This window comes from Carassius auratus, chromosome 6, assembly GCF_003368295.1.
Source record: "Carassius auratus strain Wakin chromosome 6, ASM336829v1, whole genome shotgun sequence".
NCBI classification, from domain to species: Eukaryota; Metazoa; Chordata; class Actinopteri; order Cypriniformes; family Cyprinidae; genus Carassius; species Carassius auratus.
The window spans coordinates 24093558-24151057 of NC_039248.1; the positions used below are offsets into that span (position 1 = coordinate 24093558).

General features: G+C 40.1%; 4 protein-coding genes across 4 annotated transcripts; 2 read left to right on the top strand and 2 right to left on the bottom strand.

Annotated features, from left to right (window-relative positions):
* Window positions 1-15878: 15878 nt before the first annotated feature.
* Window positions 15879-20385, top strand: slc32a1 (solute carrier family 32 member 1). The gene is made up of 2 exons (XM_026265801.1): window positions 15879-16827; window positions 17928-20385. The coding sequence occupies exons 1-2, from the start codon at window positions 16435-16437 to the stop codon at window positions 19113-19115; spliced, it is 1581 nt and encodes a 526-aa protein (XP_026121586.1). The 5' UTR covers window positions 15879-16434; the 3' UTR covers window positions 19116-20385.
* A 1782-nt stretch (window positions 20386-22167) lies between these two features.
* aurka (aurora kinase A) lies at window positions 22168-26925 on the bottom strand. Its single transcript, XM_026265803.1, has 9 exons — window positions 26709-26925; window positions 26318-26386; window positions 25606-25888; window positions 25494-25527; window positions 24535-24726; window positions 24034-24172; window positions 23802-23950; window positions 22812-22986; window positions 22168-22643 (listed from the first exon to the last, which is right to left on the bottom strand). The coding sequence occupies exons 2-9, from the start codon at window positions 26381-26383 to the stop codon at window positions 22473-22475; spliced, it is 1209 nt and encodes a 402-aa protein (XP_026121588.1). The 5' UTR covers window positions 26384-26386; window positions 26709-26925; the 3' UTR covers window positions 22168-22472.
* A 713-nt stretch (window positions 26926-27638) lies between these two features.
* On the bottom strand, window positions 27639-33888 carry prelid3b (PRELI domain containing 3). The gene is made up of 6 exons (XM_026265804.1): window positions 33740-33888; window positions 31525-31693; window positions 30003-30092; window positions 29639-29709; window positions 29421-29523; window positions 27639-28816 (listed from the first exon to the last, which is right to left on the bottom strand). The coding sequence occupies exons 1-6, from the start codon at window positions 33769-33771 to the stop codon at window positions 28697-28699; spliced, it is 585 nt and encodes a 194-aa protein (XP_026121589.1). The 5' UTR covers window positions 33772-33888; the 3' UTR covers window positions 27639-28696.
* A 4992-nt stretch (window positions 33889-38880) lies between these two features.
* pmepa1 (prostate transmembrane protein, androgen induced 1) lies at window positions 38881-55053 on the top strand. The gene is made up of 5 exons (XM_026255868.1): window positions 38881-38889; window positions 39027-39339; window positions 53058-53212; window positions 54287-54340; window positions 54433-55053. The coding sequence occupies exons 1-5, from the start codon at window positions 38881-38883 to the stop codon at window positions 54841-54843; spliced, it is 942 nt and encodes a 313-aa protein (XP_026111653.1). The 3' UTR covers window positions 54844-55053.
* Window positions 55054-57500: the final 2447 nt, after the last annotated feature.

Sequence of the window (57500 nt, forward strand, 5' to 3'; positions counted from 1 at the left end):
CAGCGGAGCATCACAGAAATACATTACACTTTAACACAGATTCACACAGAACACAGATGATTTACATTAGAATAATATTTCACAAGTTTTACTGAATTTTTGATCAAATGAATGCAGTGAGCACTTCTTTCAAAAACATTTAAAATCTTAACATGTATGTTATCAAATATAATCTGTATTGGAACTGGTACAAAAAAGCTATTGTTTTCCTGTTAAAACATTAATCCAAAACACATAAATAGCAGATGCATTCTTATGAACACCACATTTAGAAGCGTATTATTCGCATATATATTGTTTTCATGTAACCGAGCACATGATTGAGGGACCCGTCCACAATGTCAGATAATGGGAAAAGACAAATGGACTATTTCCACAGCAAACAAAATGAATAGTCTTTGATTTTAGAGATAATGGAACATACTAAACTAAAAGGCATCCTACAGGAAATGTACAGTTCTGTGTTTGCTTTTCTACATTGATGTGCATTTGTCATAGAGTCACAGTTGGAGGCACACAACACTGTATAACGCTGCACTCTTTGTGATGCAGAAGAGACGCATTTCAAAGAGGGGACTGACAGCATTTGGCTTTTACATCTGAAGAAAGAAAGTGGACAGAAAAAAAGCGAAATCGTTCATATTGACCTCATCATACTCAAAGCACAGCTGCCAGAAACATAAAGCCTCCGAACTCTCCTGTTGATGTCTGCGGTCGTGAAGAGCTGATGCACACGACACGCACTTGACCCCGGAGCGAGACCCGTGAAGGAAAGCGGGTGTTTTAAAGGGCAGCAGGACTGTGAGGTGGACCCCCGATGAACCTCTGCCAACAGAGACGCACCACCTGCAGCGACGCTATACATGAGACGACAGAAAGAGCTCCAACCATCAGTATTCTCAGTTTGCTTCAGCTTTTGAGGTACTAAACATAAAGTGTCTTTACACAGCAGTTAAAACTGCTATGTGCCTGCTTAAAATTCAGTGTAAAGATGTGATGCCACATAAAAGCCAGACTAAATTGTGTCCCTGCAGCACAGAAGCAGTCATCAGTGTCACAGACGTATATTTGTAGAAATAGACAACAATACATTGTATGAGTCACAATTATACATTTCTCTTTGATGCCAAAAATCATTAGGATATTAAGTAAAGATCATGTTCTATAAAGATATTTCATAAATTTCCTATCGTAAATATATCCAAACTTCATTTTTGATTAGTAATATGCATTGCTAAGAACTTCATTCGAACAACTTTAAAGATGATTTTCTCAATATTTTGATTTTTTATAGTAATTTTTTTTATAGTGTAACTTTCAGAACACAAAATTTTCCTGCAGTCCAAAGGAATCTTTACACAACTAAGTTAAGGCTGATCTGTGCCTGCTTAAAATTCAGTTTGAAGACCTAGGGCCCAAAGAAATGCATTTAGTTTTCCAAATTCAGCTTTCTCCATTTAAATTTTTCTAGACTCTGTTTTATTGGTTAAATTAATTGATAAAATACTTATATATATATATATATATATATATATATATATATATATATATATATATATGTATGTATGTATGTATGTATGTATGTATGTATGTATGTATATATATATGTATGTATGTATGTATGTATGTATGTATATATATATATATATATATATATATATATATATATATTAGGGGTGTAACGGTACGTGTATTCATACCGGACCGTTTCGGTACAGGGCTTTCGGTACGGTGACGTGTGTACCGAATGACCGAATGCAATATTTTGTATGCGGAACATAGGTACATTTTCGTGTTTCCAAACGAATATATTAAGTGGCGGAAGTGCCTTTACACACCAGAATCGTGCCTGATGCCTAAAATTCTGGTAAATATTCCTTAAAAAAATAATTTTAATGATTATTGTATTGTAAGTAGTAGTACTACCATTACATTAAGTAATATATTTCTTTCACAATTTCTTCAAGTTAAACTGAACTTTTATTTTGATGGGTTGCTGTGAAGTACTTTAAGTCTCTGTTTCTATGTGATATGACAATAGAATTTTCTCTATAATTGACTTTCAGAACATTTCTAGAGATTATTTACATTTATTCATTTAGCTGACGCTTTTATCCAAAGCGACTTAGAATTGCTATACATGTCATAGGTCGCACACCTCTGGAGCAACGAGGGGTTAAGTGTCTTTCTCAGGGACACATTGGTGTCTCACAGTGGATTTGAACCCGGGTCTCTCACACCAAAGGCATGTGTCTTATCCACTGCGCCAACACCAACACCAACACAATTGATTATGTACTAATTTCAGCTTTCTGACATTGAAGGATGACATTTTCACACATTTCTGACAGGGCTATTACACAGCACCCTCCAAAACCTTCCTGTGGTCCAGATCCATACAGCTATTATTGGTCTGAAGTGTTTTGTTCACACATGGGTGCAATGTGTCTTTGAGTCAATAGTGGAAAAAAGCTTACAGCGACTGCCGCCTCGGGGCTCGGCTCTGAACAAACACATGTGGGGGTGCGTTTACTGATGCCCTCGGGTCTGACCCACATTCCCTCTGACCACGGTCTGAGTCTAGCACCAGTCAGTTAAAGAAGAAGACCCCTGAGAAAACCATCGACTCATGTTCCTCTAACATCATGACATGGATTCTGTTCATGTTCAAATGCAAGACTAGGTTGATATGATTCTCATTAACACTTTTTGTTTGAATTTGTTTGAGTTTACTGGAAGTATAGTATAGTGATATGAAAAAGAAAATTGGATTTCTAATAGCCATGCACATTAAAGAGATTGAATTTTAATTATCTGATGCATGATGGACAAATCTTCAAATAACATTTTAACCATCCAGGCATTAATTTACATCAATATGTTCTCTAAAAGTATGTCAGCCCAGCTTACAAAGCATTGCATGTTGCTGGTTACATTTTTGCAGAAAGCTCTCAGATTTCTTTAAAAACATCTTAATTTGTGTTCCAAAGATTAATGGAGGGTTTGGAATGGGTGCGTAATTAATGACAGAATATTAATTTTTGGGTGAACTAAACCTTTAAGCTTCTTTTGGGCATTTTTTGATTTTCATATCTCTTAATGTTTATTAAGCAATGTACACAAACTCTTTTTAACTGATTTTAACTGATTTGTTAATTTTGACTCATACAATGTATTGTTGGCTATTTCTACAAATATCCCTGTGACACTGATGACTGCTTCTGTGCAGCGGGACACAATTTAGACTAACTTTTATGAGGCATCACATCTTTACACTGAATTTCAAGCAGGCACAGAGCAGTTTTAACTGCTGTGTAAAGATGCTTTATGTTTAGCACCTTAAAAGTTGAAGCAAATTGACCAGCACTATGCCATCGTAAACCACCCTGGACCAGCACTGTGTCAGTGTAAACCACCCTGGACCAGCACTATACCAGTGTAAACCACCCAGGACCAGCACTATACCAGCGTAAACCACCCTGGACCAGCACTATACCAGCGTAAACCACCCTGGACGAGCACTATGCCATCGTAAACCACCCTGGACCAGCACCATACCAGCGTAAACCACCCTAGACCAGCACCATACCAGCGTAAACCACCCTGGACCAGCACTATACCAGCGTAAACCACCCTGGACCAGCACTATACCAGCGTAAACCACCCTGGACCAGCACTATACCAGCGTAAACCACCCTGGACCAGCACTATACCAGCATAAACCACCCTGGACCAGCACTATACCAGCATAAACCACCCTGGACCAGCACCCAGCGTAAACCACCCTGGACCAGCACTAACCAGCGTAAACCACCCTGGACCAGCACTAGGACCAGCACTATGCCAGCGTAAACCACCCTGGACGAGCACTATGCCATCGTAAACCACCCTGGACCAGCACTATACCAGCGTAAACCACCCTGGACCAGCACTATACCAGCGTAAATCACCATGGACCAGCACTATGCCAGCATAAACTACCCTGGACCAGCACTATACCAGCGTAAACCACCCTGGACCAGCACTATGCCAGCGTAAACCACCTTGGACCAGCACTATACCAGCGTAAACCACCCTGGACCAGCACAAACCAGCGTAAACCACCCTGGACCAGCACTATACCAGCGTAAACCACCCTGGACCAGCACTATACCAGCGTAAACCACCCTGGACCAGCACTAACCAGCGTAAACCACCCTGGACCAGCACTATACCAGCGTAAACCACCCTGGACCAGCACTAACCAGCGTAAACCACCCTGGACCAGCACTATACCAGCATAAACCACCCTGGACCAGCACCCAGCATAAACCACCCTGGACCAGCACCCAGCATAAACCACCCTGGACCAGCACTAACCAGCATAAACCACCCTGGACCAGCACTATGCCAGCGTAAACCACCCTGGACCAGCACTGTGTCAGCGTAAACCACCCTGGACCAGCACTATACCAGTGTAAACCACCCTGGACCAGCACTATACCAGCGTAAACCACCCTGGACCAGCACTATACCAGCGTAAACCACCCTGGACGAGCACTATGCCATCGTAAACCACCCTGGACCAGCACCATACCAGCGTAAACCACCCTAGACCAGCACTATACCAGCGTAAACCACCCTGGACCAGCACTATACCAGCGTAAACCACCCTGGACCAGCACTATACCAGCGTAAACCACCCTTGACCAGCACTAACCAGCGTAAACCACCCTGGACCAGCACTATACCAGCGTAAACCACCCTGGACCAGCACTAACCAGCGTAAACCACCCTGGACCAGCACTATACCAGCGTAAACCACCCTGGACCAGCACTAACCAGCGTAAACCACCCTGGACCAGCACTATACCAGCGTAAACCACCCTGGACCAGCACTATACCAGCGTAAACCACCCTGGACCAGCACTGTGTCAGTGTAAACCACCCTGGACCAGCACTATACCAGCGTAAACCACCCTGGACCAGCACTAACCAGCGTAAACCACCCTGGACCAGCACTATACCAGCGTAAACCACCCTGGACCAGCACTATACCAGCGTAAACCACCCTTGACCAGCACTAACCAGCGTAAACCACCCTGGACCAGCACTATACCAGCGTAAACCACCCTGGACCAGCACTAACCAGCGTAAACCACCCTGGACCAGCACTATACCAGCGTAAACCACCCTGGACCAGCACTAACCAGCGTAAACCACCCTGGACCAGCACTATACCAGCATAAACCACCCTGGACCAGCACTATACCAGCATAAACCACCCTGGACCAGCACCCAGCGTAAACCACCCTGGACCAGCACTAACCAGCGTAAACCACCCTGGACCAGCACTAGGACCAGCACTATGCCAGCGTAAACCACCCTGGACGAGCACTATGCCATCGTAAACCACCCTGGACCAGCACTATACCAGCGTAAATCACCCTGGACCAGCACTATGCCAGCGTAAACCACCCTGGACCAGCACTATGCCAGCATAAACCACCCTGGACCAGCACTATGCCAGCATAAACCACCCTGGATCAGCACTATGCCAGCATAAACCACCCTGGACCAGCTCTATGCCAATGTAAACCACCCTGGACCAGCACTGTACCATCATAAACCACCTTGGACCAGCACTATGCCAATGTAAACCACCCTGGACCAGCACTGTGTCAGTGTAAACCACCCTGGACCAGCACTGTGTCAGTGTAAACCACCCTGGACCAACACTATGCTATCGTAAACCACCCTAGACCAGCACTATGCTATCGTAAACCACCCTGGACCAGCACTATACCAGCATAAACTACCCTGGATCAGCACTAACCAGCATAAACCACCTTGGACCAGCACTATGCCAATATAAACCACCCTGGATCAGCACTATGGCAACGTAAACCACCCTGGACCAGCACTGTGTCAGTGTAAACCACCCTGGACCAACACTATGCTATCGTAAACCACCCTGGACCAGCACAATGCTATCGTAAACCACCCTGGACCAGCACTATACCAGCGTAAACCACCCTGGACCAGCACTATACCAGCATAAACTACCCTGGACCAGCACTATGCCAATGTAAACCACCCTGGATCAGCACTATGCCAACGTAAACCACCCTGGACCAGCACTGTGTCAGTGTAAACCACCCTGGACCAACACTATGCTATCGTAAACCACCCTGGACCAGCACTATACCAGCGTAAACCACCCTGGACCAGCACTATACCAGTGTAAACCACCCTGGACCAGCACTATGCCAGCGTAAACCACCCTGGACCAGCACTATACCAGCGTAAACCACCCTGGACCAGCACTATGCCAGCGTAAACCACCCTGGACCAGCATTATGCTATCGTAAACCACCCTGGACCAGCACTATACCAGCATAAACCACCCTAGACCAGCACTATGGCAGCGTAAACCACCCTTGACCAGCACTAACCAGCGTAAACCACCCTGGACCAGCACTATACCAGCGTAAACCACCCTGGACCAGCACTAACCAGCGTAAACCACCCTGGACCAGCACTATACCAGCGTAAACCACCCTGGACCAGCACTAACCAGCGTAAACCACCCTGGACCAGCAGTATACCAGCGTAAACCACCCTGGACCAGCACTATACCAGCGTAAACCACCCTGGACCAGCACTAACCAGCGTAAACCACCCTGGACCAGCACTATACCAGCGTAAACCACCCTGGACCAGCACTAACCAGCGTAAACCACCCTGGACCAGCACTATACCAGCATAAACCACCCTGGACCAGCACCCAGCATAAACCACCCTGGACCAGCACTAACCAGCATAAACCACCCTGGACCAGCACTATGCCAGCGTAAACCACCCTGAACCAGCACTATGCCAGCGTAAACCACCCTGGATGAGCACTATGCCATCGTAAACCACCCTGGACCAGCACTATACCAGCGTAAATCACCCTGGACCAGCACTATGCCAGCGTAAACCACCCTGGACCAGCACTATGCCAGCATAAACCACCCTGGACCAGCTTTATGCCAATGTAAACCACCCTGGACCAGCACTGTACCATCATAAACCACCTTGGACCAGCACTATGCCAATGTAAACCACCCTGGACCAGCACTGTGTCAGTGTAAACCACCCTGGACCAGCACTGTGTCAGTGTAAACCACCCTGCACCAACACTATGCTATCATAAACCACCCTGGACCAGCACTATGCTATCGTAAACCACCCTGGACCAGCACTATACCAGCATAAACTACCCTGGATCAGCACTAACCAGCATAAACCACCTTGGACCAGCACTATGCCAATATAAACCACCCTGGATCAGCACTATGCCAACGTAAACCACCCTGGACCAGCACTATGCTATCGTAAACCACCCTGGACCAGCACTATACCAGTGTAAACCACCCTGGACCAGCACTATACCAGCTTAAACTACCCTGGACCAGCACTATGCCAATGTAAACCACCCTGGATCAGCACTATGCCAACGTAAACCACCCTGGACCAGCACTGTGTCAGTGTAAACCACCCTGGACCAACACTATGCTATCGTAAACCACCCTGGACCAGCACTATACCAGCGTAAACCACCCTGGACCAGCACTATACCAGCGTAAACCACCCTGGACCAGCACTATGCCAGCATAAACTACCCTGGACCTGCACTATACCAGCGTAAACCACCCTGGACCAGCACTATGCCAGCGTAAACCACCCTGGACCAGCACTATGCCAGCGTAAACCACCCTGGACCAGCACTGGACCAGCGTAAACCACCCTGGACCAGCACTTTGCTATCGTAAACCACCCTGGACCAGCACTATACCAGCGTAAACCACCCTGGACCAGCACTATGCCAGCGTAAACCACCCTGGACCAGCACTATACCAGCGTAAACCACCCTGGACCAGCACTATGCCAGCGTAAACCACCCTGGACCAGCACTATACCAGCGTAAACCACCCTGGACCAGCACTATGCCAGCGTAAACCACCCTGGACCAGCACTATGCCAGCGTAAACCACCCTGGACCAGCACTATGCCAGCGTAAACCACCCTGGACCAGCACTATGCCAGCGTAAACCACCCTGGACCAGCACTATACCAGCGTAAACCACCCTGGACCAGCACTATGCCAGCGTAAACCACCCTGGACCAGCACTATGCCAGCGTAAACCACCCTGGACCAGCACTATGCCAGCGTAAACCACCCTGGACCAGCACTATGCCAATGTAAACCACCCTGGACCAGCACTGTACCATCATAAACCACCTTGGACCAGCACTATGCCAATGTAAACCACCCTGGACCAGCACTGTGTCAGTGTAAACCACCCTGGACCAACACTATTCTATCGTAAACCACCCTGGACCAGCACTATACCAGCGTAAACCACCCTGGACCAGCACTATGCCAGCGTAAACCACCCTGGACCAGCACTATACCAGCGTAAACCACCCTGGACCAGCACTATGCCAGCGTAAACCACCCTGGACCAGCACTATGCCAGCGTAAACCACCCTGGACCAGCACTATGCCAGCGTAAACCACCCTGGACCAGCACTATGCCAGCGTAAACCACCCTGGACCAGCACTATACCAGCGTAAACCACCCTGGACCAGTACTGTGTCAGCGTAAACCACCCTGGACCAGCACTATACCATCGTAAACCACCCTGGACCAGCACTATGCTATCGTAAACCACCCTGGACCAGCACTATGCCAGCGTAAACCACCCTGGACCAGCACTATGCCAGCGTAAACCACCCTGGACCAGCACTATGCCAGCGTAAACCACCCTGGACCAGCACTATACCAGCGTAAACCACCCTGGACCAGTACTGTGTCAGCGTAAACCACCCTGGACCAGCACTATACCATCGTAAACCACCCTGGACCAGCACTATGCTATCGTAAACCACCCTGGACCAGCACTATACCATCGTAAACCACCCTGGACCAGCACTATGCTATCGTAAACCACCCTGGACCAGCACTATACCAGCGTAAACCACCCTGGACCAGCACTATACCAGCGTAAACCACCCTGGACCAGCACTATGCCAGCGTAAACCACCCTGGACCAGCACTATGCCAGCATAAACCACCCTGGACCAGCACTATACCAGCGTAAACCACCCTGGACCAGCACTGTGTCAGCGTAAACCACCCTGGACCAGCACTATACCATCGTAAACCACCCTGGACCAGCACTATACCAGCGTAAACCACCCTGCACCAGCACTATGCCAGCGTAAACCACCCTGGACCAGCACTATACCAGCGTAAACCACCCTGGACCAGCACTATACCAGCGTAAACCACCCTGGACCAGCACTATGCCAGCGTAAACCACCTTGGACCAGCACTATGCCAGCGTAAACCACCCTGGACCAGCACTATACCAGCGTAAACCACCCTGGACCAGCACTATACCAGCGTAAACCACCCTGGACCAGCACTATACCAGCGTAAACCACCCTGGACCAGCACTGTGTCAGTGTAAACCACCCTGGACCAGCACTATACCAGCGTAAACCACCCTGGACCAGCACTATACCAGCGTAAACCACCCTGGACCAGCACTGTGTCAGTGTAAACCACCCTGGACCAGCACTATACCAGCGTAAACCACCCTGGACCAGCACTGTGTCAGTGTAAACCACCCTGGACCAGCACTATACCAGCGTAAACCACCCTGGACCAGCACTGTACTGAATTTAAAACCACCTTTATATTTTAGTGCAGTTGGAAGATGTGTAACTCACACAATAAAAGCCTACTTTTAGCTTACTATTTTAAGTAAAGATAATTAACATTAAAAAAAATTATCTTTGTTGGTAAATTTCTGCATCAAAGGGTTTAAGGATTTTTGCTTAAATAAATGTTTAAAAAAATCATTTCATTCACACAGGAGGTCTGGAGAAAGCATGCCTTTTATTATAGTATAGATCAATAGCGTTGATGTTGAATCATGAGCTGAGGCTGTATTAATGAACACAGACTCTATTCAAGTGCTCGAGGGTTTCCCGTGTGTCTGCTCGCTTCTGTAAATTGACTATCAACAGAGCTCTTTTACTCCTGCTCGGTCCAATTAAAATCAAAGAAAGCGCGTCCGATGATGTCACAACGCACTGAGCTCTGAATATTCATGAGGCTTTCAGCGATTGCTGCTCATATCTTTCACATTTCGTGAGATTTTACTAATTCAAACGTTTCAAAGTTGGGACCGTCACATCTTAGTAGTTATGGAAAGAAAGAAAGAAAACACATTTACGACTCATTTGAATGAGCGGACTGTTATTAGAAGCAGGTGGTCTGCATCTCAATGGGTGCTCGCATTTGTGGTGTAATGACTGTAATTACTATTTCAATAGGATCTTCCCTCACGTATAGTTTGGGTTTTAGTCCCAAAAAAATATCATCTTGTTTAAATAGTCGATTCAATTTCAGTTCCATTTGTTAAGATGAAGTCAACAGCTTCAGAACCGCTGTAGCATTGATTTGTACAGGTGTGTTGATGTGTTTAACAGGACAAAACTGTCCCAGAGTTGTTTCTCTTCATTTATTCATGAACCCAGAGACTGAAGCGTTCAATGCCATTTCAGCATTCAACTCTCTTGACATTTTATTCTATTGCTCTTATGAATTACATTTCATTTATATTTACAGTTATGCATTTGGGAGAAGCTTTTAATCAATACTTTTATAAGTGCATTCCCCAGGAGTCAAACCCATGATTTTAGCGTTACTATAAAAGTCATGATCTGCTGTCTAAACTAAAACTCATATTTCTGCTCATTTTTATGCACAGAACTTTATCCGAATATAATCTACTTCAATATATATTAAAATCATTGTATTTACCATTAACCATGAGCACACACACACACTCACAGTCTATAAAGGCTGATAGCCGCGGCTGTAAGAAGCATATAATGGAAACAGATTGCTGTGTTGATTGTGTAGGCCTCGGGCTCTCCATCCCAGAGGAGCACTGCCCGTTTACACTGTGTTCAAAGGAGAGGGCTAAAAGGCAATTACAATGTTAATGTGTCCTGGCGGGGGGGAACAAGGAAAGAAAATCCACAAGGTGATGGAGTGAGTCAGGAACGCTAGAAATACTGCCGTCTGGAGCGCCAGAGGAAAACACAAGAGCAGCAATCAACAAGGAAAAACACACGTATGAATATATGCAGGTCACTTGAGAAAAGATAGGCTACTCTTGTATCTGACATATAAAGAGCGAGAGACACTGAAGTGTGTGTGTGTGTGTGTGTGTGTGTTCATTCTCTGCTCCAGCAGGGTTAATATAACCCACATCTCTCCTGGGATCTCATAATAGGCCATTAAACAGGCGCATTAGGATAAATGAAAAGGCTTTTAAGTGGTTACCAAAAGACCACCTGGATTTCACTCTCATATGTGTGTGTTTATGGCTAAAAGGGATGGATTTATTAGAGTTATGGGATGTGATTTTTCTGTTTTTGTTCTCATGCTCTCTACATGTCTCTGCCTCACTGAAATAATACAATCATTTGCAGGTTTATTTCAGATTGTTCTTTACATTACACAAATACATGCTTTTCTACATTATAGAAATGCATTTTGACCAATATATATTTATTTAGACGGATAGATAAACATATAATAAATAATGAATTTAACTAAATGTTTTTTTATTATTATTATTTAAATGAATAAACATTTTCCATTAATTTTTTATTTTAGTCATTATCTGGTCCTTAATAATATTCTCAATAATATTCTCAAAAACATGATTTACATCAATCATGGAACGCTTTATTTCTGAAATGTTTTAGTTGGATCTTCTACATCCATCATTTTTTAAATGTTACGTATTGTTTCAGAATGTTCAGAGAACATTCAAAAGTAACATTTCCATATTTGGAAAATTATTAAATGAAATGTTCCCTTAATGTTTGCATTAAAACATTCAGAAATACCATTTCCTAACCCTACTCTAAAACATTCTTAGAACATAATTTTGTTAGCTGGGGTATTATAAATAGCATTATTTAAAAGCATGTGTGCAAATGTTTTTATAATTTTTAATCTGCAAAAAATATAAGCAAACAGGGGCCATTACAGTGAGAATGGCGTATGATCCACAGCTGAAAGTGTTTTTGGGAACGCAGCATCTACTAGTGACTCCACTTATAAAAGCAGCACATATCTGTTCTGATAGTAATGTACTTGGGATTGTGATGCTAATAGTAATGGATTCGGAGAGGGGCCAATGCACGCGATTGGCTAATTTCACTGTGCCACGGCCCCCAGAGACACACGTGTCTTTTCAGTTTGGCTCTCTAATTGAAGTGTGTTATGTGTTATTTTCTGCCTCGCTGAGCCACAGAAGAGGCTGCAGTGGTTTCATACTGTGTCTGAAGCAGAAAGATAAAACCTTTCAGTGATCTGCTGTTAAAAGAAAATTATTTTTCTTAATCTGAGGGCCATTTTAATAATCAAAAGAACCTTTTCCACTATAAAAAGATGTTGAGCAATGGGAAAGGTTCCATGGATGTTAAAGGTTCTTCATGGAACCATCAATGCCAATAAAGAACCTTTCACAATAATAATAATAAATTTAATAGTGCTGGCTCTTTAAGATGCAGTGAAGAAGAATTCATGAAATCTTCCATTGCACAAAAGCAGAAAGGTAGAAAAGGTTCCATATAGCCTATAATTAAAATGTTCTTCACACACACACACACACACACACACACACAAAGAGAGAATTAAAGAGCTAAACACTGAAAGGTATTTCAGGGAAGCAAATATTTCGTGTAACACTGTGGGCAACAATACTAAACAACACTATAATTCAGAATGTGTGTTTCGGATCCATGCATTCTTAAACCTTTTGGAAAGTCATCAGATGAATACTTTTTCATATTTGATATGCTTGCAGATGTGAGTTTGTCTGCAGTGATTGAATGATAAGCCCCATTACTCTGCGTCCCATAGTCTTCAGTGCGGAGCTAATTAATGATCTGTCTCTATATAGCAGCAGAAGACGAGGGAATCGCTCCGCTACACTAGCTCGGCTCGGTGAAGTGTGTAATGAGAAAAGGACGGAGCCGAATGAAGCAGCCGCAGGGACAAAGGACCGGACCGATCATATGTCTGGCCAAATCCTTTTGTTTCCGAATGCACCGTGATAACACAAAAAGACAGAATCATGACACTGCTGCTCTTCAACAATAGCTTGAGATCACCTTTGCGGAGCGAGATAGCATTGAATCACTGACAAAGACAGCAGTGCGACACACCTGACTGATCCCGGATCAGTGTCCCGGGGGACAGATGGAGGATTATGTGCGGAGAGGCTCCTGGGAGAAGACCCTGACCTCTTATTGACCTCTATGATTTTTCTGAAGGGTAATAAACTGCATGGGAAGCAGAGAAGACGTGCCATCACATTCACTATGCCACAATACACATGAAATGAGTTTGCTTTGTCTTTGGACTGCACCAGTGGAAACACACACAACTGAGCCACAGTGAAAGCAAGAGCAGCACAGAAGGGAATGATGGGAAACATGGCACCAGATAATAGTGTCTGTAGAGGTGAGGAAAATCAATCTGATGCTTTTTCACACTGGACAACAGTGACTTAACAGATCCTGAGACGCTTTACAACACACGGCTCCTGGCACAGAATATTGATACAACATTATTAATCAGATAAGTACATCTAGTAGCTACATCTCTAGCCTTAGACTTCTTCATAAGAAATGAGTGCTTGCATGTGAATAATAATATATTTCATATTAAGTTTTTTACTGAAAATATCAATTTGACCAGGATAAGTCATCACCATATTGCTTAAGTCGGCTGCTATTATTGTAATTCTCATCAGTGTTCTTATTATTAGTATAGAAATGCTCATGTGTGTCCCTGCAGCACAGAAGCAGTCATCAGTGTCACAGACGGATATTTGGAGAAATACACAACAATACATTGTATGAGTCACAATTATACATTTCTCTTTGATGCCAAAAATCATTAGGATATTAAGTAAAGATCATGTTCATGTAGGCCTACATTTCCTATCGCAAATATATCAAAATTTAATTTTTGATTAGTAATATGCATTGCTAAGAATTAATTTAAACAACTTTAAAGATGATTTTCTCAATATTTAGATTTTTTTGCTCCCTCAGATTCCAGATTTTCTAATAGTTGTATCTCAGACAAATATTGTCCTCCGAACAAACCACACATCAATGGAGAGATGATTTATTCAACTTTTAGATTATATATTCATCTAAATTGTAATTGACCCTTATGACTGGTTTTGTGCTTGAGGGTCACATTTAAGAAGAAAATTCCAGATAGTAGGCATTTGTAAAAAAAAAAAAAAAAGTGTTTTTATCTCAAAGGCGCTGGATAAAGCCCGTGTGCGTCTGTTCTTGTCCTGATTGTATTGTCGCAGCTGTGAATCGTCTGATAACGCCGCTCCGATTAACCCTTCCGCTCCCACCGGGAAACCGAGGCCGAGCGCAGCCTGCGGGATAAAGGACATCTCCGGGGAAAGACCATCACTGATATGAGAGATTATATACAGCGAATACAAGGCAACACGAATACTTTATACAGTATAGCCTACGTATCGTATCCTACCTGAAGCATAAGATAAATTAGAAATACATTTGTAGTGAAGCGACGTTCATTGGAAACCCCTGACCAAAATTAGCATCACATTTACGGAATTAGATTATATTTTTCCTAGAATAATAGCCTATAACATTTAGATTCAGTAAAACTGTTTACCGAATTTGTCAGTGTTTATTTTTTTCAAACCAACGTTCTAAATAATTACAGATTTACATAATTTTAACATAACCGTCAGCACGCCGGATAAAGTTTAATTATATCTATATTCTAGTCGTTTTGTACCAATCATTTATTTCAACGGATTTTTTTTTTAATACAATAAAGTTTTGATTATTCGTTTATATTTTAGCATGGCATTGACATCTAATAATTATGAAATCAGATAAACACATATTTTTAAGTCCTTGGTTTATTTCTTTAAAGCTTGAGTATCATTGTCTTGATACTGATGTAGAATCAATTTCTTTCAAGAATTAAAATACGAAACGTATAATTTAAAAAGTATTTCACAGTATTTTATAAAGAATAATTCGATCCAAACGAACACGAGTGTAATGTGTTCATAGGCCGAAATGATTTTATAAAGCGTCCGCTTGTGTGAATCCACACTGATCGATCAGAACTGCATCTGAATATGATGAACACATGCGAGAGCAGATGAATGAAACATTCCATCAGAGAAAAAAAAATATATTTTTTCTATCGCTTGTTAACTTTTCAAAATCATCTTCATTCACTTTAAAAGAGTCCGAGAACATGATGCAGATGAACAGCCCAATGCACAATATTTCTGCACCCTGACAAATAATCCATGAGAAACATTCTTGCTATTTTTTTTTTTTTTTTACAAATTGAAACTTAAAATTTAAGATAACTTAATAGCTATAAAGGCGACCAAAAATCGAAACCAGTCAATTCTAATTCAAATCAGCGCCGTATTTCTTCCTTTGTCGAATGGAAGCAGGTTTTAAATCCGTTCAAAAGAGTATTCCAACACCAACTCGAGGCTGGCACGGTTCCTTTCGTTGAAAAAGAGTTCTAAACCTTCATCTCAAGCAATAAAAACTGTAGATTGCGACAGGAACACACAAGTAGAATACTTCAAGAACACTTTTAGTGTCCATGTAAGACCTAGAACGGTGCGTGGAGACGGTTTATATATTCGTAAAGTTATGCAATACTATGAGACCCCGGATGCCATTGGGTGTTGTGACCACGCATATTGGGCATAATGAGAGTGGAGAGGAGGATGGGGTCCTGCAAGCACCTCCCCTAGAAATGCAGCAAATCTTTACCCCGTTTTTTGTCGGTGCGGAGTAGCGCGCGCACTGGGAACCGGGGACGCGCGAGAATCTTAGCATTGGCAGGCTGACGGTGACACGTGCCTCTCTCTCAACACCCCCGAGCTCCCGTGGACCGCATTGGCATCAGCGACGGCCACCGAGACGCAGGAGTCGACGCTGTGCCACGGATACAGAGAACGGAAAAGCCGCGCAAAACCAAGAGCGCTCTCGTTTACGCACCGGACATTAAACGCACTCTCGCCTGGGAAGCGCGCATCAGAGTCCGGACAGCGAACAGCATGCAGGTGCCAGGCATCCTCTACGTCTAAACGTGACATGAACCACGGAATTAGCAAAAACACCAGGCAAAACTGGAGATAACGAACACGCGTCACCACGATCTTCTCGCTCCGTTGATGCGCAGACAAAGAGCTCCGGTCGCACTCTAAATTCGATATAGCTAGAAAAACATTTGTAGAGGTATTTGAACACGAGTCTCATTTAGGAGAGCAATCATGGCTACGGTAATTAGAAGCAAGATCTCTAACAAGCTGTCCAACGCGGCCACCACGGTCACCAATAAGTCTCAGGCGAAGGTGAGTGGGATGTTCGCCAGACTGGGCTTCCAGGCCGCCACCGACGAGGAGGCTTTGGGCTTCGTCGACTGCGATGATCTGGACTATGACCACAGGCAGGGGCTTCAAATGGACATCCTTAAAACCGAGCAAATGGGTGGAGAGGGCGGCGAGGAAACGGGGGGCGAGGGGGACAGTCATTACCAGAGGGATGGAACGGGTCCGCCGCCCTCCGCGTCCAAAGACGGAGGACTCTGCTCCGAGTTAGGCAGCCCGGACAAGCCAAGAATCACTGCTTGGGAGGCAGGATGGAACGTGACCAATGCGATCCAGGTGAGGAGGCACTACGCGTCATGGCGATGCATAAATATATATATCACATTCTAAAGTTTTTAGAACTGATAAATATTGAAATATTATGTGAAAACTGTTTGCAATATAAATACATATTAAAATGATTAGTCCCCTGAGGCAAAACGTTTCTTTAATGGCGTAGATTTTTCTCGTGTTGATGTCACGTCACGGGGGATCCGATTGATATTAAGCGACTTTCATCAGCAAATTGCGCTTTATAAAACAGCAGAACATTCGATATGCATTTCTATACTGGTGTTTTGTTGGGTTTGCCTGAGCAATTCCGTCATTTTTCGACGCGCGTAAAACCAGAGAGTATTTGCCTTTAACATGTTACGATTAAAAATATCCGTTCTAAAATGTATGCATTATATCAAACGATGGTTAAAAAATAAATTAAAAATGTGTTTTGGATAATGCCAAAAAATGCATATTCAAACGATAAAACCCCACGTATTTAATCGTGCGCAGTTAAAGCTCCTAATATCAAGAGTGACGTCCGTGACGTGACTCCCTGCCTCTTTGATTCATCCTGATGACGACACAATGAGGTGAGCGTGACTTTGCTCACAGCAAATGAAATGTCGGACTGAATTCAGCTGCATTTCTAATGCTCCATCACACCTGCAGTGAATGTAGGAGCTGATGATGGCGCATTGCCTCTGGAGAACTCCGAAATCGTGACACCAAGACCAACATGCACTCTTAAAAATAAACGTGCTTCACAGTGATGCCCTAGAAGCAACCTTTTTGGTCTAAAAGAAGCTTTAACATCTGAAAACCTCTCTGTTTCACAAAATGTTCTTTCTTTGTTTGCAAAAAAAAAAAAAAAAAACGTTCTTCAGATAATAAAAAGATTGCTCTTTGTGAAACCAAAAATGGTTCTTCTGTGGCATCACTCTTCTGTGAAGAACCATTTAAGCACCTTTGTTTTTAAGAGTGTGGGTATAACAGCACTTTGCATGGGAATAAAATGGAATAGAAAAGAATGCATGGGGCATTAACATAGTGAATTACAGTGTGAGGATAAAAACAAGCAGTGTCTGTTATATAAAGCCATGCTCTGCTTATCTCCCCAGGGCATGTTTGTTCTCGGGTTACCCTACGCCATTCTCCACGGAGGATATCTCGGACTGTTCCTCATTATATTCGCCGCTGTCGTGTGCTGCTACACGGGGAAAATCCTCATCGCTTGCCTCTACGAAGAAAACGAAGACGGCCAGTTGGTACGAGTGAGAGACTCGTATGTGGATATTGCTAACGCATGCTGCGCGCCACGCTTCCCCGCACTGGGAGGTCACATCGTCAACGTAGCTCAAATCATCGAGCTGGTCATGACCTGCATTTTATACGTCGTGGTGAGCGGAAACCTGATGTACAACAGCTTCCCCAACTTCCCCGTGTCCCAGAGGTCTTGGGCCATCATCGCCACCGTTGCTCTTCTGCCCTGCGCCTTCCTCAAGAACCTCAAAGCTGTGTCCAAGTTCAGCTTGCTCTGCACCCTCGCGCACTTCGTCATCAACATCCTAGTGATCGCCTACTGTCTGTCCAGGGCGCGAGACTGGGCCTGGGACAAGGTGAAGTTCTACATCGACGTCAAGAAGTTCCCCATCTCCATCGGCATCATCGTCTTCAGCTACACCTCCCAGATCTTCCTGCCTTCGCTGGAGGGGAACATGCAGAAGCCCAGCGAGTTCCACTGCATGATGAACTGGACTCACATCGCTGCCTGCATCCTCAAAGGCCTGTTCGCCCTGGTGGCTTATTTGACGTGGGCCGACGAAACCAAGGAGGTGATCACCGACAACCTCCCATCTGGCATCAGAGCCGTCGTTAACCTCTTCTTGGTGTCCAAGGCGCTGCTTTCGTACCCGCTGCCGTTCTTCGCCGCCGTGGAGGTCCTAGAAAAGACTTTCTTCCAAGACGGAGGGCGTGCGTTTTTCCCGGATTGCTACGGGGGCGACGGGCGTCTCAAATCATGGGGTCTTTCGCTCCGCTGTGCACTAGTTGTGTTCACTATGCTCATGGCTATTTATGTGCCACACTTCGCGCTCCTCATGGGTCTGACGGGCAGCCTGACGGGCGCGGGTCTGTGCTTTCTCCTCCCCAGCTTATTCCATCTCAAGTTGTTGTGGAGAAAGCTCTTGTGGCATCAGGTCTTCTTCGACGTCGCCATATTTGTGATCGGGGGTATATGCAGTATTTCCGGCTTCATCCATTCCGTCGAGGGCCTGATCGAGGCGTACAAATACAACCTGTCCGATTAGTCTGGAAAATGATGAGCGGATGTAGTCTGGTGATAAGTGTTACGCATCCCACATATTGATAACCAAACCGATGTTACCCCCAGAAACGATAAATAAACACAAAAGCATTTAACCCATGCCACTCTTAAAAATAAAGGTTCCAAAAAGAAAATGTCAGTGAAGAGTTCCTAAATGAACCATTTTGAAAAACACATCTAAAAGAACCATTCTTCATTTGAAAGGTTCCATGGAGGATGTTCATAGAAGCACTGATGCCAATAAAAACACTTTATTTGTAAGAGTGCAGACTCGTTAACACACAGTAAATCAGCGAATCTTTACACATCCACGTGAGAAATGTCTTGGACAGCAGCGCGTTACACAAGAGCACACGTATATTTGTGTTGTTAAGCGAGAAAATGGTTTACAAGAGATTTTATTTGAGCTTTGATTTGCCACGGGAATCATTTGATTTGAGTGCACGACATTCAGCAAATCTCCTGCAATACGAAATTAATTAATTAAGGGACGAAGGCCGTGGCAATAAACACAATCGAGTATGTTTGAAACAAGTTAATGGATTTTCATGAATTCGATCTGAGGACACGTAGCTTAAAGCCTAAGTCTTAATTATTATCGTTTGCATTTACTGAACCAAATCTGAGAGGGCAAGATAGAATATAATACTGGACGGTGAAGAGAAGTACTTCAACTATGCATTCTGATCGTATGATGTCCATGCAGTATTAGAGATATTCAGAAGAAAACCCGGCTTTTATTCACACGTTTTAATTGCTTTCTGGCAGAAAAGATACAAAGAGACTCGTATTTTTACAAGACATCGAACAAGATGAAGAGGAAAACGAAAAGCACTCGGAAACTCCTGAAGGAGTGATGGAGGATATTAAACATCCCACCAAAACAAATCGCTAAATTTCGATTTTTTTTTAATAGTATTTTAGCGTTGTTTATCGGATATCAAATGTTGTAATTTAAAACAATTAATAATGTCCATGTTCACCTCGGGGAGATTTATTCTAGCGTTGATGGATCGAAATCAAGGGACTTGCATAAGACATTTTTTTTTTCATTTTGTGCAATCCAATGGGTGCTGTGGAAATGTTATAAAACCGTGTGTGTTGTGTTATTGTGGTTTAAAAGATGGAATGTATATCAAAAAACATCATCATATATCGTGAAAATGAATATATTGAAGAATAAAGAAACGCGTGAAATTATAGACTATTGTAGAACTGTTTTTTGGTTTTGTGTGGTATGGGGGAAAATGAAACACGTGCATCTTTTTCATTTAAAACATAATAAATCTACAAAACAATAAATCAGTTGAATCCCACATCTCAGAGATTTAATCCAATGGCGCATATACACATTATATAAATTATTATTACAGGCTAAAATATATTCTGTAATATGTCTATAGCAAATGCATTTCCAAGATTTCTATTTTCTGATCATTCCTGAATTTGCAGAAGAGAAAAAAGGCCTTATTTTTTGATGCATTATAATCGACACAATCACGGCAGGAAAAAAAGGCAGCTTTACAATGTGAAAAACAGTGACCGCAGCATTTAAATGAATTATTTTATTCTACCAATGAACTGCGCTTTTAAATAAATTCTAATGCAAATAATAAATGCAACTCGTCCTTCCATACGGCGAAACAGAATGAAGTGAACTCGTGCAGAAAATGCGCGACAGATTTGTGCTCTCGGCTCTGATTCCGCAGGTTCACATGCGAGCTCACAGACAGACATCTGGATAGACTCTCAGTTACTGAGGCGAATATGAAAAAGAAATGAATAAAATACAAAGATGCGCATTCGCATATGGTTGCGTGCATGCACGCGCCTGAACACAGCATAAACACGTGAAATAAAAAGATCAAAACGGCTCTACGGTTAAATTCTAGAGAAATATATAGTAAATATAATATAATTGTAAAAATATTCTCAAAAATATATATATTTTTTATCGGCACAAAATAATTCTGCATGACACTATTGCACCGATGAGGGAAGAAGGTCAGAACATTTTTAGACCGTTTCCATTAACTAGCTACCTAATGAACGCTAGTGGAGAATTACGCCGTGTTGAATTGTGGGAAATCGAGTTTAACCAGAGAAGCCATTTTCTCATTACTGGACCACGAAATGCATGAGAAACTGAGTCTGTAGCGCCACCTGGTGGCTTCATAAAATACTGCCAAAATGAGACGAGAGTGCTGTACGTAAACCAGACGGTATAAAAACAGACAAATACGTTTAACATTTTACAGGATTAGAAAGGCAAATCAAAACCACAGCTGATAGAGTTGAGTTTTTCCACACACACAGAACTAGACAAACCACCGATCTATAAACATGTTCTCTATTATAGAACAGAGAGACTACCATTTTTGAAGCACCTGAGCACGGCTTACTAAACATTAAGATTACTACTTTTATGGAAATGTAAAGAAGAACGCGTTTTACAAATGGACAGCAGTAATCGTGTAAAACAGTTAGCCGGAGATCAGAATATTTAACGTTAAAAACTGTTTGCAAACACAGATCTGTAGTCACTCACCCTCACTGTCGCTCCAAACCAGTTTTAATTGTTTTCAATTGCGAGAAATAAATAGCGGAACGTCCTGAAAGTTGTTTCCAACTGAACAAAGCCGATCAAACTTTAAAAATAAGAACAATAAAAAAGAAAATTCAGTCATTTACTGAGAATCCGCGTTCAGATCTCAAGCCCGCGTTTTCTAATTTACAAGTCAACCGTCAGTCAGCTCGTGACGCGCGAAGTTTGAATACGAGAAAGCGCCAACGAGATTTGATGGAAATAAACGCTACAATGAAAAAATAAAACCTCGCTTCTTTCTTATTTGTAATTAAACTCTTGGAAAAAAGTAGTTTCGTTTTAAAAGATATCATGTGTATAGACCAGGCCTTGAAGTAAAAGTGAGAAAAACGAAAAAGATCAACATCAGGACAAAACATATACTGATGATAACAGCAAACATAATTCACATCACGACATCCAAGTTTTAATATAAAGTAACTCAACATTGTTTTATCTTAAAGGAATTTATTCCCACACACAAAAAGAGAAATACATTAAGAAGTTCTACTGGAATCCTTACAAGTAATAATAAAAGAACATTTATTGTTTCAAGTAATAGTTAAAACTTTACAATGTGGCTTAATTACATATTTTACAAATGTAAATTGTAGCGAGTGAACAGCACAACACATAAAAACAACATACAAATCAAGAAGTCAAGCCCAAGAGTGGCAGAAAAGATCAGGAAGATGGATTACGGACACATCAGTCTGTTTTGTTCCACAAGTTGAGGTCTGAAGAACGGACTCGGTTCTACTTGTTGGCTGTAGTCTGTGAGGTGGGTTTCTTCGAGGAGTTCTCCAGCACCCACGGGTGCTCCATCACACCCTTGATAGGGAGACGGTGCATGGGGTTGTGTTTGAGCAAACGGTTTATCAGGTCTCTGCTGCCCTCGCTCACATGAGCAGGATAGGAAAACTCAACCTGGAGAAGAGAGAGATGTAGAATATACAAACAAGATGTTTACAAAACTGAAGAGTAGTTTTGTAGATCCACACCCTAAAAATTCTAACCTGAAGAGCCTAACTTTTTATCCTTTCATCGCTGATCAGCTGTGCAGAGCTAGCGAGAGTTTATGAACATTTCACTTACTCTAGAAATCTTGCGGTACGTCTCCTCATGGCTCTTGGTTTCAAAAGGTGGACGGCCAACCAGAAACTCATAGCAGAGGACCCCGAGACTCCACAGATCCACCTTCTCATCGTGCGTTTTGCCCTCAATCATCTCTGGAGGAAGATAGTCCAGCGTACCACACAGCGTCGACCTCCTGACAGACACACGATAAACAGAAACTGAGAAAAGCACCCTCCTCAAGAAATCAAAAAGACAGTCAGCTGCACTTAAGAGTTGTGATGATAGTATCGTGATAAAGATATCGCCTGAGGCCATAACTGAAGTTAGTCATGATGTCCTTTGGTAGTATAAATGCTCCGTTTGTTTTATGTAGCTGCTTTTTGAACAGAGGAAAATGTAAGCCTCCTGATTAGTCATTTACAATGTTTCTATTAAATTGTTATACAATTTCAGTCACTTAACTTTAGGCTGCTTTTAGCCTTACGCAGGAGTTGGTTCATTTTCCAGGATTTAAACCAAGTAAATTAACATGTGACCTGTGCTAGCAAAATTAAGCAATAATAACTTATAATATAGCCATTTTTTTTCGGTTATTAAAGAACAATTCAAAATAAATAGGCCTAGTGCATTAATTTTTCATTTTACATCTTTAAAAAGGCATTCAAGTGAGAAATACAAATAATCAAAATGTAAAAAAAAGCTTTGTGTGTTCATTACAGATAAAATGATTAAAACTACGATAGGTATTTTACGGTTAGATTAACATGAGACACACCTACTGTACTGATCTAATAATGTTGCACATCATGTTTTCCCAACAGTTCCCCAAACGTTCACTTGAGACAAGGATCATGTTTGCATGAATTGCCTAAATACTGTATTTGTGTGTCAGTGATCTCACATGCTGACAATATAAAAATTGAGCATGTCGCCCAACACTATGGCACTTTAATGGTTAATGAAAAACAATGACAACATGTTTTGATTACAACCAAGCAGAAGGCTGACCTGGAGGAGGGCGTGTGGACAGACCATCCGAAGTCTGCGATCTTCAGTTCTCCATTAGAGCCCAGAAGCAGATTTTCAGGTTTAATGTCTCTGTGAATCACGTCCTTGGAGTGACAGTAGCTCAGGGCGTCTGCTAGCTCCATTATATACTGCAAACAGACCATATACACACATTATTATGAGACGTCATGAGTCTTCATATATTAATCATGCAGTTTCTGTGGTTTCTGACCGTGGCACTCCGCTGGTCATCGAAGGTCCCGCAGCGCTGGAGCTCTCCATACAGCTCTCCTTTAGGAGCGAACTCCAGGATCAGATAAACACGTGCGGTGTCGTGGAAATAACCGTAGAGACGCAGGATATTGGGATGTCTGAAAGGAGAACGTACACACACAGTTCACTCAACAAACACAATTTCCAAATGCATGGGTTCCAGTGCTAGGGTCAGGATCATTCCAACTTTTTGATTTAAATAAAATAGAAGTCAACAAAACATTTAGACAGGAAATATGTGTTGCATCTGAAAAACAATTTTTGAAGATGAACGCCAGAAACAAATCAGCAGCCTAAAAATTATTTAGTTACTTTTGCTTTGATATTTTTGTTTAAAAAAAAAACAAAGTGTAAACAGCACAGCTCCAGGTTGATAAACTACGACCAAACAGTTCAGGCACACATGCTCACATTTGTTTGAGAAAGGGTGATAAAAACAGCAGATGGTGAGACTTTCTACCTGAGATGTGACTGGATCTCCACCTCTCTCCGCAGCTGGTGCTCCACTCCAGCTTTCTCAAGCTGCTTTTTGAAGAGAACTTTGAGTGCCAGGATGAACTTGGTCTGACGTTCCCTGGCCAGATACACACTCCCAAACTTGCCTTTCCCCAGAGCTCTTCCAATGTCGAAATTTTCTAAACTCCATGCTTTCCTGGAGAACAGACAGACGGTCATGACCACTGACTGATTGAGAGAACTGCAGCATTAACACACAGGGACAGCAAATACAAGACTTTCTAAATTATCATAAGACTATGTCCATGAGCCATTTGGAAAACACTCAAGAATATACACATATGTACCCAGTTGATTAATTACGATACTTTTTTAAATATATTTTATGCTGTTTAAATATGCAAATGAGGCCTTATCTAATTAAATATGCATATAAAATTATGTAATCATTCAAAGCCCATTCATGCTATTCTGCGTGCAGAAGATCCTTTTTTTTTCTGTCTACATGTTATCTTAAAAGGGGTTTCCCATTAGTTTACATTTTCATTCATGTAAAAAAAAAAAAAAAAAAAAAAAAAAACATCATTAAAAGAACCAATTCGATGTATGGTTGACATTTGAAGCTTAATATTTTAGCAAAGCACTGAACCAGTTTTCAGCTTGTTTATTTTCATGCAGAAATACAGCACGCAGCTGCCTCAAACAATGGTGTAAACAATGTAAACCGTGATAATCGTAATTAATAAGTCATTATTACAACGTCAAGGGAATAAACAACAATTATGATTGTCATAATCATGGAGCCCTACTGTCATTGAAGCAAAATATACCAAAATCAGACTTGATCAGTACGTTAAATTTTTTTTTTTTTTTTTTTTATGGCTTTGAGGTGGCAACTGCACTTAAGTGTAAAAACTTAATGTAGCCACACAACATAAAATATATAAACTGTAAAGGACTTACTTGGACATATTGGATGTCCCAGTGGAAGGAGTTTCTGGAAAGCAACAGAAAAAACTCATTATAACGTTCTCAGTATGATCAGATCAGATGTATCTGCAGAAGCCAAGCTTACGCTGAGGTTTGTCCTGTTTGCTGGGCACAGAACTCTTTGTGGGCTCCGCTACAGGAAGCTTCGGCTGTGGTTTGGTGTGTGCTGCGGTTTTGGGTTCATCTGGACTGATGTTCTGATCTCCTGGACACATGGTTTTCACAGAAACTGGGTGTCCGACGGGTTTCTGCGGATTCCCGGGACGCTGGATGCGCTGTGGCCCTGGAGCTGTGCTGAGAACACGCATGGACACGGGCTTCTGACCGCTCTGGGACACAGGAACTCTCATAGGTCCACCGGCAGAACCCTGCAGAACAGGAACATCATGTGTCAAAAGAATGCATATAGAGAACAAAGAAATAGGAAAACTAGGAGTATTAATACAAAGTCTCAATGCACCAAAAATGTTTTATTTGGATTAAAAACTAATAAGTAAAAAGCCAGCCAACACGAAAAACATTTTCATTAAATAAAGCATGTTTTTGCAGAACCCTTCAAATGCATCAGCTCACACTTCACTTTCTAGTGAACGCATGAAGTGTAGCATTGCCTATGTTACTGTATTTAGAGAACAGATGAAAACTACTGTAACTGAAGTTAAGTTACAATGTAATTTTTAAATAATAAAAGACTTTTGGTGTTTTGCAAAACGTTTATAAACAAAGTATGAAGCCTTGCTGAGAATAAAAACAAGTCGCTAACAACATCCAGTTTGTCTCAAATAAAGTGAAGTCACCTTCTCATTCTCAGCTCGATTCATCTTCAGCTCTCTGCTGGATTTGGTTCTTGCGGCGGTTTCCATATTCTGGGTTTAAAAAACGACATTATTCGATTAAACACAAACAATACAGCACAACGAAACAACCCGTCACATAATGAGAGAGAGTAAGTTAATCAGTTTGAGTCCAATAAAGAAGTAAAAGTTAACGTTATGAAGCACGGCGGGAGATTGAGGCCTGATACACGACGGCACCCGTTCAGAAGATTCACAAACTAACGTTCCCAACAAAACGTAAATCTATGTAAAACAGCCAACTTTTTTAAATTAAAACAAATTAAAGAAATGGATCAGTCGATAATAAATACATTCAGAAGATTTTCTCGTCATCGTGATGAAGAAACGTTACCTCCTTCAGCCGATTCCACACGAAATATCCTCCTCAAATCCGACAGAAACGCGATGATTTCCCCCTCACCGTGTTAATAACCCGTTACCATTCGATAAATCAGCCGTGTGTGGTGTTTAATTTCGAGAAAAAAAAAACATTCAAATAAATACTTTTACTGCTAGAGAGGACGACACTGTTCTCTTCAGCCGCTGCGACTCTGGCCTGTTTAATTTCAAATATCCCACTTTTAAATACCTTTAAGTATAATCTGATTTTTGATTGGTCAGATGGAACAGTAAAGTCGAATCCTATTGGTTGTTGGAGAATTCGTCATGTGACGCAAGGCTCCATGAGCGAAGCCGGGAAAAGGCATCGTTGAAGAGCAGAAATGACCAGTAGGTGGCGCGAAAGACCAACCTTCACATCAGTAAACATTACACTATATCCAACTTTATTATATTCAAATATATTACCTTCAAAAATAATAAAATGCCCACTTTCTGGTAGATTTTAGATTGTTTTCTAATTCACTTTGTTAAAAAAATTCTAAATGAGAAAATGAGTTCAGCTAAAATTGCTTTTTTAATATATTTTTATTATAATTATTTAGATGAAATATAATTCAGAAGGATGTTTTCAAAGCAGCTTTTTTACCATTCTGACATGAATGATATGATTTTATTTATTAAACAAATTCTACATTCACAAATCCCTGTCAACTCCAGCTGTTTTTTTTTTTCTCTCATTTCTTTTATCTGGCCATTTTCAAAGTCTTCGCAAATAGTTTATGACAAAATTAGTTTGACAAGAACAAATATAATAAAACATAATTAAAATCCATTCACAACTATTCGCTCTCGCACATCTCAATCTTGGTAAAGCATCTGTGAAATAAGAAACCATGACCATATTCAGGCACCTTTATGAACAAATCAACACGAGCCATCGTTTAGGACAAATGTTAGTTTATTTCAACATCTATAAACTACTTTGGCTGTGTTCAGAGAATAAATGATGAACAGAGATCTTCTCTAAAACACTACAGTCATTTAATTCATTCCTAAATTACTTCAACCTTTCCACCAAGTTGCTCTATTCGATTTAATACTAAATATGCCAGTAACAAACATTTACATTCAGAATAAATAAATGCAGTTGTTTTATTTGAGTTCTTCATCAATATTTAAACTGAAGTCAAGCAGACATACAGAATGTCTTCGATGCCAGAAGGAAAAACACAAACATCTGTAAAACAAGAACACATCCACAAACAGAACAGAAGCACCATCTTCACCGTCACATTCAGCTTCATGACACCGTTATCCCACCGCTGACGATGAAGATAATGAAGTTGTGATTCATGGATGCATGAAATAACATAAACCTACCAAAAATAAATAAATAAATAGAATGTATTTCACCCTATTTCTGATGTTTCCCATCATCACACACACGTTTCACATCTGGATCAACACTGCACTTAGTCACGGCGAGACATTTAACATTATATAAACCATTCTCGATGGTCATGTGACGTTCCTTGGTTTATACACCATCATGTCTTCAGTGCTCAGCGTCTGATTGGCTCTCTGAAGAATCCAGTGGACATCCGCAACGCTCCTCCAAATCTAGTCTGGATATGTTTGTTCCCTTCCTTGACGCTTGGATTAAGTGTTACTAGTTTAATAGTAGTACTAAAAATTTTAATATACTAACAGTTTTCAAGTGTATCAGCGCTCTCTGACTGTAAGAGTCACGTGTAACAGAGCTGAAAGGTTTGGCTGAATAGTTGTTCCTCTTCCTTCATCGCATCAGAGAGGATGAGTCCGTCCTGTTATACTGATTCATTAAAACTATGTTTGAGAGTTTGAGTGTCTCTCCGCCGCTGGACGTCCCCGTCAGCCTCTAATGTAGACGCTCGGATGTGCAGGACGCCGGGAATGAAGTTCCACCATTGGAGAACGATGTGTAGAGAAGAGCGGCGACAGAGACGAAGACAGGAGCGGTCACTTCTCGGTGACGGCGGCGGCAGCCATCGGTGTCCTCAGGGTTCCTCTGGCTGTGATGGCCAGCTCCTCGATCTCTGTGTTCAGACGTCTGATCACCCACTCCATCGCCTCACGACCCTGCGCACACACATTCACCCTCAGACTGAGCGGAGCATCGTTTTCATAAAGAAACATGCAATATTGGTCTAGCTGTTTGTGATCAACTGGCTCAATTCATTCTCTGTGAAACATTTGAAAGTAAAAGACAGAATCCAGTCACAAAATCATGATATATTGCCCGATATATAACTTTTTTTTTTGACAAGGTATTGTACTTTCATTTAGATCTTTAGGACTTTTATTTTGACAGTGCTGAGAATGCTAGCAGCCGAGCATTAGTTTAGCATCAGTCTTCATTAGTTTAACAGTTTTGTCAAAGTAAATAAATAACCTTCTTTCACCTATTTTTATGTATATATAAAAATGCTGGATAGAAATGCCAAGATTCACTTAAATTCTAAAAATGTGAAAAACTGTGAAAAAATGTTATCCAATATGAAAAGCTATGTAGAACAGCCAGTTTATCAGGAAGTGATGATTTTGTTCTCTTTGATTCATTGCATGGAAACTGTGCTTTATTTGCAAATGTTTCATGCAATATCACAGTTTTACACATTAGTTAAATTCACACCTGTGGATGGAAACAGCTAATGATTGGTGAAGTGTGTTGGGGATAGCTGACCTTTCCTGCGTTGTTGGAGATGGTGGAGGCCATGAGTCCCTCCAGATAGCTGCTGAGACTGACGCCCTTCACAGAGATGATGGCTTCCTGCGTGAGCATGGTCCTGCGGGAACATCAGCACATACACAACATTACACCAGCAGCTCATGGAGAAACTCAAACCCACAGCTGATGAGCTCGTTTAACACACTCAGATCAGAAAGCGTGAGGAATCTTACTTCTCCGGGTCGTCTGGGTGCGGTCGGTAAACTAGCCGCTCGTCCACTGACACCATGTTAGTGAAGGTGATCTACGGTGAGAAAAGCAGAGCATGATGGGTATGACATTCTCAGAGTATGCGGTTTATAACCATAACAGAGATCAACACCCTCCGAGTTTTTCCCAGAATGCAACTCTATTACACACAGACAGGCCTCGTCTCATTCCTGACAACATTCAAGCACTCAGTGCCCTCGCTTTATAAAGACTATAGTGCTACAGAGGATGAAGAACAGGGATGTGTGAGAGAAGACTGAGATGATGAATGTCATGCTCTGATGTGGTTACAGACACGTGTTCCTCATAATAAACAATATCACTTACATTAGTGGACTGAAGCTCAAAGCTCTTCTCTTTGGGATCGACGACGGAGTGCTCCTGGATGTACGTACATGTCCGAGTGTTGCCAATTATCTGTGGAAACAAAACAGCAGTTTGATGAAGAACTCATTTATTAATAACCAAAGCCACGCTCTGTTCTGGCGCTAGATTGAGTCCGTGTAATAATCCTGAACTCAGAAGAGAGCAAGATCAACTATTATTAACCCAGCAACACTATCATTCCCCGGAGCTGTACTAGAACAGACTCTATTTACAGAACATTACTGCCGTCATGTGAACATGCTTCAGATCGCATTCATTTCTCAAAAAGATGACACTATTGTGATGGTTTCCAACAACAAGAAAACTAACTGGAGCAGTAACCGGTCGGTTTGATTCTTTAAACACGCAAACATTTGTTCGTAATGTGTGGGTGATCCGCTTTCAAAGACTAACCACAGCAAACAATCACTTCAATATGTTGAAGTAAAAAGAAACTCAAAGCATTGAATGCTTTACCTGTAAAATGATCGTTTGTTTGCTTTAATATCAGCTTGTGTTTAAAGAGTGTTAGTTTGTAACACTGAACATGAATTTTCTATAAAGCTGCTTTGAAGCAACATCTACTGTGGACCTTCATCATTCCTCATTATTGTAGAGTAAAAACAAACAGACTCCAGCTCCAGGAATCATACCGGAAAGTTCTGGCCTCGTAATAACCTCGGACGGTCCTTGAGCAGAATGAATGTGTCAGGTCAAGGGTGACAGGCACGGGTCAGATTCAGACTCACGTCACAGCGGGACACTTCATTCAGAAACAAGACACCAGGACGACATGTTCTGAGAACTAACCAGACCCATATAACTGTTCAGGTCAGAGACCAGCACACGGGAGAACTGAGGTTACATGCACTACGAATCAGGTCAGGAATCCCAGAAGTCTTCCCATAGCTGGGATGTGAACATCTCAAACCAGCAGGACTGAACTCTGAGCTCATTCTGGATTTATACTGATGGTTTCCTTACAGTTTTGGGATTAAAGTCAGCTGCTTGCTTTAATTCCATGAAGCATGCAAACAAACAGATTAGTAGAGATGCACCAAAATTAAAATCCTTGGTTGAAGCCAAACAAAATGAAACGCTGAATACACAGCATTTTCCCACATTTTTTTTGACATTTTTTTTTACTATTGCATAAATTAAATAGCCAAACCAACAAAAAATTATTCCAAACACCGTTTTGCATCTGATGTGGATTCTTTCCTGAATGAATCACCCGTTCAATGATTCAGTTCAATCACAATGACTCACTTACTAACAGCCACAGCTCTTTAATAAAGAAAAAACTTCTTATCACATTACTCAATGGAATCACTTGTTACTAAAACAATCGCTAGCTGCAGCCCTAATCGTGTCACGCCATTGTTTGGTACAGTCTTTTCAGTTTTATTAATTTCAGTCGCCAAACATTCAGTGCATCCCTACAGATTAGTCTGTTTTCTAGAAGAAAAGCAGGAGTCCGTACCGATCGCACGATGGACGGCAGACCCCATTCAGTGCTGAGAAGACGTTTGCTGTGAAGCCGTCCCTGCTGGTCCACATTACGATCCAACACATCCACACCAAACACGCTGGGGTTCATGGGGTTCGGGTACTTCTGCATGGCAGCTTTGGTCACGGTTTCCCACGGATGGCTGTGAGAGACACAAACAGAAACGTTAGTACTGCTGGAGCCTAAAACACAGTGAACCTTCAGGGTCTTTAATTAGAGCTGAAGCACAATATGACAGTGAGACTGTTACATAATGCATCCGCATGCATCTGTGCAGAACTGTAACACGATCGCTGAGGAGAGCCTGCAGTTACAGCCTTCATGAGCCACGCTGCGTCTGTGATGTGTGCACGGGACATCACGAGACGTTCATTCAGACACACACACCAGAAACAGCAGGAGATGACTGATTCTGATTCAACCACTGGATTCACAACCACGAAGACACTTCTTTAAGAAACACACAGCCAAAGAGATCAGAAGAACTAAAACTATATCATAAAGACTAAACTACTGATAATAGTCTGATTTCAACAATAAAAATGCACAACTTTGTTCTACATCCAAAGGATTCAGAACAGATCTTAAAAGACACTTCGAATTAACCCTTATGTTGTGCTCTGGTCAATTCTTTTCCCTGAAAATGTTATCACATTAGACTTTGCTCACACACGGAATAACAACTTGTATTTTTATACTTTATGGTATTTAGATTTTTTTTGTTCACCTTGTTACATTTGTGGTGTTTCAATTCAAAAATTGCCTGCATATAAAAACTGCTTTTAAATGTCATGTTATGCATACATATATGGATTCAATATTTTAAGCAACTTGTTATCTTTTTCCATTTTGCACAGGTTTTGTTTTTCTTTTTGGAGCGGACTGATCATAGGCCTCATTGATCTTAAACTCAAACTTCAGATTTTGAAGAAATATTTGAAAAATTATCGACAAAAATCATGCTTTTAGACTGACAAACTGAACCTAAGCTCAGATCAATCAGCTCCAGAAAATAAACTCAAAGTTGTGTAAGATGTGTTTTGTGTTTGTATTTTAAAACTCAAAAGCAAATATAAAATATTTAAAATAAATACACATTGGTAAAAATATCAAATCCAAAATTTCGTAATAATATAACACAATGAGAGATTTACAAGCTATTTTTTAAAGGGCTACTCCTTTTTAAAGCAGAAACACCTTAGTCACCATTGATTAATCAATATGACAATATATTTCACGTTATATAATGTACGTGTGTGGTGTTTATTTATTATTAAATCAATTTTGTTTTCTTTATTTGCGGTGTTTGGGAACAGCATGAGCTGCGTCTGGCGGCTTCGGCTCAGATGAATGGTTGCCTGGGAGACAGCCAGCGGTCACATGACGCGTGACGTTTGGCGGGAGGTCCATGTAGGGGAAAGGTCAAGGAGAGTTGCGCAATGACCGGCACAAGACTCACTCCAACACACGTGGGATCAAAGGTCACGGATATACCTGAACATCTTTAATTCAGCCACTTCATCAGCCGATGAACACTAACTAGCGATCTCATCACACTAACTAACCAGCAGGGAAGTTAATAGACCCACTGAAACCCAACAGCACTAGTACTGACGGTTCTGAAGAACAATCATGATCAAAACTTCTAAAAACCAAGATCAAAAAATCTAATCTTTATTTAACAAAAACTGAAACCAGAATAATCAAAATCTGTGAAGTCAAACTCTGCATTATTTTTCTGTAACGTTACTAGTCTTTCAGCTGCCAAGGACATAGTAACTCACTTCACAACTGTGTGTTAAACTCACTGCATCAGCAAACACTAGTGTCTGGTTTAGTGTGTAAGTTAGTAGTTACAGTTATAGTAGTTACAGTTATTAATCTTTAGTTATTAACGTTAGTCATCAGTTGTTTAGATAAAAAGCCGTCGACTGCAGATTCTGACTAACGTTAACTACACTAGCATTACTAAAGTTACTCAATCAACTTTTACATTACTAACACTTTTCGTACTATAAAAAAAAGAATAGATGTTAAAAAAAATACCGATCTTAATAAACTGCCAGGAAGCCGTTGGACGCTCTGGCGCCTCGTGTGACGTTACGTTCCCTCAGATGCTAAAAACCGGTCAAACAGCTCTCACACGATCACTCCACCGCAATAAAATACTAATAACACCTTCACTCACTTGAAAATGTGTTCTGACGTCCAGATCTTCATGGCTCTTGTTGTCTTGTAGAGGTTTAGTGCACGAGAGCCGCTGAGGGACACCGCGCCGCTTCCGCCGTTTGTTCCAGAACACTGCCTCTCAGGCCCCGCCCACCGATGACGCACGCGCCAACGCAGGACGCGCTCCGACCAATCAGAGACGAGCGCTCTGACTGGAAAAGAATGTGCGCATGTATGGAACAGAACATGATGACAGGTGTCTCCAGCGCACACTCTGTACAAGGAAGTCGGTCATTTATCACGTGACATGAGAAGGTCACTTTTAGCTTCATATATATATATATATATATATATATATATATATATATATATATATATATATATATATATATATATATATAGCCTATATGTGTGTGTGTGTGTGTGTGTGTGTGTGTGTGTGTGTGTGTGTGTGTGTGTTAACATGAGGGTTAAGAGTTTCTCCAGGAACTTTTAGACCAAAAGGTTTTTAAGTTCTCAAGAGACATCAGTCTTAGTCAGGGTTTCCAAACCTTTGACTCAATGGTGAACAGAAATAAACCAGCAGCATGTGACTTATGTACAGCACACGATGAGCACATGCGGAGCTTCTGTCACATTAGCACATCACATTTCATAATCACTGATTAGACTCATAAAGTATGTCCGCTGTAGACATGAGCTGCACACCTGGCTCTGAGCCAAACACCCTTTGAAATGAAGCATTACACATCATCACACATCAGAAAAATGATGTCCACTAAAACCAACAAAAACCCCAGCTGACTTTCAGCAAATGCCAAATTCAAATATACAAGGTTATTATTTTATAGTCATCACTGCATTATCCACACCTTTTAAAAAAGACTTTCAGTGGGTTGTATTATAAAGTGGAAACTAACCAGCTTCTGTTTTAATGGGATATTAATTCTTGATTATTCTCATTAGTGAGAATCACGCACCGTCTGCTGCTGAAGAGACTGAACGCTTTTCTAGTCCAGGATCTGTGTTTATCCTCAGGGAAATGTCAACAATAAAGGAAAATTATCTGAAACATATACAATTCTAATAACTATGACAACAGTATTTCTGTTAAAGATTTAGTAATGTAGCTTGAATTGATCCTTCATGTTATCAGTGAATTAATAATATTGATAAACATTCATATTTAAAACTACTGGAAATAGAATATTAGTCATTCAAGAAAAATACTGGATGGATGTCACTTTTTTATTGTTGATTAATATTATAAAATAATAATAATATTAAACCAATGATGTATACATTTAGGCTGAAGTACTTACATATTTAATTGTGAAGACAAATATATTATACCATGTTAAACAAATCCTTCTGTTGTTGTTGTTTTGTTTTTTACTATATGTAGGTATTTAATTTTACTAATAACTTATTTCAGCTTTAGTCGTTGAGTAGTAATGATGATGAGTTGCCCAGTAGGTGGCGCTGCTTTCCTTCTCTTATCATTCAAGTGTCGGTCTGTTGGATAGTGTGTGTGTGTGTGTGTGTGTGTGTGCGTGAGAGGGGGGGGGGTGAAAATGTGTTTCTTGTCTCTTTTTAAGTTTTTTTTTTTTAAAACCTTGAAAAATATTTTTTGCTTGACTTGCACTTTACCTGTCCTAATCTATTTTCCCCTTCCTTTTCAGTTTATTGCGCATTATTTGATTTCTTTATTGTCTGGACTAGATGTAAAGTATTGAAAAGATAATAATGACTCGTTGATATTATAATAATTTCTCCAATAATGTGGCAAATTATAAATCCACTAAGTAACATATTACAAGTGCTTCTCTCTTTCAAAACTCAAATAACTCAGTTTACTGATGCTGTCCTCCTCACTATGATTTTTTTGGTTAGTTTTATTGTATTATGTTTTATAGTATTCATACAGATAAGATGAACAGTGTTTATTAAATTGCATTTTAACTTTTTAATGAACTTTTTCTTGTGCTGATTTTGATCAAATGTGGAAAATATCAAAAGAACTGAAAGTCATTTCTGAATTACTCTCCTCTCCTCCAAACACACTGACAGCAGAATCAGAGAAATATGAATCCAATCTTTCTTTCCTGCAGCAGGATGCATTTGTTCAGTCAAGTCGGATCAATCCGATGCATACGTTTAATATAATAGTCACACATCATGCGCCGCTTCATTGTTATTGTTCTCAGAACACTTCATTTGGGTCAGATGACTGAGAGACTAGACAGTGTGTGTGTGTGTGTGTGTCTGTGGGTGTGTGGTGTGTGTGTGTGTGTGTGTGTGTGTGTGTGTGTGTCATTATCAGTCCTGCATGTGATTCCAAATGGACTGATGTCAATTAATCTATCTGCCCTCATCTCTCTGCTATTCTCGTTCCATAAGGTTTATGATCTTTTCTCATTTCTTGTCTCTGATATTTCCTCAGTCTCTCTCTTCACATGTCTTCCTCTCAGTGTGACTCTCTCTCTCACACACACACACACATACACACACACACACACATACACACACACACACAAAATCATTTCATCTCGCCTCTCAGGTGTTTGACGCCGATGTCTAGACGACTGATTACAGCAAATAAGAGACAGACAGACACGAGAACACACACACACACACACACACACACACACACACACACACACACACACACACACACACACACATATATATATATATATATATATATATATATATATAATGTTACAGATATATAGATATAGATCTGTTCACCCCATCAATATCTGTAAATAATTATCTAAATGTATATAAATATATAAATAACAGTAATAAATGTAATATATGACCTATATCTCCCTATATCAAGAGTGATTGTTACCTGTAAGGCAATATATTATGCATAGTACGTTTAATATAATATGCATTAATATATGAAATTGTGACCATTTGTAATATGTATTTCTTCATATGACAATATATTTCACATATGGAAATGTGATATATGCACATGTATAACATATGAATATGAGTTTCCTAAACAGTTAACCTTGGGTGCAGAACTGCGTGTTCAACGCTGAGCTCTTCTGCTCTATTTCTGGATCAAACAGATGAAGACCGAGAGGAAACTGTTGCACAACAGAGTTTTGCTTTTTAACATCATGTGAGCGTCCAGCTGTATGAATCATCGCTTCCAAAGGTCTCAGACAGATTATGACATCAGAGACCAGAGATCACACACACACACACACACACACACACTCCTGCGGCCCATAATGCCACTCTGATTCCACAGACTCAAGGTTTTGAATATTTCAGTCACTGTTGTCTGATGCATTTGTTGTTTCACTATCGCACTATTGTGTGTGTGTGTGTTAGAGAGAGTCTGCAAAAACAAAAGTCTAAAATTGTGCGATAAATGTCACAATTACCTTTTTTATTTCTTTATTCTGTGTTGGAACTTGCATAATTTAGACTATATGGAATAGCTGAAGTGTTGATTTTGGCAGGAGAGTTTTCTTGTGTTTCAGTGGCACTATGCTCTTCTCAAACCGTAGATTATGGTGCTAGCAACACTGAGGTCATGGGTTCGATTCCCAGGGAATGCATGGACTGATCAGTTGTATACCTTGGATAAAAGCATCTGCATAAATCTCAATGTTATTTCATGACACACTACATCATTATTGTGCTCAGTGTGGCATTACATATCTGTGAAGAATAATGACATTAGTATTAGTCTTTTTTTTTCTTTTTTTTTTAAGTTGTATGAAATATATTTAAATCTATGTACAAGCATTTACCATGAAACAATATGAATTAAATGCATAATTAAACCAAAAATTTAAATTTGCTCAACCTGAGTTCATCAGAGATCAGGATGAGTTTGTGTCTTCATCAGGTTTGTAGAAATGCAGCACTGCATCAGTGTCTCATCAATGGATGCTCTGCAGTGAATGGGTGCCGTCAGAATGAGAGTCTGATAAAAACATCACAATAATCCACAGCACTCCAGTCCATCAGTGAACATCTGGAGAAGACAAAACCTGAAACACATCCAGCATTAAGATGATTTTAACTCAAACACATAGAGTCTATAATCCAGAATAACACTTCCTCCAGTGAAAAAGTGTTCTGGTCTGAATCAGGAGAGAAATCTGCACAGATCAAGCAGTGTTTAAACTTGTATTTTGACTCATATTTTAGCCAAAAGCACAAAGGGTGAGCACATTCTCATTTTAACTGAACTATTCCTTAAATAGCAAGAGAAATTGTGTTTTGGACCTGAAGAGGGCGCTCACTCTCTCAAATGTCCAGAGATGAGTCAGAAACACTGCAGCACTCACACTGAACATATGAATCATCTTTATATTTCACAACACAACATATTTTAAGCACACTATGTTTGGAAATGTCAAGTGAATAATTGATGATTGTCTTTAAAACTACTTTGAGTCTGTCTGTAATCCCCTTGGGACTGTTTGTCCACGTAAAAAGCTCTAAAAGTCCTCGTTCACCCAAGTTTGACTCGGATTGGCTCATGCACTCTTTTATTGCAGAAAAAAACATATATATATATATATATATATATATATATATATATATATATATATATATATATATATATATATATATATATACGTTCTCCCAAAGAGATTTAACCTGATTGCAATGACAGAATAAATGAAGTAAAGTTTCTTCCTCAACTTGAATTTTTTTACTCAGAATACACATAAATTAGACAGATAAAAAATAAGCAATTTGGAAGTTCATTGGTTGCAAAATATTTCAGGCAAACCATGATTTCTTCCGGTGAATGCTGTCAAAAGAGGGAATGTATATACTGAATAATATAAAACTCACTTTATATATCAAATGTTAAATATTATTTTTCAAGAAGACAAACTCCATTCAATAAAAGTTTGGGCAAAATTGTTTCCCTCTCATTAAATCAAAAGTATGTTTTAAATAAATGCACATAGCTTGTAGACAAACTTCTGAGAACAGAGCTGGCTTTAAATCGGTCTTTAAATAAATCCAAAACAAAACCTCTGTCATACCAGTTATCAATAACAATAAACTTTCCACGGATTAAACCACATGAATTATTCCAAAGAATTTATTTGTGGGAAGAAAAGATAACAGTTTCCAAGCATGTTTTTGAAATGAAAATGACTTTGGCTCATGCACTCTGTGAGAGGGCCAAGTCTGGCAGTGACGTCATTCTGTCTGACTCGAAGCCCCGCCCCTCGCGCTAACCCCCGCCCCCCGCCGGTTCCCAGCCAACTTGCACTTGAATGAGGTGCGCGCCGCAGACGGCTGGAAAGTAGTACAAACCGTTTGGGAATAACACCGGGAATACTGGAGCACAGCGGCCAGACAGCGGGACGGGGGTGGGGGGACGGAGGCCAAAGGAAAGCCGCTGCTGGAAGAAAGAAGCGTCGCTGAGGGAAAGAGGAAACGCCTGCGTCAATGTTTTTATTCGACAGCGCGCCGTGAAGCGATCGCGTCCGTCCGTTTTCCGCGAGATCTCCTCAAAGTTCAGCTTCATGGGTCTGATGAACGGAACCACCGACACCCACACCAATGTCTCCTGTACCTGTAACTGCAAGAGATCCACTTCATTCCAGAGCATGGCGATCAGTGAGTACCGGAGCGTTTTCTCTTTGACGTTCTTCACTAACGTTAAACGATTCGAGTCGCGGCGCTGATTTGAATCGCCTTTCGCGGTTATTTTTTTTAACGGACGTTTGTATATACAGCCCCCTCGATATATTTATGTTGTTGTCTTTTTTGGGCTATTTAGACTAGTTATTTGTTGGGTGATGTATTGGATAAACTCCTGAGAAAGTTTGACGCGGACTAGTTTAGGTCGTGTAAGGATCCGGTCAGTAGGTGAAGCGGTCAGTGACAGAGACTCGATCATTAGCGCGCAGAATAACACTGTATGAGTCAAAATTATACATTTTTTATTTTATTAAAAAAAAATCATTAGGATGTTAACTGTAAAGTTCATCTACGAAGATATGTTGTACATTTCCTACAGTAAATATATCAAAACTTCATTTTTGATTAGTAATATGCATTGCTAAGAACTTAATTTGAACAACTTTAAAGATGATTTTCTCAATATTTAGATTTTTTTTGCATCCTCGGATCTCAAATATTGTCCCATCCTAACAAAGCTTATTTATTCAGCTTTCAGATGATCCATAAATCTCAACTTCAAAAAAACTGACCCTTATGACTCAAGGGTCACATTTCTGTTTAAAACGGAATAAGAGCGAGTTAAAGGAACAGTACACCCAAAAATAAGAATCGTGTCATCTTTTAAAATGATCTGTTAAACGCGAAAGCTATTTTGAAGAACACCCAGTTTCTGTTCCCCATTGACTAGTTTCTCCTGTTATTATAAAACTATCAGTAACTGTTTGGTTCATTCTTCAAAACATCTTTAACAGAAGAAGGTCATTCTTAAGGTTTGGAACAACAAGAGTGTCAGTAAATGGTGATAAAATGTTCATTTTTAAATGAACCATCCCTTGGTTTTAATTGAAAGTCTCAAGACAATTGAAACCATCACCGAATTTGGTTATAATGGGACGTGCATTGGTTTTAATAGAAACTGCTATGGGTTTTTACTGGTCAGCTTCTGGTGGCTTGTTAAAACCCATAAATCCTGATGGAATATATCCCTAAACACATCTCGGAAAACCATTTTTAAATGCTTTAAAGTTGGTTTGTAATGTGTTTATAATGGGAACTGGTGTTTTCAGTTTCCTCTCAGTGATATGCACATGATAACATTATTTCAGGTTTTCTTAAGCATGTGGTTCTGGAGCGCTGTGATGTCCTCGGGCCGGTCTGTGCATCAGACGGATGTGTGTGTGACGTTCTGTCTGCTCTGAAATCCTCCGCTGGGAGTTACCCGACTAATGCTTGGTTTGCGGTGACTCATGTATTGTTCAGACAGCTGCCCGTGTTGTCCAGCAGACTCGCTCATTCGTGGAATTCTCTCTGATTAACCGTCTTGCAAAATCTGTCTGCAGTTTGCAAATAATCTTTTGTAAAGGAAAAGCTGAACAAATAACAAGGTGATATCAGCAAGAACTGGCTGTCATGGGAAAAGAACTTGCTGTGCAGTCTTTGCTTTGTCATAAATAATGTTCCTTGCAATCGCAGCTCCTTGAAAACCTCTCTATCTCTGTTTTCAGACGTTGTCTTGCCCTTGTTTGTCTAGACAGACTCTCAGTCATATGCCTGACCTGATGATCTTCTCTGGAAATGAAAGCAACACTCCCGAAAATGTCCAGTTTATCAAGTGTGTCAGCGGTTTAATTGAGTTTGTTCTGAAGCACGTGAACTCCTCGGGACTTCTTGTTTCTCCAGTCGAGGATTTGAACAGCTAGTTTTGATTATATTTATATATATATATATAAATTTTTTGGATCAAATAAATGCAGGTTTGATGAGCAGAAGAGACTTCTTGAAAAAAACAAAAAATCTTACCGTTTAAAAACTTTTGACTGGTACAACCTCTTTTTTATTATTTCTAAATTGGTTTTGGCTTATTTTTGTGTTTGCATCACTTTAATTGTTTTCTGTAGATCCCGCCTCCTCATACGATTGGTCGATTGTGTAGAATGCCTGCACGCTATTGGTCAAACTACTTTTCAGTCATTACCTTCCTCAAGTATGAAAACAAAGCCAAACCCTGGACACTTTAGACAGTTTAGCTCAGAGCTGCTCCTTCTTTCTTGTTTTGTGGGATGGAAGGCTGTTTGTTTCTGCTCACAGAAATGCTTTAAACAGATTTGAGGGTTCTAATCAAGTTCTACACAAGTCAACTCAAGGAACAGACTTCAAGTGCTCGGCTCTTTTCATCACAAGCTGAAACAGAAAGTGAATTCATGATCCACAGATTCACGTCTGTATTCATGATCGCTGAAGCCAGGAGAGATTGAGTGATAGACGTGTGTCAGCTTCGGTCAGATATGACTATCACTCAATCTCTCCTGGCGTCTGTGAACATGAAGAGTTCAATAAAGACATGTGAAATGCCAAAATACAAAAGCAGACATGTTGCATGCAAAAAAAAAGAATCCCGTTTTAGATTCATTAAGATTACATTACGTTTGGACACATTTAACCTTTGTACCTTTTATTTCTTTATTGATAGTCAACGATGCAAATATATCATCATCTAACTATAGCAAGTACATCAGATTAAAGAAATAGTTCATTCAGAAGTTAAACATTCTGTGATCAATCACTTACCCTCGTGTGAATACAAATCTAAGTTAAATATTCTGTCTTTATGAATCTTTTGAAGCATTTCCCCCGGTTTAAGTTGACTTTCAGTCTATTCTTTTCATGTTTTCATCTTCATTGTATTTTTGAAGATGAGCAAAAGTCTTATAGATTTGTACGACATTTCCATTTTTAAGTGAATTATCCCTTTAACACTTGCATTTCACAATATTTGATAGGACTGAATCTAATTGCAAACTAAAATTAATCTCAGTGTCATTAATTTTTTTAATACATTTTTTTATGTTTGATTTTAACTGCATCATGTATTTGTTGTTCTTTCTTTAATATATACTGATTCATATATTTAATTTATATTAGGGGTTGCACAACTACTGATTTCTACTATATATATATATATATATATATATATATATATATATATATATATATATATATATATATATTTATTTATTTTATTTTTTGTATACATTTTTTTTACAGTAAAAGGGCATCATAGGATTTATGCACCATATCAATTTGTTATTTCTTTCTTTTGATTTGAGGACATTTTTGGTCTGGTGTTGCATTTTCTTCTCCGTCTGTGAGATAAGTGTGTGTCAGGATGAGTGTGAGCGTGACACAGACCACTCCTCTCTTACCAGAAACACTCTTGGTCTGAAGCGCTGCTGTGTTTGGGACGGAGGCCGGACCAGACTGTCCCTTCGGGGAAGAAGCTTGTTTTTTCCTCCTGACAGGATATTACAGCTAGCGGTTTCCTCTGATCCTTTGTGTCTGTGACTCTCTAGGGTTTACCGGGAGCTGCTAGACATTGTGGGCAGATCTGGCAACCCAACATGTAAACAGTTTGTTCATTATAATGAGATCGTTTGGATTGTGCAGACACAGATCAGCTGAAGACACACCACACAAAAATGTCTCTCTGCTCTCTAACCTCATTTCACTGGAACTTTCTTACAGTCTTCAGTTGTTCCTGATAATGACGAATCTAGAGAGCAGCATCTGTTTGTACAGGTATATGAAATTAAATGGAAAGTTCATCCAAAAATTGAAGTTCTGTAACCTCATGGGTGAATGAAGGTGTAAATTAAAAGTCATTTTGAAGCGGTTACTCCAGTTTAAGTTCTCTTTCAAAGACTTTCAAGCACTTTAGGTTTCATCAAAAATATCATACTTTGTGTTTTGAAGACGAACAGAAGTCATGAAGATCTCTGAGAGAAATTAAATTAAACCTTTAATAATTAAATTTCACATGCGATTATTCGTTTTTCTGATAAAAATTGTGATTGCTATTTAAAATATCTTTAAATCACACATTTGCTTTGCTTGTTTGTATGGCTGCAAATTTGTCCATAATTATGTGATTATTTATCAATATGGCTATAATTGTGATAATTATCCTTTTATTATTTTTATTACTATTAAATATAAAATGACTTATATTAACATTTCACTGTAAAATGAAAAAATAAAATAAGTATTTAAGAAAAATAATATAGTAATTTTTATGTCACAACTGTAAAATTATAATATTAATATTCATTGCTGTTTTTATTATTTTATCATGCATGTGTATATATATCTAAGACAAAGATGTTATTTTTATGTATTAAATATATTTATAATATACATATATGCATGTAAATATTTTCAGAATATATAATGCATGTGTGTATTTATATATCCATAATACCCACAGTATGCACACATATATGAAAGGTCTATTTTGGGTGTGATTAATCGTTTGACAGCACAGGTTTGGGTTAATAATCATGCGCTAACTGAGTTCCAGTGGTTTGTCTCAGAGTTTGGTGACTCTGTTGATTTGGGGTTTGACATCATGTCTTTGCTTTGGGTCGACGCTCAGCAAATTATCCGTCCTTGACCTCGTGACGCGTCTGTGTCTCTGATACAAACACATCTGCAGCGATCGGCCGTGTTCTGCTCTTCACAGCACAGGAACAGGAAACAGCTGTCCCGTTCACCAACAGTGTGTTCTAGAGAGTTCCTCACAAACCTCATCTTATGACTTCAGAGGAACAGAAACACTGCCACTCAAAAGTTTGGAATAGTTGAGTTACTTGGTGCAGTGAAAATATAAGATGACTATATTGTATAGGCTTGTGTACATCAATTAAAGCAGCACATTAATATAAAACGTGATTAAAATGACCTGTGTATTTAAACGGTTTTAATACATACCTGTCAGCCAATCAGAATCTAGTATGGTATAAAACGATATATATTCAAATAGAAAACACTGTTTTAAATTGTAATAATATTTCACAGATTTTACTCTATTTATTTATTTTTATCTTGGTGAGCAGAAGAGACTTCACTTTTCTGTGAATCTCATGTAAAAAGCATCTCAGTTAAAGCAGGTTGAGGGTTGCCAGATTTGTGGTTTTCCCTTCATCAGACATTATTAATGGAGCATCTTCTGTCTAATAATCGTGAAGAGCTTCTGATAAAAACAAAGTATCGGTTGAATATAATTTAACCTCTGATATTATAGTAATATGTCATGAGTGGGTTCCCTGTATAGTTCACAGTATATGAGCTTTCCTGTGTTGTACTCCCTTGTTCTGTCCGTGAGGACTCGAGGTTGATGTGGTGTGTGTGTGTGTGTGTGTGTGTGTGTCATCTCAGGCGCAGCTCAGTGTTTTGTCTGTGACCGCAGGCTTGTGCTCCGTTATCTCTCTCAGTATCGGTCACACGCAGCTACACGTCTGGACCGTGTGTGGTTTGGATCAGGGTCTGGTTACAGAAGATCAGGAGAAGCGGTGAAACCGGTTTTACTTCCGTTCCCAGTCCCTTATGGTTTCTCCCTGTCCTCTCTCGTCCCTGTACACTGAGAGAGATGAGATCCTGTCTGTTCATCTGTCCGTGTGTTGAGCGAGTGCTGCTCATCTTCTGCCCAAAATCCAGGTGTTAGCAGTGAGGGAGCCAGTGATGTGCTGATGATCTCTGTTGGGTGTGTGTGTACAGTAAGTACAGTAGACACTCTTTCATTAGGTCATTGATTGATTGTGTTTCTGTCACACTCTGTTATCAGCTTCTGGCTCTTTTAGTTTCCATTGAGAGTTGCTGTGTGTGAGTTAATGATGAAGTGAAGCTAGTCTGGACGCCTGGAAGAGTGCAGTTAGCTCAGTTTACCCAGAGATCATGTGCTGGTGTTCTTCATCTGATGCTGGTTTGGTTTGGTTTGGTGGAAGCTTCTTTTGTGTTCAGTGAGACTCACACAGACGCTTCAGTGTCTGGAGCCGTAAATAGCAGATGGGGTGTGTGGGAATATAGAGACACACACACACACACACACACACACACTTGATTTCATTAGTCATTTGTTATGTCACGTCTGCGTCCGCTTTCCCAGCATGCTCTCTGTGTCTCTCTGAGCAGCTCTGGTTATGACCGTGTGTGTGTGTTGAATCATGGGAATTCTCTTATATCTGGAACTTTTGTCATCGGTCAGACAGTCATTAGAACGAGACAGAGAACAGACTCAATCTGCCCCTTTCCCCCAAAATATTCAGCAAATAAATAAATCAAAGTTAAATATTTTATTATTTCTATTTTCTTTTTATTTAAAAAAATTGTTAAAACTTCAGTTATAAAAATGTGGCTGGGTTATTTAAATATTATTCAAAAGCAACTAAAATCTTAAAGCTTAAACAATATAATTCTTAATCTATTAAAATGATATATTGTTTTATATTATTATGATATTATATCCTTGTGTATTAATGACATGTTGAAACATTGCACAAACTCTTTTTTTGGGTACAGTATTACATTTCTTTATGCATGTATTCATAATATAATGCAATATATTGTAATGTTTTTATTTATATTTGTGATTTTGTTGATATAAAAATGTAAATAAATAGAACAATTTAGTTTTTAAAACAAAACATTGTACCTTGTTTTTCTCAAATAATAAAAATGTATTATAAATAAAAAAAAAAAAATTTTTTTTTAAATTAATTAGTTTCTATCATGACTTGTATTATGATTTAATCATACACAACTTTTATTTTAGTAGTTTGTAGTGAAGACCTTTGAGTTTCTGTGTGTATTAGATGATTGTTTTGTTTTAGTTTTTTGTCTCGTGAACCAGTTAATGAAGGTTATTTCATGTCGTGTGTGTGTGTGTGTGTGTGTGTGTGTTTTGGAGGTCACTTCAGTCTCACAGTCTCATCTGAGTTTAATTGCTGTCTTAGTTTAATTCAGATGTATGTAAATGAGCATTTAGCATATGAGACGCTGCAGCTGTAGAGCCGTCTGTGCTGCAGGGGTCAGAGGTCAGAGGAAGGACCAGCCTGTGAAATAAAGGTCTGTGTGTGTGTGTGAGAGAGAGAGACTTCTCTTCCCATGATCCTCGTGTGTTACTGAAGCACCGAAGCCCATATCCTGGTATATTCGTTTCATTGTCTGTTGTCTCTGTGTATTTTTCTTGTAATCTTAAAAAAAAAAAAAAACACAGTAGCCTATTTCTTTATTACTTATGATATAATTATAATGTAAAAAATCCTAATATAATTTTGCCAAGTTCTGTTATATATACCACATATTTAATGTAAAATATAATAGCGTAATAATTTTTTAAATAATAATTACAATATTAATTGCTAATATACATGATAATATTATAATTGTTTATTTTTTCATGATCTTTCCATTATTATTTTATTATTTTAGTGTTTACAGTTTTACTGTTTACAAAGATTTATTTTTTCTAGCTTGAATGTTTTGCATGAATTGTTAACTAAAAGTTTTAGAAACTAAATAACACAGTGTTGACTTCCTGAGTGTTATTCTGAGTGTCTGTCTGTCCCCTTCCCTCAGTAGTGTGCAGCGGGACCTTTGCTCTATATCAGCTGTGTCTGTCTGAGAAACAAGTCTGGGAAGTGTTTGCACTGCTCTCTCTCTGTGTGTGTGTGTGTGTGTGTGTATATCCATCAGCTTGTTTTGTCTGAGAACACAGACGGGTTGGTCGCAGTCACATGACATTAATAGTGTCTTTAAGTGTCATGTATGACGGCTTCTCTGGAGGAAGCAGGACACACACAACACAGCATTTAATCGTATTTTGGAAACTGAAATAGTGTTTTTGTGTAAAATGCGCTCTAGTGTTCTTGAAAAAGTAATTCTTTAGAGTGCAGTTTTCGGTCTCAGGTTTGTTCTCTGATGAACGTTGTGAATCATTCCGGAGCGATGAAGCACAGGCTGGAGTTTATCCAGAGGTGGAATGTTATTTTGCCCTCGGGGCAGGAAGGTGCACCTGGCATCGGCCCCAACACAAACCTCTGCTCAATCCAGACTAAAACTAGAGGAGTTTGAGAATCATTAAAAATGGTTTAAACTAAAACATTGATGGTTGTACACAGCCTTACTTTTTTGTTACGTTTACTGTACTTATTTCACATTCTTTATGTCATTTTTAATTGTATTTTAAAAGCCTAACCAGGGACTGGGTTTGTAATTTATCCACTGGCTAGAAGCCTGCATCTGTCATGTTATTCTGCATTGTCTCTGTTAAACAAACATCAAATAAATATCATGATGGATGTGTTTTTGATTGCTGCTGGTGTAATTGTTCTCAGCCCGACCTCGCTGGAGAATGACGTCTGAATCCTCCGATTCACTTTGTGTTTTTCAGAATGAGTCCAACCGTCAGTCTCTCCCTCTCTCCTCTCATTAAAGCATAGTTTGCATTGTTTACCGCATGTTTCGCCCTCGGCCTGTTTGAACGGCGTTACACAAACACACACAACATGTTCAGACGGATTCTTCGAGGCCCACCTGCGCCGCCAGACCAAACACACACGTCAGCTAAACACACGTCTGCTTATCCAGACACGCTCGTCTGAACCTTCACCAGTGCTGTGCCGACACAAACCTGCTGAAGTCCTGAGACTAGTCTGAATGAGTCTCAAACACTGAACATATGCAACAACAGGGACGCTTTGGCCAGAATCTGATGATTGACGAAGGCTGATCTCACAGATTATGAGGAACCGTGTTCCAGTCTAGAATATTAAAGCAATAGTTTGCCCAAAAAACAACATTTGATTTAGTTTGTTTCTTCATCAGGTTTGTAGAAATGCAGCGCTGCATCAGTGTCTCATCAATGGATGCTCTGCAGTGAATGGGTGCCGTCAGAATGAGAGTCTGATAAAAACATCCCAATAATCCACAGCACTCCAGTCCATCAGTGAACATCTGGAGAAGACAAAACCTGAAACACATCCAGCATTAAGATGATTTTAACTCAAACACATAGAGTCTATAATCCAGAATAACACTTCCTCCAGTGAAAAGAGCATCTGCTGTCGTCTCTCACAGATTAGTTTAGATCTGTTTAAACGCTGCTTGATCTGTGCAGATTTCTCTCCTGATTCAGACCAGAACACTTTTTCACTGGAGGAAGTGTTATTCTGGATTATAGACTCTATGTGTTTGAGTTAAAATCATCTTAATGCTGGATGTGTTTCAGGTTTTGTCTTCTCCAGATGTTCACTGATGGACTGGAGTGCTGTGGATTATTGGGATGTTTTTATCAGACTCTCATTCTGACGGCACCCATTCACATCCACTGATGAGACACTGATGCAGTGCTACATTTCTACAAACCTGATGAAGACACAAACTCATCCTGATCTCAGATGAACTGAGAGTGAGGATATTTACAGTGAATGATCATTTTTGGCTGAACTATTAATTTAATGTCCTGTAGATGGGCTTGATTCACTGTAATGTCACCTGATCTAGTGTTTCTAAGCCTCTCTCTAAGCAGTCTTCATGAGGAGAGCGGCTGTATGGTTTATGATGTCCGTCTGCAGTCAGACACCCTGAGTGTTTCCCACAGTCGTCTCTCTCTCTCTCTCTCTCTCTCTCTCTCTCTCTCTCTCTCTCTCTCTCTCTTTCTCTCTCTCTCTCTCTCTCTCTGTCTCTGTCACTTCTATGGAAATTTGCAAGCAAATTGTGTCACCATGTGACCTCTCTCTCACACACACACACACACACACAAGTTTATCTGTCCATGTAAATGAGCACATAATATAGACTTCTGTTGTTTTATCATAAAATGATTTCTATTTACCACAGAATAACATATTGATCATATTGTAACACTTTACAATACGGTTCATTAGTTAAAATGAACTAAGCATGAGCTCCTTCATTTATTCTTCTTAACTAATGTTAATTTAGCATTAACTAATCCATTATTAAAATCACAAGTTAACAATAGTTAATGCACTATGAACTAGCTAATGTTAGCAAAGATGTTGATTGTTTGATCATGTTAGTTAATACATGAACTCATTTTAACTAATGGCAGCTTATTGTTAAGTGTTACCCAATATTAATTGGATAATATATGAATGTGCTGGAGGATCTTTCTATATTTTAGATCTTTATATATATTTGATATAGTATATGCTTGAGGGAGTTATTTTTTGGTATATAAATCCATTTTTCCAGTTAAAGACAGCCTTGAATATTCCTAAAGGGAGGTTTGTTCATATTTAAACTCATTTCTGAGGTCAGATTTGTTCCCAAACTGCAGCTAAACACACACACACACAAACACACACACACTCTCTGTCTGTCTCGACGGTGACCGGGAATAACCCGTGAGAAAAAGCCGGGGGATGGGCGGAGCTTTGACCTCTCTTGACCCCTCATGACCCCTGCGTCTGATCTCTGAGTGTGTGTGTGTGTGTGTGTTTGCCGTCATCAGCTGCTCATGTTGGCTCTTTGAATAGACGTCGTAGTGTGTGTGTTACTGCCTCATCGACTCAAACGACTGCTGCTTTTGTTGTTGTTTTATTGATTCTGTTAAAAGTATGAAACACCAGAACCGTAGCCAGAGCTCATAACACAACACATCAGTGATGAAAAATATTTGTCATAACATTAGAATCATAACCACACAAGAAACAATATTGTTAGAATAACTTTTTTTTTCCCAGCCAATGAATGCTAAATACTTTGACACTTTTTATTTTAGTATTATTTATTTGCATACTATCATCGATTTCATAAGTTATTCGAATGAACATTTAGTTAATAATTTTTTATTTTTATTATTGTAAATATAGCATTAAGGTTTCCCGAGTTTCTTAGTTTTAATCTGTTTACAGTTAGTAAATTTATCTTAGCTTTAGTCAATTTCAATTTAAACTTAAGTGAGTTGCCAAAGCAACTTTTTTAAATTTTAGATTTAGTGCATTTTTTTGGTGTATATTTAACATTTATATTTGATAATTTACACAAAAAAGTATGACTTTAATAGCAATATTAGAATAAACATAACATTATTGTGTGTTGGCGTGGATGCTAATATATTTAAATATTGTTGTTATTATTATTGTTCTGTAAGAAGTGACTGATGCAAAACATTTAAATGTTGCCAGTCATTTTGAACGTAGCAGAGTTGGCACAAGTTTTGAAAGAGATATAAATGTATCTGTTTGATGAGAATGATGATGCAGTAGTAGATAGATAAGATGTTTTAGCAGTGAGTGATCTGGTCTGTGTGTGTGTGTGTGTGTGTGTGTGTGTGGGCACAGTCAGTCATTATGTATGTGTGTTTGTGGCTCACTTCACATCCTCGCACCATCAGCTGTCTCGCACTCTTTTTGTTTTCATATTCAAAACTGACTCGCTCAGACAATTGAGTCTAGACGGTCGGCGCTCGGGCCCATCTGCCCCGGGGTGTGTGGGAACGCAGGGGCTTCAGTGTTAGTTAGTCTCTGGTGGATGTGGATGTGCATCATGCAGCTCCATGCGCTGGACGGTTCGCATCTGTGTGTTCAGACGCGCTGCAGCGGTGAGTCTGACCTCTCTGTATAGTGTCTAGAGGATTTATTGAAAAATCTATCACCGGAGTGTTTTCTAGAACTGTGGTCTCGTGTAGATCTGAAATGCATCTTTTATGACTTTTTGTTTATTGTAGATCTTGTGTCATTTATTCTGAGATTGCCATGAAAATAGCTTTGATGCTGGCATGGCGTTAAAAGTTGATAGTGTGGTAATGAAGCTGCTGTGTGTTTTTCTGGATACTGGGTTTGACTTCTTTGTTTGAGTTCATTCACTTTGTTCTTGATGGTACAATTGAGATCAGCTTTCTGTGTCTGAACATCTTTTAAGATTGAATGTGATGCTGACTAAACTACACAAATATCTAGCATGCAAAAGTTTGGGCTCCGTAAGATTTTTAATCTTTTAAAGAAATTAATACTTTATTAATCAAGGATGCATTAAATCAATCAAAAGTGACTGAGGACATTTATAATCTTACAGTAGATTTCTGTTTCAAATAAATGCTGTTCTTCTGAGCTTTCCTGAAATAAATTAATGTATCATGGTTTCCAGAACAATATTAAACTGTGTTCAACACTGATAATAATCAGAAATGTTTCTCGAGCAGTAAATCATCATATTATTCTGATTTCTGAAGATCATGTGACACTGAAGACTGGAGGAATGATGCTGAAAATACAGCGGAGCATCACAGAAATACATTACACTTTAACACAGATTCACACAGAAAACTGATGTTTTACAATTCTAATAATATATCACTATTTTTTTATTATTAAATAAATGCAGCCTTGGTGAGCAGAGTATTAAAGTGTTTCTGTAGATGTTTCCCTTCCACATGATGTTTAGTATTAATTGTTCATGAATTATTTAAAGTTTGGTCTGCTATTGGAACAAGTGTTTTTTTTTTTAAACCTTTAACTTTGAATCTTATTTTATTTATTTATTTTAGTTTATTTGAATCATATTTGTTCTTTTCTGAGCAGTATTTTCATGTTTACTCAAGTTTTCACTTACCGTATTTTCTGGACTATAAGTCACACTTTTTTTCATAGCTTGGCTGCTCCTGCGACTTATAGTCAGGTGCAGTGCTGGGAAAGATCACTTTCTACATGAACTAGTTCAAAGTTCAGTTCACAAATTTAAAATGAACTAGTTCAGTTCATAGTTCAAATTACAAAATTTTGAACTAAGTACACTATAAGTTCACACAGTTCCAAAAATTAACTAGTTCATAGTTATTTTTTTCCATATGTTGCTGCAAGCTAATATTTTTCAAAATTATTGCCACAGCCCATATAGAATCACAGACAGCAATTATTTTATCAGTTTTAACAATGAAGCTATGCGTCAGATTTCATCTTCATATCTAATTTTGAATCCTTTTCCAACCAGGGTGTACATTAGCATTGAGGGGAAAGCACTTCCCCTTGTTGCTTTAATGCTTTGTCTCCCATTCTCACCGACCTTGTCATAAACATCGTAAAATTATTTTAAATGATCATACGCCTTCTTGCTACATGCTGCTGTCGCCTCAATGCTGTTTTTGTTGATGACGCGTCGCGCATGCGGCGGACGGTGGTGTGACACTGGTGGCTGGTGTTGCCAGATTGGGTGTTTTTCCGCTACATATTAAGACCCGTTTACGGTGTGTTTTAGACGGTTTTTCGTCTGGAAGGCTCTATAGAAATCTGGCGCCCTATTGAACAAAGTTAACCTGAGAGAGCGTGCTGTTCACAGACACCAGAATGAACGAGGTGACAGTAACGTTCATCAGGCATTAATACAGCATGTTCAGTTCACGTTCGCCCAAAATATGAACAAGTTCATGAACTATCCTTCAATGAACGCGTTCAGGCACAACACTGGTCAGGTGCGACTTATTTATCAAAATTAATTTGACATGAACCGAGAGAAATGAACCAAGAGCAAACATTACCGTCTCCAGCCACGAGAGGGCGCTCTATGCTGCTCACTGCTCCTGTAGCCTCTCTCTGAACACATAGAGCACCCTCTCGCGGCTGGAGACGGTAATGTTTTCACTTGGTTTTTGGTTTTAAAAAGATCATGCGACTTATAGTCCAGTGTAACTTAAGTTTTTTTCCTCATCATGACGCATTTTTGGACTGATGCGACTTATACTACTTAGGTGTGACTTATAGTCTGAAAAATACAGTATGTTAAGAATGCCATTATTAGCTTGACATTTAGTGAGATTAACAGAACGTCTGTGTGTGTGTGTGTGTGTGTGTGTGCAGCCCAGCTGGAGTTTGTTCAGATCCTGGTGATCGTGGTGGTGATGATGATGATGGTGCTGGTGATCACGTGTCTGCTCAATCACTACAGACTGTCTGCGCAGTCTCTCATCTCTCGACACGGACGAGTGCGCAGACGACACCTGCCCCTGCCGACGGTAAGACACACACACACACACTAACACACACACACACACACACACACACACTAATACACACACACACACACACTAACACACACACACACGTTTGTTTTTGTGTAAAGTGTGTTCATCCCATAGGTGTAATGGTTTTTATTCTGTAGAAACTGTATATTCTATGGCCCTTCACCAACCCTACACCTAACCCTAACCCTCACAGGAAACTTTCTGCATTTTTACTTTCTCAAAAAAACTCATTCTGTATGATTTATAAGTGTTTTGAAAAATGGGGACATGGGTTATGTTCTCATAAGTCACCCTCTCCTTGTAATACCTGTGTCATACCCATGACATTATACAGAGCTGTGTCCTGATATGATACACACACACACACACACTCCAACGGCTTCTTTCACACACACTGATGTCTGTCTCACTCCAGGCGTTGCATCACGGTGGAGAAACTGTTCTAATTTAAGATTCAGCTTGATCATATTATCATTGACTCACGAGGCTTGTGTGTGTGTGTGTGTGTGTGTGTGTGTGTGTGTGTGTGTGTGTGTGTGTGTGTGTGTGTGTGTGAGTGATTAATCATCCCATAATTCAGATTTTTGCTCATGTTTGTGTGTGTATGAATCTAGATAATTTAGCAGCTGAACTGTAACTTCCAGCTGCTCCAGAGACTCACTAAAGAAATCCTGACACTGAGATCATCTTCCTCACACACTGACACGCTGCAGTATGATCAAACACATCGTGATTCATCGTGTTATCATAACTGAATCAGGATTGTGAGAGGTGATCACATTAATGCTGAGAAATTATGCTTTCAGACTCTCTTCTAGACTAACTGTACGACATCCATGTATATAAACGATATCACATGTGTATTTCACATCCTTATATAAATATAAGGATCTAAAGTAATCAAATGATCAGTGAATCTCAGTGAACATCACACACTGAATTGAGCTGAAATCCTAGTATTATGTGAGCAGAAAGAGAGAAAACGAACTCAACTCAATCTTAAAGTGACGGGTGTCTTGGTGTGTCCTGAATGATGTGTAATGTGTTTCTCTCTGTTGTTCACAGGAGGGCAGCCTGTGGTCCTCGGACGCTCCCAGCTCTTCTAATGTCATGAGTGAGGTATGATTTATTTCATCAATAACAAATCTTCCTCCGTTCTCTCATCAGTAAACCAAGTGCTGCTGCTCAGGATCTGTCTCTGTCTCCCGCAGGGTTACGCTCCGGACCGTGTGTCGTCGTATCTTCAGCGTGAGCGTCTGTCCCGCTTCCAGCCCACGTTCCCGTACCTCCCTCACGCCATCATCGACCTGCCGCCCACCATCTCTCTGTCGGACGGAGAGGAGCCTCCTCCGTATCAGGGTTTGTGTTCCCTTCAGCTGCGGGACCCCGAGCAACAGCTGGAGCTCAACCGAGAGTCAGTCCGAGCGCCGCCCAACCGCACCGTGTTCGACAGTCCGCTCATCAGCGCCGCTCCGCCGGCGTACAGCGAGGTCATAGGTCACTACTACCACCACACATCAGGGACCCGACACACAGCGCTGCTGCAGGGAGCGATACACATCAGCCGCTCGGACGGACGAAACACACGCAACAAACACAACACCAAAGCACAGCACGTCTGACGCCGCTCTTCCTCTTCTGGAGCCTTCATCAGACTCTGCAGCTCTCAGATTTATCAATTCCCAGCTGGGATTTCATGTGGCTAAAATATATATATATGAGCACATCAGTGTCCCTGCAGCACAGAAGCAGTCATCAGTGTCACAGACGGATATTTGGAGAAATACACAACAATACATTGTATGAGTCACAATTATACATCTTTCTTTAATGCCTAAATCATTAGGATATTAAGTAAAGATTATGTTCATGAAGATATTTAGTAAGTCTCCTACCGTAAATATATCAAAACTTAATTTTTGATTAGTAATATGCATTGCTAAGAACTTCATCTGAACAACTTTAAAGATGATTTTCTCAATATTTAGATTTTTTTGCTCCCTCAGATTCCAGATTTTCTAATAGTTGTATCTCAGACAGATATTGTCCTCCGAACAAACCACACATCAATGAGAGATCATTTATTCAGCTTCAGATGATGCATTCATCTCAATGTAAAAAAAAAGAACTTATGACTGGTTTTGTGCTCCAGGGTCACATTTATTCTCAAAACATTTAATTCCTGCTGAATGCCATCAACAAAAACCGGCGTCTACATAAAAACTGGACTCGATTAAGAGCTGTTTGTGTGCAAAAACAGAGCATACATTTTAACAGCGAGACCAGCTCATATCTCCAGAAAGCTGACGCCAAGCACTTCTCCACGTCCAAACCAGATCTCACAAATATAAAGAGTCCCTGATGTCAGACGAGGGGCAGCGCTTCAGACCTTCTCTAAATATTTCTGTGTTGTTCGTCCTCTGTGCTCTTCGTCTCTCTGTACTTCCTTCCCTGAGCGATGGACAGAGTCTGGTCTTCCTCTTAGGAACAGCAGTCGCAGTCTTGTGATTCTTCATCAGTTCTTCTTCTGTTAAATGTGCACGACTTCCTCATGAGAGTTTTGCACAATATTCAAAGCATCCGACTGTTTTGGAGCAGATATGAAAGTGTTTGTGATCAGAGAGAGACTTGAAGCGTGTGTGTGTGTGTGTGTGTGTGTGTGCTACTATATGAATATATATACATGTATATGGAAAACTGAAAAACAAACTTAAGAGCACGGTTCTAGAGTTATTTATCTAAATGTCTAAAATTGCACTATTTTGAATATAAGGATGTGATGGGTCCACAGATGGTGTGTGTCCTGACGCTGGTGAATGATGAGTGTGAGAGAGTGAACAGATCTGAATCAGTTCTAGAGATCAACGCTAGTCTTCTTCAGCTAGATTAACTAGTGTTAGCTTGGGTTCGTTACATGTGTTTGCCTTAATTTGATTCTAGACTCTAGGACCCTGAATTCACAATCACTGGTGTTCCGAGCGTACAGATCTCAGCGGCTGGGTTCACACGCGGCGTCTCTTATAGCACTTTACCGACTCGTGGGAGGACAACAATCGAGCAGCTGTAGACCAGCACTAAAGCAGACGAATATGCAAACGCTCCCCGATCGTACGACGCACGCAGAGCTGGAGACTCATCCCCTGAATCAAACACCGTCTCATTCAGCGCTGGAGACTCCCATGATCCGTCTGCGCTCGGGGAATATCGCGTCTGATTGTGTCTGTTGGGTTTAACTCCAGAGAACCGCTGCTAACAGGAAGTCCTCGGCTGGAGAGAGGAACTCAACCTAATCTAGTCTAAAGAGTCATTCCTTATTATTGCTTTGATCGTAGAATGATTCCTTTGCTGTTTTTATCATATATATTCCATAACATGATCAACAGAATACAGACTTAAATCCAGCTGTTTAAAGTCCACACTAGTTAGTAACTAACTACCCATGTGTCATTCTGTTAATTATATTTTAGTCAGAAAAGTTTAGAAGAAATTGTTAGCCATTTTTATTATATAAATTCCATATTATAAATGAGTAATTGGCCGAATGCAGACTTTAATCTGATTGTTTAGTTGATAACTCCTTGCTGTACAGAATTATTATTTTGTGCATTTTTTATACGATATTTTTCCAATTATAGTGAATTGTGTGAATGTAGACTGTTTGTGTTCCAGTCTAGTTAGTTGGTAACTAGTTACCCGTGGGTCGTTCTCTCTCCAGCCGCGGCGTAATGTCTTCCCTTTGAGATGCTAGTGTGTCACATGACCCTGTCAGCCAATCAGGTGGCTGTCGACAGGAAGTGAGTGTATGTATGATGAAGATGATGATGAAGAAGAGGTAGTTTAGTGGAGAGAGTTGCAATATACCGACTGTTTGCCTTCTGATAATGTAGTTAGCCGTGTAGCTCAGATTAAAGATGTACTAGCTGTTTTTGTTCTTGTTGCTAATCATGTAAAGCTCATGTGTGTTCTGTTCACTCATTAAACAGACGACAGGTTTGTGCTGTTCCCTCGACGCTCGGTAATGTGAGTGCAGACTGAAGAAAGTGACGTGTGCCTTCCAGTCGCCAGCACAGACTGTGTGTGTGTGTGTGTGTGTTCTGTTGCCTTCATTACACCTGAAACACTAAACATCTGCATCAGAATGCATCTGGTGCACTTTAGATGTAGTGAAATCAAGCACAAGTCTGCTCATCTTCATGATGCTTTAGTCTAGATAAATGAGTTTCTGGGCTCTCAATCAAATCACTGAAGGCTTTCCGTGTGAAAGAGACATTTCCAAAGA

Coding starts and splice junctions, on each gene's coding strand:
- slc32a1 (XM_026265801.1), top strand. CDS start 16,435: ATGGCTACGGTAATTAGAAGCAAGATCTCTAACAAGCTGTCCAACGCG. Junction 16,828..17,927: donor ACGTGACCAATGCGATCCAG/GTGAGGAGGCAC, acceptor TTATCTCCCCAG/GGCATGTTTGTTCTCGGGTT.
- aurka (XM_026265803.1), bottom strand. CDS start 26,383: ATGGAAACCGCCGCAAGAACCAAATCCAGCAGAGAGCTGAAGATGAAT. Junction 24,727..25,493: donor GGGACATCCAATATGTCCAA/GTAAGTCCTTTA, acceptor TCTGTTCTCCAG/GAAAGCATGGAGTTTAGAAA. Junction 23,951..24,033: donor ATGACCAGCGGAGTGCCACG/GTCAGAAACCAC, acceptor GTCTGTTTGCAG/TATATAATGGAGCTAGCAGA.
- prelid3b (XM_026265804.1), bottom strand. CDS start 33,771: ATGAAGATCTGGACGTCAGAACACATTTTCAA. Junction 29,524..29,638: donor CACCCAGACGACCCGGAGAA/GTAAGATTCCTC, acceptor ATGTTCCCGCAG/GACCATGCTCACGCAGGAAG. Junction 28,817..29,420: donor TCTCCAACAACGCAGGAAAG/GTCAGCTATCCC, acceptor GTGTGTGCGCAG/GGTCGTGAGGCGATGGAGTG.
- pmepa1 (XM_026255868.1), top strand. Junction 39,340..53,057: donor ATTCCAGAGCATGGCGATCA/GTGAGTACCGGA, acceptor GTGTGTGTGCAG/CCCAGCTGGAGTTTGTTCAG. Junction 54,341..54,432: donor CTTCTAATGTCATGAGTGAG/GTATGATTTATT, acceptor TGTCTCCCGCAG/GGTTACGCTCCGGACCGTGT.